Source organism: Sorex araneus, chromosome 3, assembly GCF_027595985.1.
Source record: "Sorex araneus isolate mSorAra2 chromosome 3, mSorAra2.pri, whole genome shotgun sequence".
Classification (NCBI taxonomy): Eukaryota; Metazoa; Chordata; class Mammalia; order Eulipotyphla; family Soricidae; genus Sorex; species Sorex araneus.
In genome coordinates this window covers 120,275,930-120,336,877 of record NC_073304.1, presented here as the reverse complement: position 1 = coordinate 120,336,877, position 60,948 = coordinate 120,275,930, and the positions used below count along the sequence as shown (strand labels likewise).

General features: G+C 52.2%; 2 protein-coding genes across 2 annotated transcripts; one reads left to right on the top strand and one right to left on the bottom strand.

The window, feature by feature from the left end:
• The first annotated feature begins 10,903 nt into the window (after window positions 1-10,903).
• EIF4EBP2 (eukaryotic translation initiation factor 4E binding protein 2) lies at window positions 10,904-32,382 on the top strand. The gene is made up of 3 exons (XM_004615488.2): window positions 10,904-11,288; window positions 25,172-25,357; window positions 27,099-32,382. The coding sequence occupies exons 1-3, from the start codon at window positions 11,144-11,146 to the stop codon at window positions 27,128-27,130; spliced, it is 363 nt and encodes a 120-aa protein (XP_004615545.1). The 5' UTR covers window positions 10,904-11,143; the 3' UTR covers window positions 27,131-32,382.
• Window positions 32,383-38,303: 5,921 nt separating this feature from the next.
• NODAL (nodal growth differentiation factor) lies at window positions 38,304-45,966 on the bottom strand. Its single transcript, XM_004615487.1, has 3 exons — window positions 45,774-45,966; window positions 39,548-40,260; window positions 38,304-38,456 (listed from the first exon to the last, which is right to left on the bottom strand). Exons 1-3 carry the CDS (start codon window positions 45,964-45,966, stop codon window positions 38,304-38,306), a joined length of 1,059 nt encoding a protein of 352 aa, XP_004615544.1.
• Between the last annotated feature and the right edge of the window lie 14,982 nt (window positions 45,967-60,948).

Below are 60,948 nucleotides of genomic sequence, written 5' to 3'. Positions count from 1 at the left end.
CTGAACCACTTTCAACATGGGCAGCTACTTGCAGAATGTCTCCAGCCTGAGAACTAAGCCGAGACCCCATGCCCGCCCAGGAGGGGAAAGGTATTTCTCTCTCTCGCCTGTCCCTTCCCGGGGATGAAGGGCGTGGGGACCGCCATATTATGACAACCACAGATGGGGTTTACAAGCTTGCAATGATTCAATATCCGGAAGAAATCTCCCAGGACTTAGTTGTTAAAGTACAGAAATACAAAACCGCGCGGCTGCAGTAGCGGCTGCGAGACCTCATTTCTCTTCACAACAGGTCTGACTCTAGTGGGGTGCTCCTAACAATAATGGTGAGGTTTGTGTTGAAATATTGAATGTAACCAAAGTAAATAGAAAGTAAAGTGAAATTTATCAGTTACAAGGCAGGGTGGGGGGGTCGGGGGTGGGTGGGATGGGAGGTGTACTGTGGTTTTTTTTTCGGTGGTGGGATAAGGGCAGTGGTGAAGGAATGGTTGTTTCAGCATTGTATGACTAAGACTTAAGCCTGAAAGCATTGTAATTTTCCACATGGTGATTCAATAAAATAAAATTCTTATTAAAAAAAAAAAGAAAGAAACACCTCTCCTAGCTCCTTCCCGCCACTGATCCTTTGTTAATTTTGTTTGGGGGACACACCTGGTGGTGCTCCGGGTTTACTCCTGCTCTGCACTCAGGAATCACTCCTGGTGGACCATCTGTGATGCCACAGATTGAACCCAGGTCAGCTGCGTGTAAGGCAAGTGCCCTCCCTGCTGTACTATCGCTCTAGCCCCACTGGTGCTTTTTGTTTTTATGATCATACTCAGCAGTGCTCAGGGCTTACTCCTGACTCTGTGCTCAGGGGTCACTCCTGGCGGTGTTTGGGGAACCGTATGTAGTGCCAGGGTTTGACCACGCTGAAGTCAGCCGTGTGTCAAGCCTTATTCCCCTATATAATCTCACTAGCACTCTCTTGGTCTGCTGGGTGCCTAGGCTTCATCCCCACCAGTCAGTCTCTGCCGGGGCTGCCATTTCCTCCAGAGCAGAGCCTACAGTCCTCAGTAAATCTCTTCTTCACCTATGGGAGCAGGTTCAGCGCTCACGCACGGGCACATGGGTAGCAGCGGGGAGAGCCGGCCTTTCAAGGGAGGCATGCCCATGCACAGCGACTGTTCTCAACCACCATGGGAGGCTACAGAAATTTCTAGAACTGCGACAGGTGACCTTAGGCATGCATGCTAACTTTTCTGAGGCTGCTTCCTCACCTGTGAAGCCTCCTAATGATAGCCCCCTTACCCAGCAGGGTTGGAGATAAGATCTCCAAGAGGCCTAGGATAGCCTGACTCAGCCTGGATACCTGGAGAAGTGATCTTTGATGGTTATCAGCTTCCAAACACTCTCTGTCTTTTAGGTTTCTGGAGCTCCGGAAATGGATGCAGCTCATGCCCCTGGCAGATGTAAAGGTAAGGAGGGGCGCGCCCCAGGTCACCCTGTAGGAGCATGCTCCAAGCCTGAGCATTGATCCGGGCTCCCCAGGACCATGTGACCTTGTAGAAGTCACCTCCCCTGGGAGTCTCTGTTTTCCTTATCTGGGAAATTAGAATAATAATTCTAATTATTACTGCCCATCACAGGACTCTGGTGGGGCAAAAGTGATAAGGGCCAGAAAGTGCTTGGCAAAGTGGAACAGGATTCTCCAAAGGAAGGGGCGGGTCTCCATAAGATGATACGGATCTAGGTGGGTGGCTTCATTACACAGGGTGGCACCAGCATCCCCTCTCCCCCTGCCCCTGGGAAAGACAAAACCTGAGGGAATAGGGGCATCCGATCAGCGCAGCAAGGTCAAAGGCATGCACCTGGAGCCTGGGCGCCAACACTGAAACAGGAGACCCCATCTGCCCCAGTCCTTGCTACTGCTTAAAACTTCAGTTATAATAATAAACATTGAAAATGTCAAGAAGGGGTTGTCCAGGCAGGTAGAGAGATAGTCCAGGGCTGAAAGAACTTGCTATGGATGAGGTTGAGCCCGGTTCAATCCCCAGCACCATATATGATCACCCCCTGGGCACTGCCAGGAGTGAGCACAGAACCAGGAATAAGTCCTGGACATCTCAAGGCATGATTCAAACTCTGCTTCCCCCCAACACCCTCCCCACACATACATACACACATGCACACACAAAGGAGTAGTTGTTCAGATATAATGTATTTTGCCAACCCTGGAAACACATACACAGGCTCACTCAGTTTTCCTAGAGTTGCCCAGTCTATGCCATTGAGGCCACTCTGGACACTGCAAGTCCCCCTGGTAGACCACATAGGAAGGGTATCACTTGCCTTTAAACACTTCTCTGAGTATGATCATTCATATATAGAATGCGAGTCAGTCAGCAGAATGAACGCACTGCGGATACAAGTGGACCCTTAGGCCGTGTAAAGGAGCAGGAGTATAAGAGTACACCCCATATGATTGCACTTGGGTAAGGTTTTAGAGCTGACCAGACCCATCTGTAAGGACTGGAGACAGATCAGTGATGGCTGGGAATCAGGGCAGGAAATAGTGCCTGAAAAGTGGCACAAGGGAAGTTTTGGGTGTGACGAGAAGTGATCTTGATTGTGGTGGTGTTTTCAAGGATGTGAGCATTTGTCAAGGCTCACACACTCTGGCACACTTAAAAGAGATAAACTGATAAATGTTCTTTGAATTTTGTAGTATTCACACTCCGCAATGCTCAGGGATCACTCCTAGTGGGACTCAAGGGACCATATGGGGTGCCAGAGATTGAACCCAGGTTGGCTTTTACAAGACCAGCTCCTTACCTGCTATATTATCTTTCTAGCTCCCCCCGTGTTTTCTATTTTTTTCTCTTTTTTTGGGGGGGGGTCACACCTAGCAATGCACAGGGGTTACTCCTGGCTCTGCACTCAGGAATCACCCCTGGCAGTGCTTAGGGGACCATATGAGATGCTGGGAATCAAACCCGGGTCGGCCGCGTGCAAGGCAAACGCCCTATCCGCTGTGCTATTGCTCTAGCCCCCTGTGTTTTCTCTTGAATAGAAGGCCTAAAAGGTTTCTGGCCACCCCAGACCTGTCTCTCCTCCATGGTGTCTGTTATGTGTGTTTTAGCCACTACAAAGTGGTGAGTCAGTTCCTCACGCAGGACTGCTGGCTGGTTCAGCTCCAGACTCCAGGAAGGTAAGAGGCAAGGGAAGAAGGCCCGCCCTGCACAGAAGACAAGTCAAAGAATCACCCATGTCCTGGGGACCCGGGAGCACAAGGAGGCCAGGCAGTGTAGGAAGGAAAGACATCAGCACACACAGAGCTGTGAACTCCCAGGAAGGGAACCAACTGAGCAAAAGAAAGCCAGAGGTCCACCTGAGCAGATTCCGAAATAGGAAGGAACATGGGTGTTAGACACAAAGTTGAGGAATGCCTTGGGCAGAATGCGTGCTCCAGGCAGTCCTGTTCATGGCTGTGAGCGCTCCATACCCTGGCAACACAGTCAGTGCTCATTAAATGCTGGGTTTTTGCTCGGTTTTGGTTTTGTGGTGACACACAGCAGTGCTCAGGGCTTACTCCTGGCTTCGTGCTCAGGGATCACTTCTGGCGGAGCTCTTAGTACCATATTTGGTGCCAGGATCACACACGTCAAAGGCAAATACCTTAACCCAGTACTATCTCTTTAGCCCCAAAGTGCTTGTTAAGCTCACACATAGACAGTATGACAAGGGCTGGGGGCCTGCAAGTCAGAGGCCAGACCCGGCCGGCAGTTCTTTAAAAGCATCCATATGTTGCTTGTCACTTGGTCAGTGATGGAATGTGCAATGAGTGTCCCCAGGTGTGTCACAGGCTGGGTCATGCTGCACTCCCTGATGTTTGCACAACGAAGGATCCTTGAAGCTTGTGCTCCGCAGAACAATCCCTGTCCTTAGGGATGTTGGCTCAAGTCTTAGTGGGTCCATCATTGTTTACAGGTTCACAGCTGCTTTCTTACACACACAAGGTTGAAAGTCATAATAGAGACTGTTGCAATGGCAAAGGTGAGATCGTGGAACTGCTCTGGCCTCTTATAAGGTTTGCCGAGCAAAGCCAAAGTGTCTGTGGGCCAGACTGATACAGCAGGTAGGGCACTTGCTTTGCATAAGGCTGGCCTGCGTTCAATCTTTGGTATCCCCTGCGGTAGCAGCCACCAGGAGTGATTCCTGAGTACAGAGTCAGGAGTAAACCCTAAATTTCTCTGGGTGTGGCCCTGCCACAAAACAAAACAAAAAGAAAGAAGGGGGTGGGGAAGGAAAAGTATCTACTCCTAAAAATTTGGAGGAAGGAAAAGAGATAAGGAGGGAATTGGGGCCAGGAATGTGGGTGAATGCAGGGCTCAAGGGTTTGAGGCTTTGGTTTGATTCCCAGAACCCTGAAGAAGAGAGACAGAAACAGAGAGATGGGGACGGTGGGAAGTTGAGGAAGAAGGAGAGGAAAAGGAGGGGAAAGAAAAGAAAAGGAAGGACAGTAGGAATGAATTCTTACTATATTGCGATGAACGGCACACATTTTGTGGTGGGTTCATGATAACCAGTCCCAGTGTGCATTTTGTACTGCAGAGGGAGGAAAACTGAAAAACAGCATCTTCGACAGTCCCTGGGAGCAAGACTTGTGATTTGGATTACACCAGCCAGACGCCAAAGACCTGCATGTGAACTGAGCAAAGTACGGGAGAGGCAGCATTCTCCACGTGGCCCTTTTGCTGAGATGGCTCTCGCAGGCTCTGTTCAATCTGAAGCTGATGGTCTGGCAGTAACTCCTCGCTCTGCACCATGGCCAAGGTGGAGCCAGAGCTGGGACGAGCTAGTTATTTCTTCTTCTTTTAAACTTTATTTAAACACCATGGTTTACAAATTTGTTCATACTACAATTGTTTCCAATATTCAATGACCCAACACCAACCCTACCACCCGGGTGACCATCCCTCCACCATTGTCCCCAGTTTCCCATCCATCCTTCAAGCCTGATCCTTTAGCTGGCACAAAAGTAGTTTATATTACTTGTTACAAATAAATGGTAAGTGTAAGAAAACAGCAACCCGGAGATTCTTCTGGCAGCGATTTATTCAGAGACCTTCTCATGCAAAACAGGAAAGAAGAGGAACGAGGGACGAACGAGAAGAAACCCCATACCTAGCTAGGCAGCTTCCCTCCTTATATACCCCTCGCTGCTTGCTTACGCCCAAGTGTCTGCAGCTGATAGACTAGTTACAGCTCGTGGTGTGACAAGACATCCTGATTCCTTATCAGGTGTTATCTACAAAGCACGGTGTAATTAACAAGAAACAGGTGTCCACAAAACACGGTCCCGTGGCGGCTCTCCACAGGTAAGAATTATAAAAAAAAAAAATAGTTTAGTAAAAGAAAGTTTGTAAAAATTGTTGTATCACACAATGATGTTATTAAAGTCACTGTCTGAGGATTTACTGAGCTGTCAGTTCGTCTCTAGTTGAGCTTTCTGTGTTATTGTTTTTGTTCATTGAGCTTAGTGGGATTCCATGCTATTTTCCCATCTAGTTTGCCGTGTTTCTACTGAGCTGTCAGTATTGTGGAATTTGTAGGTGTTGTGTGACTTCATATGTGTCCGTGCAACTTCAGGAGTTGCAAAATCTGTGTTCCTGGGAGTTTTGTCAGCTCGGTGTCTCCTCAGAGATTGGCTGTAAAACTGTGAAGCTGGGCCATTTATATGGCAGCAAATGTGGGGTGTGGGTGTCATGCCAGGACTCAATCTACCCTCCTCCCGAGGGCACCCCAGATTTTTTCAGCTGGAAGTCCAGTGTACCCGTGAGTTCCATCAGTTTGGTTTGCATCTTTTCCGAGAGGAGTGGTGAAGATGGACCATTTACATGTGGCGACTGTGCGATCAAAAACTTTCTCAATTCCTCCACTCTGGTCCAGAAGCTCTCTCCTGGGCGTTATTTTCATAGTCCTCTGAGGGCCATTTGGAGCTTTTTACCTGGAACCCATTCCTCATGTAGATCCAGATGTGGGGTTTCTAGTCATCTTTTTTGTGTGTTTGTTTATTTATGGGCTGGAGCGATAGCACAGCAGTAGGGCGTTTACCTTGCATGCGGCCAACCTGGGTTCAATTCCTCCACCCCTCTCGGAGAGCCCAGCAAGCTACTGAGAGTATCCTGCCCACAAGGCAAAGCCTGGCAAGCTACCTGTGTCATATACGATATGCCAAAACAGTAACAACAAATCTCAAAATGGAGACGTTACTGGTGCCCACTCGAACAAATTGATGAGCAATGGAATGACAGCGATACCGTGACAGTTTATTTATGAGGGTGGGAGTGCACACACACAGCAGTGGTGGGTGCTACTCCTACCTCAGGAACAGGAGATTCCTTGCTCAGTCTCCAACATGCAAACCATGTACTCTAGCCCTTGATGGTCTCTCTAGTCTCTGGCCAACATTGTTTTAACCACATACTTCTCTGAATAAGCCTGTTCTGGTATTGCAAAGGATTCCAGACTGATATATTAAGTAAGAACATATTGTGTACTATATGATATATTAAGTAAGAACATATTGTGTACTATAAGTGAAATAAAATAGTTATATGGAGCTGGACTGATCATACAGTGGGTAGTGCAGTCAATCAGGATTTAATCCTTGGCATCCCAGATGGTCCCCCAAGCACTGTCAGGAGTGAGCCCTGAGTGCAGTGCCAGGAATAAGCTCTGTGCAGTTGGGTATGACCTCAAAATAAAATAAACCAACAAAAAAAATAGGATAGTTACATCTTGTGTTTTTTTCCTTTTTTTCTTTATAATTTTATTTTCATAAAATCGTGCACAATAATTGATTACATTCAATATTTCAACACCAATCCCACCGCCATTACACCTTCCCACCACCATTATTTTGTACATCTTGTGTTTGACTGTTTTTCCCCATGAGACCACTCTCCTCCGGCAACATGAAGTGAGAGCTAAGGAGTGTTTTTAAAAGCTGAGAGCTGTAAGGATCAGAAAATCAGGAAGGGATAGGGCTGGGGACTGGTGAGGGCAAAACCACCTTGGAAGCTGGAAAGCAAAGAGATGAGTGAGTATGCTGTAGCAGAGTGGGGAAATGGAGGCAGAGGAGCTAAAGAGCAGAGAGTTCAGAACACAGCCCTCCCGGAAGGATATGGAAACTTCTGTAGTCAGGTGTGCAGGGCGGGGCTGAAAAGAGAGAGACTGATTTAAAATCTTCAAAAGGCTGGGGCAGGGATTGGAAAGATAGTACAGCAGGTAGGGCATATGCTTGCACACAACTAGCCCAACCTGAGCTCACTATATGGTCCCCCAACCTCACCAGGAGTGAGCCCTGAGCACCAACGGATATGGTCCTTCCAAAAAACAACAACAACAAAAGTCAAAAAACAAAAGAAGGTTGGGACTGGGGAGATTGTACAGGGGTTCAAGTGCTTGTCTCGCATGCAAGACCGACAAAGGTTCAATTTCTGGTATAACACGTCCATCGTGCTCCTGAGCACAGAACTGTGAGTAGCCCTTGAGCATGACTGGGTATAGCCCCAGAACCCCAAAGGTAATAATACATTAAAATCTTCAAAAGTTCAGCTGGCCGGGCTGGAGAGAGAGCTCAAAGAGCCGAGCACATGATAGTGTGGTAGGAGGCTCCGGTTCCATCCCCAAACATCACTGGGCATAACCCCAAGTATAGAACCAGGGGTGTCCAGAGCACCACTGGGTGTGGCCCCCGAATCAAGATACCTAAGTAAATAAATAAAAGCAGAGCTGGAATGCCTCCATCCCCTTCACCATTCCTTCCCCACATGTGCAGATGAGATGGGAAGTTTTCCTGCAGATAGGGCTCCTCTCAGAGACACCTGTGCCTTCGGAGGCACACCCAGGTGTGGCCTGGGAAGGTGTTGTACTCAGAACACAGGAGTCCATGATACCTTGTGCTCTGTTTGGGGCTTTGGGTTTTGGCAGCAGAGTTGGAATGCAGGGGTTCACCCGGCACCCACCTGTGCAAGGCATGTGCTCTAGTACCCAACTCTGTCTCAGGCCCAGCATCTGTTTTCAAAGTTCTGTCTCAGGGGCCAGAGAGATAGTACAGTGGGTAGGGCATGTACCTTTCACACCACCTGGCTTAATCCCTGGCATCCTGTATGGTCCCCTGAGCACCGCCAGGAGTAATGCCTGAGTGCAGAGCCAGGAGTAACCCCTGAGCATTGCCAAGTGTGGCTTTATTTTTTTTCTTTTTTCTTTTTGGGTCATACCCGGAGATGCACAGGGGGTTACTCCTGGCTCTGCACTCAGGAATCTCTCCTGGCGGTGCTCAGGGGACAATATGGGAAGCTGGGAATCGAACCCAGGTTGACCACGTGCAAGGCAAACGCCCTACCCACAGTGCTATCACTTCAGCCCCACCAGGTATGGCTTTAAAACAAAACAAAAATCCATAAATCAAAAACCTAAGTCTTGCCTCAAGGCCCAAGATGTACAGCAGGTAGGACACTTGTCTTGCACAATATCCCTACAGGTTTGAGCCCCGGAATCCCATATGGTCTCCTGAACCCTGTCAGGAATGATCCTTGAGCAAAATACCAGGAATCAGCCCTGAGCAGCATTGGTGGGTCCCCACCCCCAACAGCAAACAAACAAAACCCCCAGTGTTTTGCTTCACTGCCCAGCCGTAGCCTGTGGCTCAGAACTCAAAAACTAGAGCATTCTTCTTGGGGAACATTAACCAGCAAAAGATAAAGCCTCTATAGATAACTGACATTTGGGGTTTCCCAAATGACTGGCTTGAATCTGATGACCCCCAGAAGAAGCCCATACTAAGACAATCCCTACTAGCCCTCGCTCCCACTCAGAACTTCCTTTAAGTATTTCACTGATGTATATTGTTGCCCCTTCCCTCCACGCACTGGGGCCATGCTGAGGGTATGTGGTCCGATGCTGGGATTGAACTCTTGGCTTTATATTTGCAAGTAAGCGTTTTGCCACCAAACTACCTCCTGGTCCAGGCCCTTAGAATATTTATCCATAAATGGATAGAGAAATATCAAGCATGTGAGGAAAGTGTCTTACCTAAAAACAAACAAAAAACAGGCATAAATACAGGTAGGAAAAAAAAAAGCCATAAACTTATAGGAAAGAGAAGCAACAGAAGTTGCAAAAAACAGTTTCAAAAATAACCAGAATTTCAGGGAGATCAAAGTTCACTGCACGTTGGAAGACTATAGTATCAGTGGTTCTCAATGAGTAGTGACTCCTGGCTTACAGACCCTCGCCGCCTCCCACATTGATCTGGGACATGCTCATGCGACTTGTACTGACCCAAGTGACACAAACAAGTGTGGTACAAGCAGGAACTTCTCATACTTGCATAGTGGGCTTCTCCTGTTAAATGCTTTCGGTGTTCCTGACCTGTAATAACATGTGGTTTTATTTATTTACTTTACTTTTCAGAGGGGCCACACTAGTAGTGCTCAGGTGCTATTCCTGACTCTGTGCTCAGTGATCACTCCTGGCAGTGCCTGGGGGACCATATGCGGGGCCAGAGATCAAACTGGGGTAGGTAGTTTTGGACTATGTTCACAAATTCTCTGTGAAGCCTTCCTTTCAAAGGAGGAACCTAAACTGCCTTCCCATGGAATGTCAGTAGTACTCAATGACTTGGTTTCAGTAAATAGAATGTGGTATGGAACTTACCAGGCTAGGTCCAGAGTCTTATAGTTTATTATTCTTCCTTTTTTAACTTTCGTGCCCAAGCAGTGCTCACAAGAAAGAGGACAATTCCGAGCAATGCTCACCCTGTCCTGGTTGGATAGTTCTACGCTTGAGCCTGGCAATAAGGCGCTTGAGTCCAGCAATGCAGAGGGTCACCTGGGACACCCAAGAAATACCTAGAAGGGATATGCAGTTCCTGCATTGAGTTCTGTGCCCCAATCCTTTGAGTTAGGTGCCCAACCGCAGTATCTTGATCCTTTGTTCCTGCTCTTAGTTCAATCATTCTAAAAGGAGGAGCCCGCTGCCATGTGACACTGGAAGACACTCAAATAATAACATGGAGAAGTCTCCGACATAGAGAGTGACCGAGCCTGCGTGAGAAATACAAGCACACGTGTAGCCAGTCAGGCTTTCAGATGACTGCGAGCCTGGCATGCCTTGAGGGAGCAGCATTCACACTTCTAACCTCTGGAAATGGGAGAAATAGTTTTATACTTCTTTAACCTTTTCAGGGAGAATCTGTGACATAATTCATATAGTAAGTTACTCAGTTTCTCTGATGCCCACTTCCCTACTTAGTAAAAATAAAATAGGCGGCGGAATAGAATGGGTGTTACTGCACAGGACTTTTGTAAGATCTCTTTACCTTTTCCATGTTCCTTGGTTTATCTCTGAAATACTATTCATCCTTGTTGTTAGGGAATAACATGGATCCCTTTCTTCTTGCATTCCTATGTTGTTTTTATGTGTGTGTATAAGCACAATCTCTGGAAGGAGGCACTATAAACTGTAGTGTGATTTCCTCTGGAAGGGGAAACTGGGTGAGACAAACTTCCTATTTAAAAAAAATACACAGAGCATACATTGCCTATATTTAATACCAAGAAATTAAACCTAAGAATCACACTTTTGCTTAGGGTAGGAAACAGAAATCGGCTCACGCTTAACAACGCAGACTAACAAGGAACCATCAAAACAAAACCCGAAAACCCCAGCTTTCCTCCACCCGTCTTTGGCCAGACTGGCTGACACGTGGCTGCCGGGTCCCCACCCCTCGGCTCCCCGCCCCGGGCAGTCAGCCCCGCCCCCTCCCGCAGACCCCGCCCCTCCCCGCCGGCACCGCCCCTATACGTCACTTCCGGGACGGCCCACTCCCCCGACCTCCCAGTGGCTCCCGCCTTCGGCCGCTTCCGGTCGTCGTCGTCGCCGCTGCCGCTGCTGCTGCTGCTGCTGCTGCTGCTCGTGCTGCTGGCGCTGCGGGAGGCCGGAGGATCGGCGGCGGCGGCGGCGGCGGCGGGAGCGGAGCGGGGCCGGCGAGCGAGAGCCAGCGAGCGAGGAGCGAGCGCAGCACGCCCGGGCCCGCCGCCGCCGCCCGCGTCCCCGCGCGCCGGACAAAGCCCCGCAGCCCGCGCCCGGAGCCATGTCCTCGTCGGCCGGCAGCGGCCACCAGCCCAGCCAGAGCCGCGCCATCCCCACGCGCACCGTGGCCATCAGCGACGCCGCGCAGCTACCTCATGACTATTGCACCACGCCCGGGGGGACGCTTTTCTCCACCACGCCGGGGGGTGAGTCCCGCTGCCTCCCGGCCCTTTTCATTCAAAAAAAAAAAAAGTATTATTGTTCGAAAGGAAGTTGGGGGGGCGGGAGGATGACGCGCCCCTCGGCCGGGACTTGTTTGGCTGCGTTTGGAGCGCGACGGGGAGGCCGGAATGCGGAGTTGGAGAGCCGCGCCCCGCGCGCCGGGCCTGCCCTGACGGGGCCCGGGGCCTGCGGGCCTGGAGCAGGGACCCCACTCCCGGGGAGGGACCTGGCCGGTGCTTGTCCACGTCGACGCGCCGCTGGGAACTGTTTACGAGGAGCCAGACTGGGCTAGAGGTGAAGCGTGTTGTGCAGGGGAAAGGGAGCTCAAAGGTTGTTCCCCGGCCGGCGGGCGCCTCTCCAGAGGGAGGAGACCCGGGCAGTCGTGAGGGAGCGCACAAGGACGCGGCCGCCTGGCCTGCAACTTCCCCGTTTTGCCTTCTTTGGGTGCTCGGGGTTGCCCGGGCCGCCTTAGTTCCTGTGCTCCAGCCAGCTGGGTCCAAGTTGGCCCCGGGTGATCCTTTGAACCAGTTGCACAATTGATAGCAAGGCCCCAGCCCACGGAGGCCTCCTTTCCAACAGACAAGGCGCAGGCATCTAGGAGAGGTTCTGCAGAAATCTAGAGCGTTCTCACATCTAGGAGAGAGGACTTTGGAAGTGACGCAGGCAAGAGTGGTATCTCCCGTTGTGTGCATTGGAAATGGGGGGAGTTTGAACCCCACGCAGCAGCCACTCCTGGGTACCTCCACGACCCCTCGGGTTTTGTTATTGGCATGAGTTGTGGCACACCAGAACCTTGAGCTGGTGGCATTTTAGACATGACGATGGTTAAGGCAGAAGTCCCTTTCCAACAGGACAGAAAGGGATTTGTGACTTCCTGGGCTTCCAGCGTCCAGAGCATAACGGCTCAGTAGCAGCTGCACTCTGCTCCTTACCTGAGGCAGGGCACTCCGTGTCCTTTTACCTGCCTCTGTAGTGACCAGGTTGCCCCTGGTAGGAAGGGTCCCCTGTGGGCCATATTTCAAACAGCCGAGCTACCCTGCTTTTAAAGTCAGGGCAGTCTCCGCGCATTGCTGCTTTAAAGATAGAAGTCTGGGGGCCGGAGCGATAGCACAGCGGGTAGGGCGTTTGCCTGCACGCGGCCGACCCGGGTTCGATCCCCGGCATCCCATATGGTCCCCCAAGCACTGCCAGGAGTAATTCCTGAGTGCAAAGCCAGGAGTAACCCCTGAGCATTGCTGGGTGTGACCCAAAAAGCAAAAAAAAAAAAAAATAGAAGTCTGTCTCGTAGTCTGCACCAGTTCCTAAAATGCTTGGAAAGCTTCTGCCAGAAATAACAATTCATTTGCACTCCTCCCCACATACCCAGTCACCTCTGCTTTCTCAAATATCACTTAACCTGTCTCAGTTTCTACACACGCCGTTTTGTTTCAGACTTGAATATTTGTCATCTTAGCACACCTGTTCTGTGGGGCCAATTGGACGAGCACTTTGTAATCTTGGGTTTTTAAACACTGAGTCTTGCATAATATGTTTATAGGAGACAGCACAGCTGTTGGATTTAATCACTATTTTCATTGATGTTCAATTCCTGTTGGTTTCCCCACGGTGGGAATTTTCCATCCTCTTATGGTTTGTTGCATTCTCTGCTCTCACCATCCAATATCATTTCTCAAACAGAGGTACTGTTGTCTGCTCTCCTCCGGGCACCAGAATGAATGCCATCAGACATTGTAAGGTTTGTGGGTCTGACACAGGTCTTTGCTGAAAAGGTAACCACAGACCAGAGTAGGAAACTCGCTCCTCTGAAAGGTCTTATAAACCATGGGGGGGGGGGCTCTAGGTGGAGAAACTTTTTAGTTCTGGGAACAGAAAGCTGTGGACTCAGGTGCTGGTACATTTCAAACATGGAAATGTTGAAAAAAAAGATTGAAGGCTTTTATGGGAAATCTGTTTACTGGGAAGGAAGGGGAGTCGCTTTTCCTGCCTGAGGCTTCTGGAAACCTTCTGGAGTGTCATACACATGTCAGCCTTCCAGGATCACAGTTGACTGCTGAGTGCCCTAAGTGGGCCTACCAGGCCAGGAAAGTCACACAGCATTGCCAGTTCAGGACTTCTCCACCTCCCCCACTGTTTTTCTTTGGTCTTTTTGAGTCACATCCTGCAATACTCAGGGGTTACTCCTGACTCTGCACTCAGGGTAATTCCTGGTGCTGCTCCGGTGACCATATGGATGCTGGTGATCAAACCCAGGCCAGCTCCGCACAAGGCAAATGCCCTACTTGGTATACTATCGCTCCACCCCGCTACCTTTTTTTGTTTGTTTTGTTTTGGGGCCACACCTGGTGATGTTCAGGGCTTATTCCTGGCCCTGCACTCAGGAATTGCTCCTGTGCTGGGGACCCATATGGGATGCTGGAATGAACCAGGATCAGCTTCCTGCAAGGCAAGTGCCCTCCCTGCTGTGCTATGGCTCCAGCCCCGGATTTAACCTCGAGAGGCCTACTTGGAATCAGATCCAGCTCACCCTTGAAGAGGGTTCTCAAATTTGGCTTCCTCCAGTTTGGGAAGAAGAGAACTTGGAAAGAAAATTGCTGTAATGTCTTAGATGTCTTAGATTTCTTTTTGGGGGTCACACCTGGCGATGCCCAGGGCTTACTCCTGATTCTGCACTCAGAAATTATATTTTTCCTTTGGTGCTTGGGGGACCATATGGAAAGCTGGGATCGAACCCTGGTCAGCTGAGTGCAAGCCAAATGCCCTACCTGCTGTGCAATGGATCCGCCCCGTGCCTTAGATTTCTTGTATTGCTGTGTTTGTAAAGGAGGGAAATCATTGTTGATGTTAATTCAAGGCCCAAATCAAAATCCCCTTATATTTTGTTTTGTTTGCTTTGCCTATGGCGGAGTTGAGATAGTTGGTTTGTCCTTTAAGAAACTTTTTTTTTTTTTTTTTTGCTTTTTGGGTCACACCCAGCGATGCTCAGGGGTTACTCCTGGCTTTGCACTCAGGAATTACTCCTGGCAGTGCTTGGGGGACCATATGGGATGCCGGGGATCGAACCCGGGTTGGCCGCGTGCAAGGCAAACGCCCTACCCGCTGTGCTATCACTCCGGCCCCCTTTAAGAAACTTTCTACCCTCCTTGAAGGGAAAGTTACTATAGGTGCCATCACTTTCATTGACACACTGTGTGTGACTGGCCCAGATCTAATGCTTTCACTTTATAAATGAGAAAAGCTGAGAATTTAAAATTAATTTGTTAATATCCTCCCTTTAGTTAATATCATGAGTAATCTCAAATTTAGCTTCCTGATCCTTGTGCGGTTTTTGCCTCCATTTACTCTTTCCTTTTGTCTTTCCTCTGTTCTGTCCTTTTTTTTTATTTTTGGGTCACACTGTGTGGTGCTCAGAGGTTCCTCCTGGCTCTGCTTGGCAGTGTGTTGTGCTGGGGGTCAGACTGGGCCTCTGCAGCGCATGCTCTCGGCCCCTGAGCTAGCTCTGCAGCCTCTCTTTCTCTTCAAGGAAGCAGTTGTTGGAGAACAGGGATTTGAGTGTCAGGGTCCACAGCTTCAGATCATCCGGTTGGGGAGTAGGGAGGTTTTTCTCTCCAGGATCTTAATCAGAGCCCCCCAAAAGAGAGGCTTAATTTACTAAGAAAGGAGTGTGCAGACATTTGAAGAAATGTTTTTCAAATGTCAGAACATCCCTATCTCTGGAATGCTAGCTTGCTGTGATTCTAGTACCTTAGTTCTGAGTTCTGAGCTGTCTTCCTTCAGGGAGAGTGGTTTTCTGGGGAATGGCCGAAGCATCGAGACCTCTTTCAGCCTCTTCCCTGCATCACATTCCCGTCGGCTGTGTCAAGTATGCTGTTGCCATAACAGGAGCCCCGGAGGGGAGTGGCCGATGGTCTGAAGCCTTGCTCGGCCTGGCTGCCCTTGGTCAGCGGGAGAGTTGCTCTCATGGCTCACTTGGGCAGTTCTTTCAGGCCTTGGCAGAGTCTGGAGAAACGGGAGAGAAAGCAGAAAGAAGGGAAGTAATCTGCTTTGAGCGAGCAGTAGTAAAATAAATGTCTTAGGGAGTCCTGAGTTTTCATCTGGATTCATTTGGGGGGAAATAAATAGGTGATATGGGGGCTGGAGCGATAGCACAGCGGGTAGGGCGTTTGCCTTGCACGCGGCTGACTCGGTTCTAATCCCAGCATCCCATACAGTCCCGTAAGCACCACCAGGGGTAATTCCTGAGTGCAGAGCCAGGAGTAACCCCTGTGCATCGCCAGGTGTGACCCAAAAACAAACAAACAACAACAAAAAAATAGGTGATATGGGGAAAGACAGTTTCTGCCTGTAGAATTTCTAGGTCAGTGACTTTGGATGAATTTTATTCCAGGCTACACTGAGCCAACAAGTGGAGTCATTTGATTCTTAGCTACAGTTTTTAACCAGGGAACTTTATTGTATGTGAGAAGCATATGAAAAGCATAAAGGTGTTCACTTGCTTTGCATGTTATTTTCTTATCTCAGATTAATAGGAGTAAACGTAAGTGTTGTCATTCCTTGAGAGATTCAGCTTTAAGTCTGTCAGCTGCCAGTGTGTGTGTGTGTGTGTGTGTGTGTGTGTGTGTGTGTTAAGGCAGAAACTTTGGGGGGTGGTGAGGGGAAGTCCACACCCAGTGGTGCTCAGGGATCACCCTTGGCAGGGTTTGGGAGATCATATGAAGTGCTGGGGATTGAATCTTGGGTGGGCCGCCTGCAAGACAAGCACCCTACCTGATGTATTACCAATCCAGTTCATAGAACTTTTTCTTGGCGCTTAGGTCTTCAGATTAAAGTGTTGGGTTGGGGGGGTTCTTTAATATTGAAGTTCATGTTGGGAGAGTGGTGAAGAGACCGGACAGGGCTGTAGGCACATCGCCTCACATGTGATGGCTCCAGTTCCGTCCTGGCACCACCTACCTATCTCCCCCAGCGCACATCAGGAGTGATCCCTGCGCATAGCTGTCTGTGGCCTCCAAACCAAAACAAATATTTGAGGAAGCTGAAGAGATCGCACAAGGGTTAAGGCAGGCGCCTAGCATACACTCCCCTGTGCAGCCCTGGGGCCCCTGGACCACAGTGCCTGAGCAGCTCGTCCTGAGTCTCACCTCTCGTTTTGGTTATTGAGCCTCACCTACTGGTGCATGGGGGTGTTCCTGGGGCAGTGCTCAGGGATTGCTCCCAGTAGTGCCTGCGATCAGGCCAAGGTCTCCAGCATGCAAAACATGCAGCCCTGTTTTTTTGAGCTATACCCCAGTGAAAGCCTCATAAAGGCTCTCTGCTCCTGAGTGTACACCCAGCAGCTGACAATCTGGCATGTGGCTAGATTTGAAAGCCCTCCTTCATCTGCTTCACAACCACACTTTGGACCAAAAGCTCCAAAGTCTTAGACATCTAAAATAATAATTGTTTAGTTGGTATATTTAGAACAAAAGTCCTGACAGGGGCCGGAGCGATAGCACAGCGGGTAGGGCGTTTGCCTTGCACGCGACCGACCCGGGTTCGATCCCCGGCATCCCATATGGTCCCCCAAGCACTGCCAGGAGTAATTCCTGAGTGCAAAACCAGGAGTAACCCCTGAGCATCGCTGGGTGTGACCCAAAAAGCAAAAAAAAAGAAAGACCTTGTAACAAGGAAGGGAGGGTAAGTAGGGTAAATTAACTGGCAAGTACACAGATATAATTAATTTTTTACAGAGCCCTTGAGTTTACAGACTTGTCATCTGTGGATTGAGATGGCTTTGGATCTTTCCTAGCAATGTGGGCCCATGCTATTTCTTCTCCTTTCTCCATTGCCCTGGCTGGAACTTTCCTTGTTGCACAGAATGACAAGATAGTGACTTTCTTGGCTTGTTCTCAGCATCAGGATGAAAAAAATATCCATTCTTAGGCCATAGCGGAGATGTTGGTTGCTTTTCATAGATGCCCTTTATCCGTTTGGAAAGGTTCCCTTTTGTACTGGGAGTGGCCCCTGGCTGCCCCTTGGTGTGCTCTGCCCACCCCACTTGGGCAGGGGAGGTGGCCCAAGGGCTGGACCAGGTGCCTAGTATACAGAGGCCCTGGGTTGAGAACTGCCGTGCCCAAAGCAGTACCTGCCAGGTATTGCCAGGGACATCCCTCATCCAGTGGTTTTGTTGTTTCAGTTAAAAAGAGATAATGAAGATTATCCTTAATGGTATGGGCCTTAGGGAAAAGAGCATCTCATCACCCTAAATTATGTTGGTGTTGGAAGTTCTTAAAATTATTCGAGTAGGGGGGCCGGAGCGTTAGCACAGCGGGTAGGGCGTTTGCCTTGCACGCGGCCGACCCAGGTTAGATCTCCGGCATCCCATACGGTCCCCCGAGCACCGCCAGGAGTAATTCCTGAGTGCAGAGCCAGGAGTAACCCCTGAGCATCGCTGGGTGTGACCCAAAAAGCAAAAAAAAAAAAAAAATTCGAGTAGGGAGCCAGGGAGCGCCAGTAGGTTGAGTGAGCACCTGCTCTGCGTGCAGGAGGCCTGGGCTTAATCCCCAGCGCCACGTAGTCCCCAAGCACTTCAGGGATTGAGCGTTGGCACTGGGAGTAGCACCATCCGGCATGGCACAAAACCAAGAAACCAAGCAAATGAACATGAAGGGGCCAGGGCACGAGTACAGCCGGTAGGGTGCTTGCCTTGTGCACGCCCAGCCGAGATTTCGTTCCCTGGCCTCCCATACAGTCCCCTGAGCACCGCCAGGACTGATTCCTGAGTGCAGAGCCAGGAGTAAGCCCTGATGTCCTCTGGCTGTAACCCCGACACATAGCTTCTCTCCCCCTTCCCCCCCAATGAGGGCAGGATGAGTGAGTCTGGGGAGAAAGCAGGTGTTGTGCGTGAACTGGAGCCTCCAACTTGCATTTCCTTGGAATGAGAGCCCGGGATTGCTTGGGAAGGAAATGTATTTCACGGTGAGGGTTTAATTAAGCCCAGACAAAAATGAACCTATTTGATGTACTTTTTTTCAGATCCAGATTTTCTGGTGGCGAAGGTCACATAAATGTAAAATCAGAAGACATGTTTTGCACCCTATTTTGGTCCTAGTCAGGGTTGTCTGTTTACAAGCATGTTGTGTCTGTTTAAACTTTGGAGCTGACACACAAGAACCAGACTTGCTTTAAGTGCCTAGCTTGTTTGTGTTGGTCTCTAATTGTATGGCTTTTCACTGGCACTGTCCTTCCAGCTTCTTTCTTTCTTTGTAAAATGACGGGCTTCTGCCTGGTGCTTCCTATGGTCTGTCTTAATACTGGCTCTTCTGAAGAGGCCATGGTCATTTTCAATTTCTCTTTCAGCCAGCGTGCGTGTGTATATATTTTGGCAATCTCTCTTTCTTTCTTTCTCTTTCTTTCTTTCCTTCTTTCTTTCTTTCTTTCTTTCTTTCTTTCTTTCTTTCTTTCTTTCTTTCTTTCTTTCTTTCTTTCTTTCTTTCTTTCTTTCGTTCTTTTTCTTTCTTTCATTTTCTTTTCTTCTCTCTTCTCTTCCCTTCCCTTCCCTTTCTCTTTCCCTTTCCCTTCCCTTTCTTTTTTTTTTTTTTTTTTTTTTTTTGCTTTTTGGGTCACACCTGGCGATGCACAGGGGTTACTCCTGGCTCTGCACTCAGGAATTTCCCCTGGCCATGCTCAGGGGACCATATGGGATGCTGGGATTTGAACCCGGGTCGGCCGCGTGCAAGGCAAATGCCCTACCCGCTGTGCTATCGCTCCAGCCCCTCCCTTCCCTTTCTTTCGTCACACCAGGCAATGTTCAGGGGTTACTTTACCCCTGGCTCTGCACTCAGGAATTACTCCCAGCGGTGCTCAGTGGGACCATACGGGGTGCTAGGGATCGAATCTGGGTTGGCCATGTGTAAGGCAAACGCCCTCCCCCCTGTGCTATTGCTCCGGCCCCCGCTTTATGGCAGTAGTCTTAAGACTTGGCCAGGAGGTGTCCTTTGCCTTAGATCTTTGCTCCCAGTTAATGAGACTTGGAGTTCATAGAGGACCGTCGGACTGGTTCGCGAGTCCTGGGTACTTCCCATTTATCGTAATAATTTTTTTTTTTTTTTTTTTGCTTTTTGGATCACACCCGGCGATGCACAGGGGTTACTCCTGGCTCTGCACTCAGGAATTACCCCTGGTGGTGCTCAGGGGACCATATGGGATGCTGGGATTTGAACCCGGGTCGGCCGCGTGCAAGGCAAACGCCCTACCCGCTGTGCTATCGCTCCAGCCCCTATCATAATAATTTTATTACACTATGTTACAAGATCCTAGGGCTCCGGTTGTGCCTTTTTGTTGATGTATAAGTTATTCTGCTCTGGGCTTTATTAGCCTTTCAGGATTTGATGGCTGTTGGCTGTACTTCACCGGATTTGTGAGTCGGCCACATCCTCCTCCCCAGAGGAGATAGGGCTCAGAAGGCTTTTGGTTTCCTCTGTGTAGTGTGACGTTGAACTTCAAGGAGTCTGCCTGTTTGGCCACAGCCTCCATAAAGAGTGAGCAGATGGATTTCAAAGTGAAGTACAGGGCCAGAGAGATGGCAGCCTAACGGACCAAGCATGCTTTATATGTGGGAGTTCCACGTTTGATCACTGCACCCCAGAATAGCCCCAGAAACTGCAAGTGTGACCCCAAATCAAACAAAAATGGAATAAAAGTGGAGCTTATTCAGGAATTTTCTTTAATCCATTCTTACAGACCTTGTTATCCCCTTCTCAGGTTGAAGTTTAAAAAAACAAAAACCACTCTTCAGTTCTTTCTATAATTTTCTCATTCTTACTTTTGAGGGGGATGGAAGAGGGGGCAGGGGCAGACTTGCTTTCTAAGCAGATGAGACCAGAAATGGCCAAATTTATTTGGTCTTCTGTCCCTTTGTCTAGGGGGAAAAACTCAGCACTCCCCCTAAGACACCCCCCCAAATCTACCTTCTTCAAGCAGACATGCAGAAAGTGCTGTCTTGTTGCACCCTGCATGGTCCCTGCAGTGTCCCCGGCTTTGGGACATGCTGTCTGAGTCTGTTTATCTGTTGTGTGTCTGACCTGCGGGAGGGCCGGTGCCTGAGGCACAGAGGGAGAGCTGTCAGAGTCCTGATGAATCACAAAGGGTAAACACACACTTTCTCCACTTTGGGGGTGGTACTCAGGGCTTACTTGTGACTCTCTGCACAGGGATCACCCCTGGCAGTGCTTTGGGGCTCCATGGGCCGTATGGGAAGTCAGGGTTAGTCAGGGTTAGTCAGCTGTGTGCAAGGTCGAGCTCTCCGGCCCTGATGTTTTTCCACTATTTAATTCAGTTTCTACAGTTAAAAATTCCTTTCTTCTTTCCTGTCATTTGAAACATACCTAGTATTTGGACAAAAGTTACCAGCTCCCCCTCGCCCCACCATTCCCCATCAGGTGAACTCTCATACTCCAGTTTTTCTAGTCATTAATACCAGCATGTAGAAAATGGCTGGGTCAAGGTAACAGATCAGTCCCACTGTCTGATCACTAAGGGAGGGAAAGGTTTATAAATAACCCAATATTAACCTCAATCTAAAGGTTTCAATTTCAAAACAAAACAGAAAGAGTACAGAATTATAAAATGCTAAGAAAAAGTTAGTTGTGTTTTCTGTATATAAGGTGGGTGGGGTTTTGTTTTTTTACTTTTTGTTCACACTATTGCTGTAAATATATGTGTGTGTGTCATAATTTCTTGATTTCTTTTTACTTTTGAATTACACCAGACAGTGCTCAGGCCTTACTCCTGGCTCTGCTGTCGCGGATCAGCAGTGTGTAAAGCAAGTGGCCTGCCCATTGTGCTACTGCTCCCGCCCTCTTGGTTTCTTACATTAATATTGTTGACTTCCTGCTGTGAAAGATGAGGAATGTAGGACAGTTTACTTTCCCTCTGGCTTCTCTTCATTTACCAGTCCTCTGTGTATTGTGTTACCTTATTTGGTTCTTCTGGCAGTTAACTCAAACAATATAATTCAGCATTTGAGCACATACTTTGCATACTGCAGGCCTGGGTTCAATCCCCAGAACTCCGTGTCCCTTAAACACCACCAAAAGCAACTCCCAAGCACAGAGTACCCCCGAACATCCCAAAAATGGGGCCCCCAAAACAATGAGTTAATTGGACCAGAGTACAAAGGTCAAGGCACTTGCCTTGCTCACAGCCAACTTGAGTTTTATCCTTCCTCAGCACCACCAGGCCCGACTCCCAGTACAAAACCAGAAATAAGCCCTGAGCACTGCTGGGTGTGGCACAAAACCAAAAACATAAAGGAAAAAGTATGGTCTACCTGTGGACTCTACTTCATTAATTTTGTAATATCAGGCTTTGTAATTATACAAGTTCTTGACAGTGATTCTTTGTTTTGGGATTTTTGGGGAGATGGGGGGTGGGTGCGGTGCTGAGGGCGTCTCAACCACAGAGGTGCTTGGGAATGATCCTTGGGTGTGCTCAGGGAACCCTCTGGTGTTGGGGGGTAGAACCAGTGTCAGCCACATGCAAGGCAGGTGCCTCAGCTCCCTACTGTCTTGCTTTGGTTTGGTTGTATTTTGATTGTAAACATTGAGAACTATATGATATTCTGACCTTTATAGCATTCTGTTGTAAAGACAAGGGTTATTTCTTCTGTCTATATTTATTTCTGTTTTTGCACTTGGGGATGGAACCTATAGATGGCCACGGGCAAGGCACAGCAAAACACCTTGCCCACTCTGACTCCCAGTGTTCTCAGAGTGAAGGAAGTAGACTCACCGGAAGGAAGGAAAGTGTTTCCATGTGAATGTCAGATGGATTTTTCTGTTTTGGAGCCACTTCCTATGGGGCCAAGTGGGGACTCGGCTCCTGGCTCTGCCGCGGGGTTGCTTCTGCTGGTGCCGGGATCTGGAGGGATCTGGGTACGCTGCCGTAAGCTGCGCTCGAGGCAAGCACCTTAACCCCCGTCCATCTCTCTGGCCCTCCTTTTGTATTTCATGGAACCTTGTTGTTAGGCCTGATAGGTCAGTCTCCAGAATCCTCTTCCCTTCCCCAGGTCAGGAGTTGGGGTACAAGGGCCTGAAGTCCACTCCCGTCACGTGGTTGGTTCTCCAAGCAGCCAGCCCCCTTTCTCTGGTGCTTCCGAAAGTCATCACATCACAGAAGGCAGCTTTTTTGTTTTTTTATTTGAATCCCCCGCCCTTCCCTCTTGGTGCTGTTGTGTGTGTGGTGACTGTGGCTTACATCACAGGCCTGGCTATATTGTAGCCAGAAATCACTTTGGTGCAGGGAATTCGCAGAGCCGAGCTTGGGGGTTCTGAACCCGTGACCATAAGTCACAGTGTCATGCTGTATGTGACGGTCTATAGCAGGGCCAAACAGCTCATCACTCTTCTAGGATTTTGGTGAAAGGAGATGTTGGGTTCTTTCATGAGCAAAACCGTGACCGGGGAGCTTTTTAAAAATACATTGCTGGGGCTGGAGCGATAGCACAGCGGGTAGGGCGTTTGTTTGCCTTGCACGAGGCCCACCCGGGTTTGAATCCCGGCATCCCATATGGTCCCCTGAGCACTGCCAGGAGTAATTCCTGAGTGCATGAGCCAGGAGTAACCCCTGTACGTCGCCGGGTGTGACCCCAAAAAAACAAAACCAAAAAAATGCATTTTCAGGTTCTTGCTTGTCCTTCAGGTTCTGTTTGTTAGAATATTTCTAAACAACTATCTTTGGTGATTCTGACAAAGATATCCACAACTTTCCAAAAAAGATGTTTTGGGCCCAGAGAGGTAGTAGAGCAGGTACGGCACATAATTGCCTTGCGCATGGGCGATTCAGCTTCCATCCCTGGAGCTCACCAGGTTGGGCCCAAAACAAAAAAGATACCGAAGGGGGGTTTTTTGGGTGGACGTCACATCCTACAATGCTCAGGGGCTGGTCCTGGCTCTGTGCTCAGGAGTGACCCCTGGGGAGTCTGGGAGATTCTGTGTTGTGCTGAGGGTCAAACCAGGGTAGGTCACCTGCACCTTATTAACCCCCTGTACTATTTCTTCAGCCCCTGAAGAACAAAATAGAAGTGGGTTCCAAGGGTGGCACAGTTTCCTGGCAGTCAGAGTTTCCTGCTCTGAGCATTGGAGAGGCAGATACTTTGTTTCCCTTTCTCAAACTAAATGTGCTCCCATCTGTAGTCTCCTGTCCACAGAAAGAAAGAATGTAAAACAAAAACTTGCTATCTTTCAGAGTTGACTTGAAAGCCTTAAAGGGTTTGCTTGGAGCGCTTTTGTATGCTAATAGATGCCTGTGAGGGTTCTTCCGGTCTGAGACATCAACAGGTAACAGTCACCTCCGAATTAAATGAATTAAATGAATTAAATCGAAAGAAAACCATATGTAGTTCATTTCCCAGTGATTTAACTTAGAGTAGGTATTATTCACTTATATTATCTTTTTGTCCTCGTTGTCCCCCACCCCTTTTTGGAACACTCAAGCCTGCACCTTTCAGAGTAGTGCTTTTGTTTTGACCCGCAGTGCCGGGACCCCTGGCATGCATGGCCTCTGGCGGCCGCTGAGCGGCTCCAGCCCCTGCAGTGAACCCTTCTGTGCCAGTAGCCTCTCACGTGGCAAATTATCAGTGCAGTCTCTGGGAATTAGCCAGCATACTTTATTTGAGGAAATCTGCCTGACCCTCTACTTTCCTGCTTCCTTTTGTGACAAAGTTGGGGGGCGCTGCCACTCCCTCTCCCCCAGTTCTGCAGAATGTCTGAGTGCCTGGAAGCTGCAGCGCACCGGTGTCCGCTGCTTGAAGGCAGCCTCAGGCGTCACCACTACTGCCGAGTGTGTGTGGGGGGGGGGGCACGCCATGAGTGCTCAGGGATCACTCCTGGTAGGAGAGCTGGGGTAGAACCTGCGTCGGCCACGCGTAGGGCAAGCGCCCTGCCCACTATTACTGTATCTTTGACCCCTTTTACTGAGGTTTAAGTTGTTGTCTTGGTTTTTTTTTTTTTAATAGCCATTTGGAAAGATAACTGAAGGACTATCAGCCGGCTTCTCTCGACTGTTCCTGGGGTGGATTCTTTTTGGTTTGCTTTCGAACCATGACAGTGCTGGAGAGTGAGCCTGGGCCTCCTGCATGCAGAGCCACCTATGCTCCGTCTGCCCATCTGTCAGCCGTTCATGAAGGATCTGGGTGGTGTTAGGTAGGACCTAGACCAGGGTGGGGGCAGGGCCACAGTCCTGGCTTAAACTCAGTCTGGGGCTGCAGAGGTAGGACAGGGATTGAGGTCTGTCTGCATGCAGCTGACCCCTGTTCAGAGCCTGCAAGTCTGCCTGAGCACCACTGAGAATGACACGAAAACCCAAAAAAGAAGATAAACTCGATCTCTAGGGAGAAACATACAGACAGTGGAGCCCTGTAATTTTGAGTCAAGTGAAGAGGGATGGTAGAAAGGTTTGTGGGTTTTTTTTTTTTTTTTTTGGTAGTGTGGGGGGAGCCTGAGGTTCTTTTTGTTTGTTTGTTTGTTTTTTGAGTATGGTTTAAGGGAAAGTGGTGTTGTAACTGAAACTTAATGCATGAACAAGTTTGGCCAGTAGAAGAGGAAGAGGTGTTTCAGGTGCCCGAGACACCCAACCCCAGCAGGGAAGTTGGAGCGTCAGTGTTTTCATTGCACTGTAATTCATCGTGGCTTAGGAACAAATGTCACTGGTTGATTTGTGTTGCCTTCTGTGGTGGAAGTGTTGAGCCCAGGGCCTCACACATACAAGACATCAGCTCTGCCTCTGAGCCACATCTCTGGCCCTCAGATGGGACTCAGTGAAATCATGGGTAGGACTGGCTGTGGAAAGCTCCTTAAATTGTTTCAAACATTTTTCCTACTTTCTCTTCCAGGCACACGGATCATTTATGATCGAAAGTTTCTTTTGGATCGTCGCAATTCTCCGATGGCTCAGACTCCGCCCTGCCACCTGCCCAATATCCCGGGAGTCACTAGCCCTGGCACCTTAATCGAGGACTCCAAAGTAGAAGTAAACAATTTGAACAACTTGAACAATCATGACAGGAAGCACGCAGTTGGTAAGAGAGTGTTGGTGTTGGTCATCAGGAGGTGGGGGTTAAGAGGGAATTTAAAAAGTTAGTAGAGGGGCTGGAGCAATAGCATAGCGGGTAGGGCGTTTGCCTTGCACTCGGCCAACCCAGGTTCGAATCCCAGCATCCCATATGGTCCCCTGAGCACCGCCAGGAGTAATTCCTGAGTGCAAAGCCAGGAGTAACCCCTGTGCATCGCCAGGTGTGATCCAAAAAAAGCAAAAATAAATAAATAAATAAATAAATAAATAAATAAAAATAAAAGGTTAGTTGAGGGGCTGGAGCTATAGCACAGAGGGTAGGGTGTTTGCCTTGCACGCGGCCGACCCGGGTTCGATTCCCAGCATCCCATATGGTCTCCTGAGCACCGCCAGGAGTGATTCCTGAGTGCAGAGCCAGGAGTAACCCCTGTGCATCGCCAGGTGTGACCCAAAAAGGAAAAAAAAAAGTAGATTGTGGGTTGAAAACGCTGATATTTCTGTTATAAGTGGTGTTTCAGTGCTTGTAGGCTTCCCTCCCTCCACAACTCCTTCACTAAGGTGTACTGGAATGTTCTAGAAACACCTGAGGTCTAGATCGTAAACAAATCTAGTAGATGTGGGGGAAAATACAGAATCAGGGAATGGGGGCTGGAACAACAGTACAGCAGATAGGGCGCTTGCCTTGCACACGGCTAACCCAAGTTTAGTCACTGCATCCCATGTGGTCTCTGGATCCGTGCCAGAAGTGATCCCTGAGCCTAGAGCCAGGAATAAGCTGTGAGCACTGCTGGGTGTGGCCCTCCCCAAAAAAGAAGAAGAATGTCATTTTTATGGGTTTTCTCCTTGTTTTCTGGTATGGCCTACAATTGTTCACTGAGCACTGCCCTGTACACACACACTTTTCATGAAGAGTCCTCCGTCTCAGAAGCAGACGGGGAGATGGAAGTGGCCTGGCTCTGTGCTTGGCTCTGCGCTCTGCCCTTGCCCAGGTACAAAGCAAGCGCCTTATCTTTTCTACTATCTCCTGCCCCTCCAAGGGAGTTTTCACTTTATTTATTTGTTTGTTTATTTATGGTCACAATCTGTGATGCTCAGGGGTTACTCCAGGCTCATGCACTCAGGAATTATTCCTGGCAGTGCCTGGGGACCACATGGGATGCTGGGATTAGAACCCAGGTTGGCCTGGTGCAAGGCAAACACCCTAACTGATGTGCTATCCCTCCAGTCCCACACTTATTTATATTTTGGGTATTCTCAGGACTTATTTGTGGCTCTGCATTCAGACCTAACTCCTGGCAGGGCTCCAAGGGCCACCTGGGATGCTGGGGATTGCACCCGGGCAGGCACCCTCCCCGCTGTCGGGACGCTCTGGCCTAGGGGTTTCTAATGGACAGCATGTCGGTCAGAGCCAGGCCTGAGCCCAGCGTCTCCAGGGTGTGCTGACCTGACGGGCAGCAGGCGAGCTTGTCACTAGGGAAGCAGGGACACTGGGGAGGCTGCCACGGTCTCCGTTTCCCCAAATGCTCTTGCCATGGCAACTTGACTGCTGTGCCCACCTGGGCAATTAAGACCAGCTTAATGAAAGGTCTAGAACGTACGTAATAAAAAGACCTTCATGATAAAGAGGACTGCTCACGCAGAGCAGAAAGCAGCAGTTGGCGTTCTCTTTTGATGCTCTGCCTGCAGAGGCGGTTAGAGCTGTTGGGGCTTGAGCCTCTACGCTGACCCTCTCCGTTGCTTCACTCTAGGGGATGACGCTCAGTTCGAGATGGACATCTGACTGGCCTGCTCGTCTCGGCGGGAGAGCAGCAGCAGCACCTGTGTGAGCCTGCCCTGGCCTCCAGCTCGCGGGGAGAGCAGTGCCAGCCGTCCTCCCCGCGGCCGCCCCCTCCTCCTCCAGTGCCAAACCATGCGAGGATGAGCTTCAGCCGACCCTTCCCGCCCCTCGCCCCTGCTTCCCTTCCCAGTCAGCGCGGGTGGAAGGCCCTCAGCTCCGTAGAGCCGAGCAGCCCGCAGTGGGAGACAGTTCAGTTCTGCCCATTCCTTTCCGAGAAGTATGATGTTTCTCCTTGTTCTTTGATGAGAAGCATTGTATCATGACAAGCCAATTTTTCTTTTCTTTTCTTTTCTTTTTTTTTTAATCCCAAATGAATTCAGACGCACACCGCCTGCTGCCTGGACCACCTGGAGGGGCAGGACAGAGGTCTGGTGGGCTTGGTGTTTGTGTTCTTTCCTCACTGTCCTCTGCCTCCCAGCCGCCTCTGGGTTTGCACGAGTCTCCGGGTACACCAGAGGTGCTGGAGACAGGAAGAGAAATGCTTTCCCCCCGGAGACAGAGCACGGCCCGGGCTCCCTGTGACAGTCCTGAGGTGGACTTGGGACCAGTGTCTTTGCCTTTGGCTCTTGGGCTCATCTTCCCGGTCCTTAGTGAGCACATCGGTACCAGAGCCCACTCGGTACCCGGCAGAGCGCCGGCCTCTGCCCCGTTCCCAGCTGCTTTCAGCCCTCGGCTGCCCGGGCGGGCTCACCTCTGCCCAGAGCCTGCTCATTCCCGGCGTGGAAGGGCCTTGGGAGGAGGCCTGACCCTACAGGATCCCATCAGAGTTTGCCTGAGGGGAACCTTGGGGGGAGCTGTGAGCTGCCGGCATGCCCGGTCTCCGAGGTCATTTTTCTGTCCAGTGAGCGCTGGATGTTGGTTATCCAGATTGCCGTCTGTATGAATTTAAAGCTGACTTTAAGAATTTTTAGAACTGAACTTTTTTTTTTTCTTGTTTTTTTCCCCCCTGTGTGGACTTGCTTTGTTTGGCTGCTGAGTTGGAGAAGCACGGGCTTTTAAAAAAAAAAGAGCAAAGTTCTCCCATTTTTCCTGCCTTTTCTGTCCTCTGTCCTCCCTGCCCTCCCTGCTCTCCCTGCCCTCCCTCCCCTCCCTCCCTTCCCTCCCTTCCCTCCCTCCCCCTCCTGGCCTTCCTTGTTTTCTGCCAGGCCATTTTTCATATATACATCGAAGATACCTCAGGTGTGGTATCTGATAATATCTGCCACTCCTCCAAGCTGAGGAACGGCCTTTTATTTTTAAGATGACTACAGACCTATTTTTCGATATGCTTTCCGCACAACTTTGAGCGGCAACTTTTTACTCCCACGTCTTCCTGTGTCAGGGAGGCAGGCCACGTCCGCAGGCGAGTCTGCTGTTCTGTGTCCCCCCCGTGTGCCCCCAGCCCCTCACGAGCACTGTCTCCCTCCTGGTCTCGGGTGTGTGCATGTTTGGACTTTGTCCTGGGTGGTTTATAAAACTGGACCATTCTGCCTTGCTGTGGGTCATTGATGAAAGCCTCGTTCTTTCCCCACCCCGCCCCCTGCCCCTCCTGTGACGGTTGGCTGTCGCTCGACCCCCTCACAGACTTAAAGAGGAGAAGCTGCCACCCCCCACCCCAAGGATGGCGGGATGCTGCTGGCTAGATTCGGTGCCCTAGCCCCTTCTGGGAGATCAGATTTCTCGGGTGAAAGTGACAGCCAGTTGGCCCAGTAGAAAGCGTTTGGTGTTATCTTTGGAACTAGGAGAAGATCCTCTTTGTGGCTACATTTTAGACCAAGGATATCCAAGGAACGTCGTCCTGTTTCCTGCTACAGAATGTGAATGGTTGGGAGCGAGAGACCTTCCGTGGTGTCCCAGGAATGCACTGGGTCACCAGTGGTGGTGGGAAACCTTCCGTCTCAAGAGTTGATGATCAGAAAGTATTTTTGTTCAGTTGCTTCAGCATATCCCTGTTCTGGTTTTCGTGAAACTCCACATTCTGCTTTCCAGGCCCTTGTGCTGTACCTCGCATCAGAACCTTGCTCGGGACATTTGTGTCAGGGCGCACGAGTCTTTGGGGCTGAAGCTTGTGTTTCCTCCTTTATATCCCGTCCTTGATCCCCTGTGCCCCTGACCCCCGCCCTGACAGCACACTACCCCAGACCCTCTTGGTCTCTGTCACCAAACGGGAGAATTGGGATGGCCCCACCAGACGCCAGGGAAGGGGCTGGGAACATGCTGTCTGAGATAGGAGCACAGCGAGGTTGTCCTTTTTGGAGTCCATCTGGGGGTTCCCTCAAGTCAGGTCATATTTCTTGTTTTTCCTGGGCCACGTCGACTGTCATGCAGCGTTACCCACCCTCTCCCCTCACTGTAAGGCTGGCGCAGTTCTGCAGAGGATGGCACAGGTGGATCGTTTTCAGGGCAGGTCAGAGTTCGCCGAATGCCTTCTGGTTGTTTGAGAGAAAACCTCCAGATAAAACCGAAGTGCATGGATGAGCCATCTTGGCTGTCTCTTGGGCGGGGAACAACTTTACCATTCCATTGTAGAATGAGCCCATTCTTGGACTTTCTTGCGTTCATCTGTGCTTTCCTTGCAGTGAGGAGATGATGTTTCTATTCCTCGGGCACAGTTCAGCTTCACGAGGGTCCCTTCTCCCTGCAGAGCCCAGTGGTCCCAGCAGGGACGCGCTGGCCATGGACCTGCCTTCTCTGCTCACTACTTCCTCAAGGTCAGTTTCAGTCACATCTCTGCAGGAGCACAGGGTTAAAAAGGCAACTTCTAGTCCTGGGCTTCCATGCTGAGGGTTTGTCCTACCTGTAGCCGTGAGGCTGATGGCTCTCGAGCTCCCACAGACGCCAGTGTTGCCTGTCGGCTCCTGCCGAGTGCCACTTGGAACCAGCTCGGCTCTGTGGGGCGAGACCCTCCTGAGGCAGGGGGTCTGCTGTAGTGGGGGCTGGAGAATCCACTTCTAAGCTCTACATGGCTCTTGCTAAGAAGCCTCAGTTTCTCCCCGTGTGGGTTTCTCTCTGGGGCTGGTTGTCACCTTGGCAACTGGCCTCCTCCTGCAGGAGAGACGGAGTGATGAGACGATGAGGAGGGCACTTTGGCTCTGCCCAGGCCAGCGTGCCCCGCTGGCACCCAGCCCTTGGAGCAGCATTAGAACTGGGGGCGCTGACCTAAGCCTTCCTGCCCTAGCAGGGGAGGGCCCCGCGCTGCGAGGGGCTGGTTTGAAGGAGAGGATACCGTGCAGAGAACACTTGTGTCACTACTGAGAATAATCCAGAGACCTCGCCAGATTGGGGGGAGCACACGGACACCGTCTCCTCCTGAAGCTGCTCATGTGTTTTGGTGTTGCTGGATGGCAACTTCCAGAAATATCTCTGTCCTCCTGATTGCCCGTAGCTCAGGGATGTGTCTCACTGTCTCATTAACCTGCTGCCAGCTCAGCCCTCAATTAGTAAAGGGAACTGGAGCTTGGATCCCAGAAGCTGAGCTCCAAAAGCTCCCCTAGTTGGAGTCAGGGTTGTCCAGCAAGGGGAGTGAAGGTGACTTAGACATGTGGTTCCTGAACTGTGACCGAGTAACCATTCAGGGGTGGAGCCACGCACCTGTCCCTCCTACTCAAACTTGGGTCAGGCCATCACTTAAGCCACTTTGTAGTAAAGTACCAAATGTCCATGGATTAGGAATAATGTTTTGGGGGAGGGGCGGAGAGTGCAGTGGGGAAGCCTTTGCCTCTAGTGTAGCCGGCCCGGCACATGCAGTCCCCTGCACCCCCCAGGAGTGGCTGCCCCTGAGCAGAGCCAAGAAGAGAGATGGAAGGAGGCAGCAGGGATCGCCTGAGGGCACCGGCAGATGAAGCAGAAGCGAGGGACTCGCTTCCAGCGCCCTCAGGGTTACTCCTGTTTGCCTTCAGCTCTTGAGAGGACAGTGGTGCGTGGGCATTAGCCTGCTGCCCTTTGGGTTGCGAGCCCTGGGGGATTCTCACTTATCTCCCCTTGTTGAGCAATCTCCACCTTGGATGCAGCTCCCTGGAGACGTGGGTTTCACCCCTCTGAGCTCACAGGTTGGTAAGTGTGTAGCGAGTGTCTGCTTGGAACCAAGGCCACTAGTGGAAGAAGCTGGTGTTGGCAGCAGTGCCGCCATGGAGAGGGGGCTCCCCAGCTTCCCTTCAGCTGGCCCAGCCTCTCTGAGGGGTCTAGGTGATGTTTAACCTGCCGTTTAACCTGCAGGACCCAGTCTGACTCCTGCCATCTACCAAGTGGGGAGGTAGTGCTGGTTTTAGAGAAACATTGTTTCTGGAGCAGAGAAAGGGCTTCAGGGCTGAGCCATGCTTTGTATTCAGGTGCCCACTGGGGCCAGGTGTGGCCCCCAAATCAAAAATAAGAGCCATCTTTGGAAGGATAGTGTTCTTTCCAAAGGAGACGGCCCCACCTCACGCTGCTTTGCATCTCCTGGGAGCCGGGCTGGGACCTCCAGCTCTTAGTACTTATTCCAGAGGGGCCTTACCTATTCCACGGTTTTTCAGTTCCATCCCTGACGCGCCTCGATGCAGACTGAGGCTGGGTGGTGCTGGGCCATGCTCACCCTCGGGCGCCCGCCCTCTGGAGGGAGTCGGCATCTTTCTCTGGGCAGGCCCTGGTTGTTGGTTTAGGATAAGTCTGATGGGGACTCTGGGTGTCAGTGTGCACTGTGCCTGCAGTCCTGGCTGACGATCGTGGGTGCCTCTGGGAAATGCCCCCAGCTGAAGCCCCATTCCCAGTGCGGAGATGCCACGATGCTTGATAATCATTTGGCCACATGGACCTTTTCCAGGGAGCTCTTGCCAGTGCTTGAAACCAAAATCCCCCGAAACCTCAAACATGGAGGAGCCCATGAATCTAGCTCAGAGTACTCGTACTTGCCCCAGTGTCTGCCCTCTTCCTCTCCATGTCCGTCTGTTTTAGAAATAGTGAAAAAGGAAAAAACAGCCCTGATCAAGGGTGATTTTTACTTGAAGCCCAGTGGGGTAGGGCAGGGGATGGACACCAGAGAGAGGGCGAGTGTGTGCCGCTGGGCAGAGCTGGTGTCTATCCACATCGCTGGGTAGCCGTAGCCCGTGCCTTCCCTCCGTCTGACGGCGGAGCCCACTGCTGCCCCCGGCAGACCGGAAACAAGTGTCTTGGACAACGCCGAGGACACCCTCCATGTCCATCTTAAGCATCTTTCAAATAAATATTTTGTGTATTTCAAATTGCCCTTCCTTTGTCTTAATGCTACCCGCTGCCAGTTCCACTTGTCCAGATGGGAAAGTGGGACTCCAAGACTCTCCCTGGGCCTCCCCTTGCGCTCCCCTGATGGGGGCTGGCCCCCTGGCCCGGTGGAGAGCAGGGACCAGGCATCCTGAGGCAGTCCCCTGTATTCCTTGATGTGTGTTTCCGCCGAGTGGTGTTTTGTAACTGTCCTCACAGACCAGCAAGTGTTTTTTTGCATATTAGGAAAAAGAACGACAAATCTCACCAATGGTTGCTGTTAACAGTAAATAACTCAATAAAGACCGTGAGTTATAAAACTGGATGTCTGAGTTTCTGGGAGAGGTTCAGGTGGAATCCCGTCGGAAAACACTCCCAATTTGGGATCTTGTGGGGCAGTGAGCAGACACCATTGGCCTCTTCATCTGGGTTCTCAGTCCTTGGCGGAGCGCAGGCTGGGTGCAGCCGCGTGCACGGGGAGAGGGGGTGGCTTGCTGGGCCCAGGCGTGCTCAGGGGAGCACACGAGGCTCAGGGCTGGGAAGACCATAGGGCACCTGACTCCCTCCGCCCCTCCACAACCCCAACGAGCAAGTCAGGTCTTAAGCCTTCAGTTAGCCTCCTGGTAGCATGCATGCCTCTGGGAGGCCCTGGGTTTGCTCCCCACCCTTGTATGACGCTGGGTTCCCCACTGTCACTGTCATCCTGTTGCTCATCGATTTGCTCGAGTGGGCACCAGTGACGTCTACATTGTGAGACAGGTTACTGTTTGTGTCATATCAAATATGCTACGGGTAGCTTGCCAGGCTCAGCCGTGCGGGTGAGGTACTCTCAGCTTGCCCGGCTCTCCGAGAGGGATGGAGGAATTGAACCCGGGTTTTCCGAGTATAAGGCAAAGGTTCTACCTTATGCTATCGCATAAACCTATATGTGCCTATATACACATGTATGTAATCCTCTGAAAAATCTTTCATTCTTGTCAAACATGAATGACAAAAAAGGACGTATGGTCATAGGAGGTTTCAGGGACTCATGCCTCTGGTGCCTGAGTTTATTACAACACCTGTTACAGTGTATTCCTATACTTATTTTTGAAAAAAAGAATAAGAAAGAAGCAAAAGGGGAGTACAGGGGCTGGAGCTATATAACACAGCGGGTAGGGCGTTTGCCTTGCACGAGACTGACATGGGTTCGATTCCCAGCATCCCATATGGTCCCCTGAACACTGCCAGGGGTGATTCCTGAGTGCAGAGCCAGGAGTAACCCCTGTGCATTGCCAGGTGTGACCCAAAAAACAAAAAAAAAAAAGGGGGGGCGGGGGGAGTACAAAGAGAAGCACAAGACAATAAAATCACACAAGGCTTAATTTACTTATTTAGAAAGTACTCAAGGATTATCAAATGTCAATGGGACATCTTTATGACAATTGATATTCATTACATTGATAAATACAAAAGCAGAAATCACTCAAATTTTCAGCAGATAGGGGCTGGAGCAATAGTACAGCAGGTAGGGCGTTTGCCTTGCACTCAGCCGACCTGGGTTCGATTCCCAGCATCCCATATGGTCCCCCAAGCACTGCCAGGAGTGATTCCTGAGTGCACAATCCAGGTGTGACCTCTGTGCATGGCCAGGTGTGACCCAACCCCACCCCCAACAAAAAAAAAAACAATTTTTCAGCAGATAGAATGAGAAGTGTCATGCATATACTAGTTTCTAAAATTACAGTCCTTAGATGTCTGTCTTAATAAATCAAAATTTAATTTTATTGTCTATTTACTGATAGGACCCTGGAAAAGTCAATAGGATATTAGATTATTTCCAAATTTGTGACATTCCTCCCGTTACTCATCAAATGCACAATCAGTCAGAAAACAATCTTACTTGGAAAAGGCATCTTCTCTCTGGAGTAAAATACACAATTTCAAACCCACCCTCCACCTCTCTCTTAGTTTTCAGTGATTGAAACAAACATTCTCTCCTGTAGTGATCAGACCTTCAGCATATAGCTTGTGGTCAAACATTCACATTAACAAGTTGAGAAAGCCATTTTACAAGAATGAGAGGACTGGGACATTTTTACAAGAGCAGGATGGTTAGCCAATAGGAACAGATAGATCAGCCTTCTGGATATCTACTGTTAACTCCCCTAGTTGCCCCTGGTGCCATTAGTTACTCTTTGTTTTACCTTAAGGCCGTGATGCAAGTAGATTGAAACCTAAGCATACATAAGCGCTGTGGAGTTACAATAAAGTAGCTTTTGCTCACCTCTGTGTGTTTGTGTGTCTGTCTGTCTGTCTCCCCTCTCCCTATCACTCGCACCCTCTCCTCGTGAACCCCGTTATCCGGTTCCGCGGGACGGGACATGCATTTCAGAAATGCAATCACCATCTTTTGAAAGCGAAGTTTGACTATGTCACTGGTGTTGTTTTCTAAAATGCATCACAGAGAGATGGTCCAGCTGGCCGAGGTCAGAGTCCTATGGACCTCTCCAGACCCACACGCTGAGCTCCAGGACCGCACATGGGAACATCTCAACACCCAGCACCCTGGACTGCTGACAGCCAACCTCCCTGTGGCTCTAGTATCCCCCCAAATCTTTCCCAGCCAGCGCCCTATGAGGCTTTGCTCTGTGTCTGCTTCCTACCGTGTTCAGAGCTGCGAGTCCTTGGTATTTTGGGTCTTCAGTAGAGGCCTTCAGTAGAGTTGGAGGGTTTGTCGTCAGCTCAGCGTCAAGTCTAGGGGAGCATTACTCTTTTGAGTTTGGGGGCCACACCCAGCAGCACTCAGGGCTGACTTCTCCTGGGCCCTGGGGACTCTACAGGGTGCTGAGGATCAAACCCTGGTTGGTCATGTGGGGGCCAAGCACCCTGCCCAGCTGTACTATGGCTCTGGCCCCAGAGGGCAGCATTTAACCATCGGACCATAAAGCCACAGGCCACTGCTGACCATGGGTTTGGTAAGGTTGGAACCACCGGTCTGCCGCCTTAGTTACACAGGACAGTGACACAGGGTCGGTGTGAGGCCATAGGTTTTAGGGGAAGCTTGCCCAAGGGACCTGGAGGACTCTGTTGTAGGGCACCTGCCTTGTTGGCATGAAGACCCCAGAGCAGTGCTGTGTGGTCCCCTGCACCATGCAATCTTTTGTATTCAGCACGTCAGAATGTAGGCACTGACCCTAGCATGAGGTTTGGGTAAGTGCTACCGCTGACATGTGACCCTGGGCATACACAGTAGAGGGGACTGGGGTGGGGGTGAGGTTGGAGGTGGTGCTGTAAGGCCCTGGGCTGGAATTTTAAACTCAGTTTGGTAGTGGGATGAGAATTCCAAGATCTGCTTCCAAAACCCTGGTTTCGGAGCTCTGTGGACGAGCCCCTGCAGATGCTGTTTAAACGGTGCTGCCGTAGGGAGGACACGCCCTTGCCAGAGCCCAGCTTGTAGCATACGTGTTCCCTAGTTCTGCAGCTGCACGCAGGGCCAGAGCAGCACGCGACATTAGGCCCCATGCTGCAAGACTGAGTATTCCAGGAGGGGCCTCCAGACCCCCGAGGCACACTGGGGAGGCCTCACTAGCAAAACCACAGTGCTCCTGGGGCCCCCAGGCCACAGCCCAGCTCTCGGCCTTGCCCCTCCTCACTGGGATCTCCCTTAGGAGAAGCAGGACCAAAGCCTCTGGCAGTGCGGTCAGATGCAGGATTTGCTGTGGCTCTGAGGTGTGGTTGGGAGAGGAAGTTGCCTCTCGCAAAATGAGAACTGAATACACTTTGGGTATTATTTCCTGGGTCATACCCAGTGGTGCTCAGAGCACTTCCCTGTGTGCCGGGGAGCGGACTTGGGGTCCCCACATGCAAGGTACAAACTCCAGCCCTTGAACCATCCCCTGCCCCTTGGTCAGCATTGCTGCCAAGTCAGGCCACTGTTCTCTTGTTTGTTTGTTTTTTTTTTTTGCTTTTTTGGGTCATACCCGGCGATGCACTGGGTTACTCCTGGCTTTGCACTCAGGAATCACCCCTGGCGTTGCTCAGGGGACCATATGGGACGCTGGGAATCGAACCCGGGTCGACCAAGTGCAAGGCAAATGCCCTACCCACTGTGCTATCACTCCAGCCCCCAAGCCACTGGGTTTTTACAAGCCCGCCTAGCCAACCCCTGTCCCAGCCAGCAGCACCCCGCCCGCCCCCTTGACTCAACCGAGATTGAGTTGAGTCGCATCTAATCCTGCAGAGCTTCCTCCAGATTGGAATCTCGTCCCCAACAGCTAGGACACCCACTGGTGGGGTTCTTGGGAGTGCAGGAAAGGGGATACTAGTAGGGCAGGCCCCTTGCCCTGCCAAATCCCTGCTACTGCAATGTTCCACAGGGTCAGCTGCTAAGCAGACGATGGCTTATGCTGAGGTATTTTGGGTGGGAGTTTCCGGAAATCGGGGAGACGGTATATGAGACACAAAATGCAACCAAACTCAGGGCCCTTTAATAAAGTTGATGCTTTTCAGCTGCCCATCACAGGCGTGAGGAGGTTGAAATCCAGCAGTACTGAGGGTGAAGCACGCATCAGCTGCGGTAACGATTTGAATGCCAGCACTGCATACATCGGGGCCCTGAGGGACTGACAGGTGTGCCCTGAGCACTGCCGGGTGTGCCCCCCCACCCACAAACAAAACCAAACCTCTGGCAGAGCTTAGTCAAGTGGATGGTGCCAGTCCTCTGGTGTGCAGAGGTTGGAAGCCTCTGTGGGCAAGGAAGAGGCAGAGAAGGCTCAGCTTTATGGGACAGCTGGATGCACTAAGCTCTGTCTGCAGGTGGTCTCTGTTCAATCCTGACACCGACTGGTACCCCCAAGCACTCCAGGAGTGACTCCCAAGCACAGAGCTGGGAGAAACCCCCAAATCAAAATCATGTTAATAAAGATCTGGCAAGCTTGGGGTTGGAAGGCTTTACAAGGTTTAGAGGAAGACGGGGATAAGGCCTAGCAGACTGGACTGTCCATGGCTGAAAACTCCGAACCCTTCCAGGCCAGCAGGCAGCAGGAAGGCACAGGATCCAGGCTGGCATGTCCCAGGAGGCTGCACGCTGCATTACGGCGTCTGGGTGGCTGAGCTGTCACCCAAACGCAAGCCTCCACCCAGAGCAGGGCCTTGACCCTGCTGGTAAGGACCCTTGGGAGCTCATCACACAGCATGACTGTGACGGACACGAACTGTCACAACTTTAATAGACGCAGGTGGCGTCTGCCAAGCACAGTGAACACACAAGGGCTCAGCTCCCTTGGGCTAACGTGGCCACCCTCGGCGCGTTCCTGCCTCTCCCTTCAAGGGCACCAGCAGGGCAAGACGGAGGCACAGGGAAGGTATTGTTCGTACCACACGCAGGCAGAGGCCCACAGGACGAGAAACAATCGTTGCTCGCCAGCCAAAAAGATGTGGGGGTGCCAATCACCCAGCCTGAGGCCATAGGACCCTCAGTCTGACGAAATCTACACAGTGCTACTGGATGTGGGAGGCAATGACCAAAGACCGCCCTGGCCTTCAGTGCTGGGGTAGCTGGGGACCTATAAGGTCTGCAGTCTCTTCTCGCCTCAAAAGAGCACAGATCCCCGACTTCTGCATGCAGCTTCCCCCGGCGTCCCAGCAAAACCAGCCATGAGGGGAAAGAGCGTTTGTGCCCGATCGTCACCTACATGGTGAGTTCAGGAGGGTGGCACCCCCAGGGCCCCCTCCCAGGCCCCATGTGCCCACGCCTGACAGCGGCCCGTGTCCAGCCAGACTCCGCATGCCGGCCATTGCGGGGTGCAGCCCTTTACAGGCCTCAGGACAGAGCAGCCTCCCGCTCCTTGTTTCTCTCCCTTGGGTTAGATGGTTCTTGTGTCTTCCGAGGGCTTCCCGCCCCATCCAGAGCTCAGGCCAATCCAGTCCCTCCGGGAGCCCCTCAGAGACACCCACATTCTTCCACGATCATGTCCTTGTGGTGGTCGAGGAGGACTCGGCCGTTGTCCACATAGAGCATGCTCAGGGGCTTTGTCTTCACCGGCGCGCAGCACGTGGACGGGACTCGGTGTGGCTGGTACCGTTTCAGTAGACTCTGCAAGGGAGAGGAGAGCTCAGTGGTCAGGGCGGGCAGGGTAGCATCATTTTAGGAGAAGTGGGGGGTAGTTGCCAAGAGTTAAAACCAGTTTCTGGGGACAAAGATAAAAGGAAATTATTTCCACAAAGGAAACAGCATGCCAATATTCAACTTGAATATCTAATACTTTTTTTTTTTTTAAGTTTTGTATATGTTTGGTTGGGTGTTAGGCCTCTCCCAGTGCTCAGGGAACATACAGTGTCAGAAATCAAGCTTCCTGGGGGCTGGAACACAGCAGGTAGGGTGTTTGCCTTGCACGCTGCCAACCCGGGTTCGATTCCCAGCATCCCATATGGTCCCCTGAGCACCGCCTTGGGTAATTCCTGAGTGCAAAGCCAGGAGTAACCCCTGTGCATTGCCAGGTGTGACCCAAAAAGGAAAAACAAACAAAAAAAGAAATCAAGCTTCCTTCATGCAAATAATCTGTAGACGGAAGATTTTAATCTGGTTTGGTTTTGTTTGGGGAGAGGCAGGGGGCTTACTCCAGCTCTTTGCTGAGCGTTCACTCCAGGACTGCTCTGGGGTACGCCATACCAGGGACGGAGCCCCGGTCACCACATGAAAGACAAGCGCCTTGCCTGCTGTTCTCTCTCCCACCCTTAAAGTCAGGGCTGGGCAGTGGAAACCTTTCTAGTCACTCCTAACTGGATAAAAGACAAGGAAAGGGGCAGGTGGGCAGCTCAGCAGGACAGATTATGCTGTAATGTTGGAGGCCCTGGTGCCAGATGGTCCTCCCAGCACCCAGCCGGGTATAGCCCTTAACTTTTGGAGAGCCACTATTTGTGGTCCAAATCTCTCCCCCAAAGTAATATTAATTTAAAAACAAAGGGGCCAGAGCGATAGGACAGCAGTTAGGGTGCTTGCCTTGCACACGTCCTACCCAGGTTTGATCCGCAGCATCCCATGAGCACGGCCAGGAATGATTCCTGAGTGCAGAGCCAGGAGTGACCCCTGAACAGCACTGGGTGTGGCCCCCAAACCAAATAAATAAATAAATAAATGGATAAGTAGAATGGCCAGGAGGAAGTGCCCATTCCCCAGGGACCCACCTGGATGTAGGCGTGGTTGGTGGGATGGAACTCCTCCCCCACGGGGTTCGGGCACACACCCTCGCAGCGGTAGGCGTTGTACTGCTTGGGGTAGATGATCCAGGACCCCCATCCGATCAGGTTGAAGTCCACCTGGAACTTGACCTTGCGACACAGCTGGCTCCTGTCAGGCAGGTGATAGCGCCGCTGCCTCCGGCCCCTCTCCCGAGACAGCTGTCCCTCCTGGACCCGCCAGGAGCTCTCGGCTTCCCCGAGCAGGGTGGAGCTGCCCAGCCGCTTCTGCTCTGGGGACAGGTTGGAGTAGAGCAAGAGGAACACGTCACTGGCGGTGTTGTTGGGGCCCGTAGGCGAGGGAGGCTGTGGCCGACACTCTCCAGCCAGGCTGGACACCTGCTCCTCCAGCTCCCTTGGGCGCTTCAGCCACTTGGAGAGCGGCCTGGTCACCTCCAGGACCACGCTGTTGGAGACGAAGGTCACCTGGGACAGGGGGACAGTGAACAGGTCCATGTGGTGGCGCTGCGGGCAGCCGGCGTGGGCCTGGCCCTCGGCTGGCTTGGGCTGGTGGAAGAGCTCGATGGAGAGCGGGCCGTGGGCGGGGAGTGGGATGGGGGGCTCCAGCCGCAGCCGGAGCTCGGCCCACTCCAGCTCCTCCTCTTGGTTCAGGAAGGAGAAGTCGAAAGCGAAGGCCCAGCGTGGCCCGTCCACCTGCACATCTGCGTCGGGAGAAACAGGAAGGAGGTAGGTAAGTGCAGCCCCGCAGCCTCCGCTAGCGGGACAGGCACCACCATTGCTCACCGAGAGCCCCTCCCCTGACACTCGGTCCTCGCACCCCGACCCTAAGCGCCGGATGGCTAGTGGAGTCTGTTTCGCTTGTGGAGTCTGTTTCGACTTTGTCTGTTGTGGTGGTTTGGGGCCACCCCCAGCGGTGCTCAGGGCTTACTCCTGGCTCTGCATTCAGGGATCACTCCTGGGGGCTCAGGGGATCAGGTGGGATGCCGAGATGGGTTGAACCCGAGTTGGCCACGTGCAAGGCAAGCGCCCTACCCCACTGCACTACAGCTCTAGCCCGAGTCCGCGTTTCAGAGTGGAGGAGAATGCGAGCGCGGGGAGCGGCAAGAACCCACCCAAGGTGTGATTCTGAGGTCGGAGCTGAAGGTGCACCTCGACTGCCTTCAAAGCCCAGCTCCAGTCCTCTGCTCAGCTAGCTCCCGCTGCAAACGGTCAGTCAGTGAAACTGTGCAGAACATTCAGGAAAGGCTGGGGAAACTCATCTCCCCTCGCGCAGCTCAGGCCAAACCTTGGGCTTTCATTTTTGTTTTGTTTTGGGGACCACAACCAGCCAGTGCTCATGAGTTACTCGCGACTGCACTCAGGAATCCTGGTGGTGCTCAGGGGACTGTATGGGATACTGGGGATTGAACTTCTGAGTTAACCACTGTCACTGTTATCCTGTTGCTCAACGATTTGCTTGAGCTGGCACCAACAATAACATCTCCATTGTGAGATTTGTTGTTACTGTTTTTGGCATATCGAATACGCCACGGGTAGCTTGCCAGGCTCTGCCGTGTGGGCGGGATACTCTCAGTAGCTTGCCGGGCTCTCCAAGAGGGGCAGAGGAATAAAACCTGGGTCGGCCACATGCAAGGCAAATGCCCTACCCACTGTGCTGTCTCTCCAGCTCCCAAAATCTGGGGCTTTCTGCCCTAAGTCCTGGGCTTCTGCTCCCCCGTGAGCCTGCAGTCAGCCTCTGCCAGCCCCTCCTCACTGAGAAGCACATCCTGGCCCAGACCCAGGGAGATGGAGTCATCTGCCAGGAGAGGCCCCGAGAGCTCAGGGCTTCCAGGTCACAGAAGCCAGACTGGCTGACCATGTCCTAGCCGTGTCCTGGGCTACCTACGTACAGAGACGCATGGCAGTACAGGCTTTGAACATTGCTATACAGGCCCTGTCCTGAGAGATGCTCACCCTACCATCCTGGCTAGTCCACATACCTGGGCACACAGCACCATGCCTGCCACACACACACACACACACACACACACACACACACACACACACACATACACAAACTCTCCCACATACCACACACACATACACTCTCGGGCTTTTTCTCACACATGCACACACACAAACTCCCCCTCTCACACACCACACTCACCACTCTCTCTCTCTCTCTCTCTCTCTCTCTCTCTCTCACACACACACACACACACACACACACACACCCCAACCCTTCTCTCCCACCTAGACCACAAAGTCCAGACAAGGGAGGGAAGGGGGTGGACGGATGCTTTGTTTCACTGCCGGATGAAGTGGCGTGAGATTTGGGAATAGCACACAGGATGGACGGAAAAGTGATCTTCAGGGTCAGGCTCAAGCAGGAGGGCCTCGGGTTGGATCCAGAGCACTGCCTAGCCCACAGCCACTGCAGGGTGAGGGCCCAACAACAGGGAAACAGAGACACAAATGAGTGGCCCTTAGGGGCCGAGAGAGCCACAACCAACTGCATCGATTCCCCACACGCCAACAGAGGCAAAGACAGGAGAGAAGTCCTCTGGAGCTTCTCTCTCCCCTCTACAATGGAAGTAGTAATGCAGTGACAAGAGGAACTGGGGAATACGAAGGTCTGAAGGGGGTCCGAGTGCACAGTGAGTAGGGCATGTGCCTTGCATGCAGCCAACTGGGTTCTCACCCATTGAGCACAGAGCCAGGAGCAAGTCACAAGCACTGTGGTGTGAGGTCCCTGACACAACTAAACAAACAAAAAATAAAACGAGCTGTGCCTGGCTTGCAGAGGAAGGCAACCTTGTGGCTCTGGGGATGGATGACTGCTGCAGGCTATCCAACGTGCGGGTTCCTTTCCTTCTTTGGACCTCAGTTTCCCCTCATTGTAAAAGAAAGAACGGGGTGGGGGGGGCTGCAGTTTCCTGAGATACGGGTGTAAAAGAGTTTGACTCTCTCAGCCATGCCACGACAGTATCTTTCACCACTGCTGCCAAATTCTGATTCCTGATGCAGCCAGGTCCTTGGGCAGGAGTGGGTGAAGCACCTGGACAGGGGAAGGAAGTGGCGAGTTCCATGGGGGGGAGGGGGACACTGCAGGGATGAAATGGGTCCGGTCACCACACACACCTTGGGACTCCCTAAGTCTGACTCATCATGCCATTGGGGGGGCCCAATCTTTTGGAAGGTCACTGAAGACTAATAGGCTTTGGGGCTGGAGCGATAGCACAGTGGGTAGGGCGTTTGTCTTGCATGCGGCTGACCCGGGTTCGATTCCCAGCATCCCATATGGTCCTCTGAGCACCGCCAGAAGTAATTCCTGAGTGCAGAGCCAGGAGGAACCCCTGTGCATCGCCAGGTGTGACCCAAAAAGAAAAAAATAAAGACTAACAGGCTTTAAGAATGCTCACCCTCGATCACCCTTGACCCGAGAGCTGAGGGAGCAGAAGGCAGAAGGAAAGAAATTGAGGGAGGAAGAAAGAAGATGAGAGGGGCTGGAGCGATAGCACAGTGGGTAGGGCGTTTGCCTTGCACGCGGCCGACCCGGGTTCGAATCCCAGCAACCCATATGGTCCCCTGAGCACCGCCAGGGGTGATTCCTGAGTGAAGAGCCAGGAGTGACCCCTGTGCATCCCTGGGTGTGACCCAAAAACAAAAAAAAAAAAAGAAAGAAGATGAAAAAGGAAAGTAAGGGGTGAGCAGGGCCGGGGCTTCAGGCATGCCGGTGAGATGAGAGAGTGGTACAGACCAACAACACTGGAGGCATGTTTGTAAACACTTGGTAATGTGTCTGGCAAGGTGGTGGGTGGGGGTGGTGGAGTGGTTGGAGGTGAGGCATGTGAACACGGTGGGGGGGAGTTAACACTGGTGGTAGGGTTGGTGTTTAAATACTATTGTTGAGCCTAAAACTCAACAATCAATAACTTTGTGAATCATGGTGGGGTTTTTTGATTTTTTTTTTTGCTTTTTGGGTCAGAGGAGTTGTCATCTGACAGGATGGTGAGGTGAGGGACTGAAGTGATAGCACAGCGGGTAGGGCGTTTGCCTTGCACTCGGCTGACTCGGGTTCGAGTCCTCCACCCCTCTCGGAGAGCCCTGGCAAGCTACCCGTAATGATATGCGAAAAACAGTAACAAGAAATCTCACAATGGAGACGTTACTGGTGCCCGCTAGAGCAAATCAATGAACAACGGGGTGACAGTGCTACAGTGCTTTCTGGGTCACACCCGGTGATGCACAGGGGTTACTCCTGGCTCTGCACTCAGGAATTACTCCTGGCGGTGCTCCGGGGACCATATGGGATGCTAGGAATCAACCCAGGTTGGCCACGTGCAAGGCAAACGCCCTACCCACTGTGCTATCGCTCCAGCTCCAATTGTGGTTCTTTCAATTAAAAAAAAAAAATTATAAAAAGTGAGGGCTGGAGAGATAGCAGGTAGAGTGCTTGCTCTGTCTCTCCAGACACCACGAGCTACCAGGAGTGATTCCTGAAATGAAGAGCCCAGAGTATCCCCTGAGTACCACTGGGTGTGGCCCCCAAAGGAACAGAAAGAATGCTCTCCCTGGTAGTGGGAGGAAGCCAAATCAGCATCTTCCAGGCAGGCCACAAATGTGACCCTCCATGCCCTGAATGCAGACTGCCACACAGACCTGGTGTCATCCAGACACCGCCCCCCACCTCGCACACCCTCCTCCCCAATTCAGCACATGGGGTGCTAGGCTAGACAGGGGGTGGCGGGGAGGGGTCAGGGTGATGTAAACCCTAAGGACAGTCACTCCAAGCCAGTGCTGAGGGTCCGACCAGCACTCCTGGAACCCTGGCTCCCACCCCTGAGACTGTGTGAGGAAATGAATGAAAGGTTCGAGTATGGGGGCTCAATGGGGGCAGAAGCAAACCTCGGGTCAGGCGGCTCACAACAGAACTAGGAGCTGAGCATAGCAGAGGGGTGCTGGCACCAGGTAGCCACAGGACAAAAAGAACTCTCTTCGGGCGCATTACCCAGGACAATGGCGTGACGGCAAATATTGTTATGGATATTTCTTCCCCGCCCCAGTCCTTCCACAGGAGAAATTTAAGAAATCGACAGATCAGCTCAGACACACCCCAGAGAAAACTAAGCATGGAGTCAGGGACCAGAGCCCCACTTTCCAAACTGCCTTATGACCAGTCGGCCCCACACACCTGTCAGGATTTTCTGGGAAGAGAGAGTGACCTGGTAAAGCACTGAGCACAACCCCAACCTTCCACCCCAGCCCTCCAGCCTGGCGCTCTCTGGAACTCAGTAATTTAAATGGCTCCCCCATTACCCTTCCTCTAGTCTGGCTGGTCCCCTGATGACCCTCCCGGAGAAGGTCACCAATGGTTTGACCCCAGACAGGACAGACCAAAAGCTGGGAGCTGCTGTCGGGCGCCCCCTGCATCCCCCTCCCAGATCACAGGGGGCCAGCGGGTGGCCACTGAGGTCAGACTGCTGATGTGGATTGCGCGCTGGGTGAGGGAGGGCTGTCTGGCCCCCGCAGACAAGGGCAGGCAGTGGTGACCGGCATCTGCTCCCCAACTCAGGATTCCGGATGTGCTTGCGTGGGGGAGGGGGGAAGGGACCCCGTGCAACACCTACCTGCTGGCCTCACCCACTGCCCAGATGCCAATCCTCAAGGGAAATACTCTCCTGGCACCCCCACTTCCTCCGCAGCCCCCAAACCTAGGCGACCTGGCCTGGCCTGGGGTCTGCCTTCCTGCCCCATTTCTGGGCACCTCAGGTCTAATTCCAGATCTCTGAATCCTGAATTCCAGTGCTACATGCTTGGTACCCGTTCTAAGTTGGTGACCAGTCGGAAACATTTGCAGCATCGCACCCAGGGACCACCCGCTCTGCTCCCAAAGAAAAGATTGCACAAAATGTGCTGGCAACAGTAACTGTCTTGATTGTGACTGAGCGAGTGTTGGACTGAGTTTTACTTTATGTGCCTGTTACCTAAGTCTCGCCACACATTATATAGAACAGTGACACACACACAACCTCCACACACACCCCTGCACAGCCGTGCCAACTTTGGCGCCGAGAGGTGGCTCCCCGAGGTCCCCCGGATAAGCGTTGCCATCAGACTCAGACCTCCCGTGCCGCGTCCTGCCCACCCAGACGCAGACCCCGGCCACCAAGGCGCCCCTTCGGGTGTGGGTCGTCCCGAGGGGCGTGCAGTGCGCGGGGTGGGGGGCGCCTACCTTGAGCTTGCAGGCTGCGGATAATGTCGGCCCGAGGCAGCGGGGCACGGTACAGGCTCAGCATATAGGCCAGCGGGTTCGGCGACGGCTGTCCCTGTGTCTCGAGGGACCCCGAGACCAGCGTGGCGGTGCCGGCGTGGACCAGCGCGCAGCAGGCGTGCAGGAGGAGGCCGGGAAGGCGATGGGCGTGCATGGTGGGCTGGCCGGGCCGGGCGCCGCACCTCCGCCCGTTTTATCCCCGACCTGCGCCCCGCCCCGCCCCTGCCCGGCTCCCTGGGGAGATGCTGGAAACTCTTATGATCCCCCCAGGGGGTGGCCTCCCGGAGACCCCCCCCAACAGTGGGCAGGCGGGAGCTGAGTCTGTCCAGGAGCCCCGCCAGCTGGGGAATCGTTAGGGCCCCTCTGCTTGGCCTGACCTGGGCGCCCGGGCATACTCTCTGCCCGTTTCTGAGACCCCCCGACTCCCACCTCAGAATCAAGGCTTCCAGACGCTGCCTCTCCTGGGGTCCCCCTCACTGCCTCCACTCCAGGCTCCAAAGGGCTTTCTGGAGCAACAGGGAGTGTCGATGCTTAGAAGGGGCACAGCCGCCCACTGGCCCTGGGTACTGCAGCTCAGCCTGGTCTCGACACTGTCCCGGCAGCTTCTGGGCACTGCCTAGGGTCCGGAGTGCCAGTCTGGACAGCTACCTCTAGATACTGACCAGGGGTCGCCCCAACAAAGAAGAGGGATGGCAGGTACAGTTCCCCAGGGCTTGCCTCAGTGGTGGGTGTTCCCCTGGGTGGTGCGCAGGAAGGGCCAGGGCGGCTTGCTCGGTCAGACAGGTGAGGGGGGTTCAGCAGGAACAGGATCCCCGCGCTCAGCTGACCAGTGACCCCAGCCACCCGCTTCCTGCACCAGCCGAGAGAGTTCAGGAACATGGCTTGGCCCAAGTTGCCCACATTCCCCACTCTCTCCAGCCTGCGTCAGCTTCGCACTTCCCACTCGCCGCTCCCTGGGCCCCGCCGTCCTCATCTGCACAAGACTGAACCCGGCCAGGCCTCCCGTTCAGGTGCAAAGTCTGGTCCGTGCTGGAATCACCTTTAAAGAAATGTAAATCCCAGCCCCCACTGTTTTCCTCCCCACCGGAGGAGACACTTTCCGCCCACCCCCACCCCAGACTCACTCTCAGCCCCCAGCTCCTTCCCGCCTGCCGAGCACTTAAGCAGCTGGCTTGCAAATACTGAAAGGCCTAAGGGTCCGACCCCCTGGGCTTCTCTCTCAGGATCCCCTCCCCACTTCTTAGGAAAGGAGGAAAGCCCAGCCCCAAAGCAGTCCCAAGGTGGCCCTTCCGGCCAGAAGGAACTTCACTCAGGACAGAGAGGCTGCAGAACACCCTCCACCAAGGGACGCTGGTGGTCCACGCCTGCGAGCAAGCTGGGGCTTCTGACACATCAGGCAGTGGCCACTGGGACCCAAAGCTAAGGAAGTCAATGGTGACATATCTCCGGCTGGAGATAAATATCACCGTCTTTCTTTCCCCCCTTTTCTTGGCAGTGTCTTGGTAGAACCCAGGGCCAGACAAATTCAAGTCCAGTGCCGTGCCCCTGGGTGGGAGAGACGGGACAGCCGAGAGAGCCCTGTCAGGCTTGCATACAGCCATTCAGATTCAGTCCCAGGCACCCCTTATGGTTCCCCAAGCACTGCCCGGAGTGATCCCTGAGTGCAGGGCCAGAACTAAGCCCCAGCGCGGCAGGGTGTGGCCCTCACAGCGAACACCCCTCCCCCCATTGAAAAAGAAACCCACTGCCACAGAGCCACTTCCCGGTTTAAAGGATTGAGCTCCCAGTTCTAATCCAGAACTTCAGAATTCAGGTTTGCTAAGAGGCCTTGACCACCTCGAGAGCCGGCAGGCACCTTAGTGCAGTGATTCTTATCCAATGGCTCGAAGCTGTAGTTGCAGTTGGGAACTTACTTCCAGGCTTCAGTTTTCTGTCACACTTAAAAGCCAGAGACAGTCCTTTCTATTCGGCATAAATGATACAAATGCAAAAATGCTTTCTGTTCTCTCTAGGGGCTTGGGGGGGTGGGGGGTGTAAAGCTTTGTGCAGATGAATAGAAGTGCTCCAGGGAATATTTGTAAGACCTCCTGCTTGTGTCTGTAAGTGCTCTGTACTTGTCACCTAACTTCTACAGTTTGGGCCCTGCTAGCTCCAAAGAGTTGGCAAGAGTTAGCCTCACCTCTCCGCATCAGAAGCCTTGCCCCCCACCCCCACCCCCTGCAGAAAGCACCCACATCCAGGTTATGAATGCCTAATCAAAAACAACCATAGAGAGGCTGGAGCAATAGCACAGTGGGGAGGACGTTTGCCTTGCACGTGGCAGACCCCTGGTTCGATTCCCAGCATCCCATATGGTCCCCTGAGCACCAGGAGTGATTCCTGAGTGCAGAGCCAGGAGTAACCTCTGTGCATCGCCAGGTGTGACCCAGAAAAAAAAAAAAGCAACCATAGAGGGGCCAGAGTGATAGTACAGCAGGTAGGGTGTTTGCCTTGCACGCAGCCAACCTGGGTTCAACCCCCAGCTTCATGTATGGTCCCCCAAGCACCACCAGGAGTAATTCCTGAGTGCAGAGCCAGGAGTAACCCCTGAGCATTGCTGGTGTAACCCAAAAAGAACAAAAAAAAAACATAGAGGGCTGAGGGATAATACAGTGGGGAAGGGGCTTACTTTGCACAAGGTAGACCCAAGTTCAATCCCCGGCACCTGATGTGGTCTTCCAAATCTGCTAGGAGTGAGTCCTGAGTGCAGAGCCAGGAGCAACCCTGAGCACCTTTGGGTGTGGCCCCCCAAACAAAAAGAAAACCAACAGCAATGAATGTGGGTGATGCCTGGGAACCCAAAAAAGGAGCACAAGAGAGACAGGTATGAAGGTATGAAGACCCAAAGCTATGGAGAACACAATCCACACAAGTCCTAGAATCCATGTGGGGCCTCTATTTTGGTCACACCCGACAATGCTCAGGGGCTACTCCTGGCTCTGCACTCCAGAATTACTCTTAACAGGGTTCAGGGAACCATATGGGATGCCGGGGATCGAACCCAGGTTGGCCATGTGCAAGGCAAATGCCCTCCCTGCCCTGTGTGTCCCCCTTTAAATCAGGATATTGGGACCCATCAGTCTTATCCTCAAGATGTTGGGTGAAGGGACCAGGAAAAGGCTTAGTCATTAGGAGCATTAACTTTTGTTTGTTTGTGTGCCACATCCAGAGATACTCAGGGTTGACTCCTGGCTCTGTGCTCAGGAATCACTACTGGTGGTGCTGCTTATTGACCAACTGGGATGTGGGGAATCGGACCGGGGCTGGCTTTGTGCAAGTCAAGCACTCTCCCCACTGTGCTATTGCTCCAGCCCCTGGACCACGTGTTTTATGCTATTGCTCCTGCACCTGACCCAGTTGTTTTTTTTTCTTTTTGGGTCACACACGGTGATGCTCAGGGCTCATTCCTGGCTCATGCACTCAGAAATTACTCCTGGTGGTGCTTGGGGGACCATACAAGATGCTGGGATTTGAACCCGGGTCGGCCGCGTGCAAGGCAAATGCCCTACCTGCTGTGCTATCACTCCAGCCCCTTGACCCAGTTTTGATTCCCAGTCCCATATGGTTTTCCAGCACTGGAGCCCTGGAGCACTGCCTGAGTGGCCCTGCCGGGTCCAGCAGCGGAAGATCTGGGCAACACCACATCCCTAGGCCCTCGCATCGAACTGCCAGCCAGGTTAGCTAGCTGAGGACTAGCAGGAGTGGCCCTTGGTCTGAGTCCCCCTCTATAAAATGGCGGTGGGAATAAAATAAGATGCTACCATCTCCTTTCATCTTAGCCCAGCTGCTTGCCATTGCGGATGGTTTTGCAGCCAGAGAAACAGGACAGTGGGGAAGGTGCTCATCTGGTATGTGACCAAGCCTATCTCAGTCCCCAGAACTCCATATGGTCCTCAAGCACTGCCAGAAATGATCTCTGAGCACAGAGACTGAGCACCTCTGGGTGTAGCCCCAAAGCCCTGTTACCCCATTACAAGGATAGCTGTACTCATCCTATGAGGGAAGAAACTAGTGGGTGTTCCGTGCATTTAAGGAGCGCCACACAGTGACCAGTAGAAACAGCAGGTCCACTTGTCACCCACTTGTCCACTCCTGTCCCAGTGGCTGCCACAGCCACCAGAGGGTGCCAGACTGTGTGCCTGAACTCTGACCTTTGAAAACCCACGATGAGGGGCTGGAGTGATAGCACAGCAGGTAGGGCGTTTGCCTTGCACGGGGCCGGCCCGGGTTCAAATCCCAGCATCCCATATGGTCTCCTGAGCACCGCCAGGGGTGATTCCTGAGTGCATGAGCCAGGAGTGACCTCTGTGCATTACCGGGTGTGACCCAAAAAGAAAAAAAAATGAAAACCCATGATGACTGGAGCAATAGCACAGCGGATAGGGCATTTGCCTTGCACACGGCCGAGCCGGATTCGATTCCCAGCATCCCATATGGTCACCTGAGCACTGCCAGGAGTAATTCCTGAGTGCAGAGCCAGGAGTAACCCCTGAGCATCACCGGGTGTGACCCAAGAAGCAATAATTAATTAATTAATTAAAACCCACCACCGACCAGAATGAGGGTACGGTGGGGAGGGTGCTTGCATTGCATGTGACTGACTCAGGTTTGATCTTTGGCATCCCATATGGTCCAGATTTTGGCATCCCAAGTCTGCCAGGAGTAATTTCTTAGCACAAAGCCCAGAGTAAGCACTGAGCACTGCTGGTGTGGCCCCCAAACAAAAACAAACGAAAATAGACAAACAAAAACTCGCCAAGTCCAGCTTTCTTGGGAGCTGCAGACAGAGCCGGTTTCTGACATGAACTGGCCCAGAATTTCAGGAATTGATCTGGAACTGCTCTCACAGCTGCAACACATCTGTCACTAAGCTTTCTCAGGGGCTGCTGCCCTAGAAGGGAAGAACCCTTGTGTCTGCCATCTCCTGGGGACCACGGCAAACAGCCCCTCTGTCCTTTCTGCAGACACTCATTAGTCCAGCCTGTTTTGACATGAAGGACTGGCAGTGCTCTGGCCCCTTTCTCCCCCTGTGTCCCAGACAGACTGACCTGCAGGTTACCTGACCTCAGAGATAACCTTTGAGGGCCCTACCAGCTGGTGGCGGGAGAGGATGAGCAAAGTCCCTCACCGCCCCCGCCCTCCACTCCAGCTGGCTTTTCTGCACCCCCTTTGCCCTGAGCAGTGGCAGGCAGCTTTTTTGGGTGCTGAACTCTGAGGTTAGGCTGCCGGCAAACAGAATCTGGACTCTCCTCTCTCACTCCCTGGAAATCTCGAACCAGTCACACTCTTTTTTCTTTTCTTTTTTTTTTTTTGCTTTTTGGGTCACACCCGGCAATGCACAGGGGTTACTCCTGGCTCTGCACTCAGGAATTACTCCTGGTGGTGCTCAGGGGACCACATGGGATGCTGGGATTTGAACCCGGGTCAGCCACGTGCAAGGCAAACGCCCTACTTGCTGTACTATCACTCCAGCCCCCAGTCACACTCTTGAAGCTGCTGCTCCCTTGCTAAAAAAAATGGGGCAGAAGAGATGATACAAGGCTAATGGCACTTGCCTGCACGCAGCCAACCCTGGTTTCTTCCCTGGAACTGCTGACAGTCCCATGTCCCATGCCAGGAGTGAGAGGAGTGAGCCTGAGCATATAGCCGGGATTGAGCCCTCTGAGTACAGAGCCGGGAGTCAGACCAGAGCACAGAGCTGGGAGTGAGCCCTGAGCAAAGCCAGAATAAGCCCTGAGCACAGAGCAGGGACTAAGCCCTGAGTACCTCCAGGTGTAACTCAGTGCCCCCACCCATCCCCCAAAAAACAATATCTGCTAGATAGTAAGTGATGAATGAGTGCAAAGAGCACTGTGCAGGAGACTGTGGTCTTTCGTTTACTCATTCATTTAACAAGCCTGCCTGGCTACTGAGTTTCTGGCAGGTTGACCCCAAGGACACTCCCCTCTGTCTGCATCTAGTGTGCCAGCCTGGTGCCAGCTGCCCCTGTGCATGCCTGGGGCACCTTGCACATTCCTCGCCTCACTGAAGCACTGGGAAGTGTGTAAGTCATTTGGGCGGGGAGGGGGGGCTGAGGTCCAGAGGAATAAGTGTCTCAGTGTGGGCTGAGGGGCCTGCTCGCGCTCCCGTCTCCCACCAGGCCAGCGCAGCTCGGGACACACAGGACCCTGGGATCTGCGCAGTGATGAAGGAGCTTCCCCACTCCACAGAAGTCCCAGCTCAGCTCTGCGCCTTCTGCTTCTGCCTTCTCCCGTTTCCTTTTTGGTTTTGTTTTGGTTTAGAGGACACACCCCACAGGGCCAACCTGGGTTTGGTCTCTGGCATCCCATGTGGTTCCTTGAGCACCACCAGAAGTAATTCCTGAATGCAGAGCCAGGAGTAACTCCTGAGAATCACTGGGTATGACCCCCCCCCAAAAAAAAAACAACCAACTCAGAAAACCAAAAATGCTCGGGGCTAGCAGTGGTCAGGGATTACTTCTGGTGGGCCTCAGAGGAACCACATGGGGTGCCGGGGATGGAGCCTGGTTGGCCATGTACAAGGCAAGCACCCTGCCTGCTGTGCTATCTCTCTAGCCCCGACTCCTGGCAAACTACTGTTCGCTTATCTAAACATAGCTAAAGGGGCTGGAGAGATAGCACAGTGGGTAAGGCCTTTGCCTTGCATGCAGCTGACCCAGCTCAAGCCCTGGCACCACATAAGCATCCTCATACTACTCCAGGAGCAACTTCTGAGCAGGTTGGAGCTAGCCCCTGATGACTGGTGGGTGTGGCCCCAATTTACCCCAGCTCCCAAAGACACTATTAAAAAGTCTCTTCTGGGGGCTAGAGTGATAGCACAGCAGGTAGGGTGTTTGTCTTGCACGCAGCCGACCTGGGTTCAAATCCCAGCATCCCATATGGTCCCCTGAGCACCGTCAGGGGTGATTCCTGAGTGCATGAGCCAGAAGTGACCCCTGTGCATTGCTGGGTATGACCCAAAAAGCAAAAAAAAAAAAGTCTCTTCCTCGGTGATGTTATATAGCCAGTAGGGTACTTGTCTCGACCCCTGTTTAATTTCAGGCATCTCATAAATTCCCCTGAGCACCAGCAGGAGGAATCCTTGAGCACAGAGCTGGAGTAAGTATGGAGCACCAGCCAGTTTGACCAAAAACAAAAACAAAAAGTAATGGGCCAGAGCAATAATGCAGTGGATAGGGTGTCTTGCAAACAGCCAACCTGGGTTTGGTCCCTGGCATCCCATATGGTCCCTTGAGCACCACCAGGAGTAATTCCTGAATGCAGAGCCAGGAATAACTCCTGAGCACCACTGGGTATGACCCCCCAAAAAAAAACCCTCAAAACCCCAAAAATCTCAGGTCCCTTTGTCACTTTGTCACCCTTTCTTCCACAGCACTCCCATGCTTAGAAAGTAGCATGTTTTATTTGGTGTTGTTTGGTTTTTGCCCATTTCTCTCCCCCAGCACGGGCTCAAAGCCAGATTCCTTGTTGTTCTGCCCCTCTCAGCTCACCCGTCCTGTACTTAGAACAACCTTCCAGGGCCCGGAGGGATGGGGCAGCAGAGAGAGCGCTTGCCTTGCATGTGGTCGACATGGATTCGATCCCCAGCATCCCATATGGTTCCCCAAGCACCGCCAAGAGTAATTCCTGAGTGCAGAGCCAGGAGTAAGCTCTGAGCATCCCCGGGTGTGACCCCCCCAAAAAACAAAACAAAACAAAAGAATAGCTTTCCACAAGAACAAGTACTCAGTACCTCTTTGTTGAGTGAATATGTTTGTTTAAACCAGTGTCTCCTGGGCTGGGGTACACAGAGGCAAGGAGACAAGGGTGGGAGAGGCTTCTTGACCCAGGACCCCCCGGTCATCGGCTCCTCACTCTCCTGAGCAGAGGGAAGGGCGCATGGCAGGTGCCCGGTGAGTGCACGTCCAGGCAGGCCCGCACACACCTGGCTTCTCTCAAACACAGCTCAGGTGTTGCCCTCTGTGCGCTCTGCTTCTTCCTCCTGATCTGAGCAGGAGCTGCGAGGCCTGCCCAGGGCAACTGGCCCAAGAGAGAACCAGGCCAGAACTAGGCCTGTCCACTCTGAATGCCCCCCACCCTCCATCTGCCGTGACCAGCTCCCTTCCCAGCCCGCCCAGGGGGAGCTCAGGCCCGATTCCCACAGGGTCAGGAGGTGAGGGCTCAGCCCGCCCTGGGAAACAAACAGAGACCACCAGGAGGGCGTCCGCAGAAGCTTCTGAGCCATTCCCACAGCCCATCTCCCCATTTCCCTCGTGAACCTCTGGGGTTGAAATTGAGCTGGACTTGATGATACGACAGAGGTGGTCCAGCGCCTGAGAGAGAGAGAGAGAGAGAGAGAGAGAGAGAGAGAGAGAGAGAGAGAACTGTCTATGTGAACCTGTGAGGGTATGCGCGTATGTGCCAGTGAATATGTGTGTCTGTGAGTGTGTGTGTGTAGGTGCATGGTGAGTGTATGTTCATAAGTCTAAGTGTACATCTAGGGAGGAGGAGGAGAAGCAGCTAAAGGAAGCTGATACTGTGTGAATCACCCATCCATTATTTCCTATGTATCAGCAACAGGCTACAATACAATGTGCAGTGAATAGTACATTGGATACAATGTACATTTCAAAGATACATGTACAATGTACAGTGCCCCCCTCACCCCCATTTCTGGGCTTGGAGCTGCACCTGTTGAGTTGCTCCCAGCCCCAAGCGTTGCTATCATGAATGGGAGCTTATTTGGTCCATCATCCACCAAACCACAAGATGTAGGTGTACTACTAGCCCAGTGTCACCCCAAATTGTTAACCACTATAACCCCCTGGGGTACCAATGAAAGACAAAGGGAAAGGTTGGAGATATACAGGGGTACAGGGGCTAAGGCACTTGCTTTGTCTGTGGTTGACGCCAGTTCAATCTCCGGCACCACATATGATCCCCTTAAGCAATACCAGGACTGGCCACTGAGCACAGAGCCAGGAGTCGGCTCTGAACACTGTCAGCTGTGGCCCAACACTGCCCCCACCCCCAGCACACACACAAAAAAGGGAATAGAGGAAGGGGCAGGGACTGAAATGAGTAGTTACAAATTAAAAAAAAAACTTGATGGCATCTATATCTGGAGGTGCTCAGATACTATCATGGCTGTACTCAGGGCACTGGGTACCAAACCAGAGCCTCCTACATGAAGAACATGCTCTCAAGCCCATTGAACTTTCTTTCCAGCCCCTACATAATTTTTTTAGAGCTAGAGAGATAGCATAGGGGCTACAGAGCCTGCCTTGTGCAAAGCTGACCACAGTTCAATCCCCCGCATGACATGTGGGCCCCTGAACACCACCAGGAGCGACCTCGGAGCCAGGAGTAGGCCCTGAGCTTACTCCTGAGGTGTGACCCCCCCAAAATATGTTCAAATTAAATTAGGGGCAAAAAAGGAAATTTCTAAAAGTTGCAAAGTACTTTATTGTTCTATTAAGCTTTAATAATTTCAAAAGTATAAAGATAGAACCATAAGGAAAACATTATTTGGTACTTTGTTTAAATTCCTTTTATAGTAATTTAGTTTTGTGAACTTTGAATGATCTGTTTCATAAACTTTTTTTTGTTTTAGTTCAACATTTACTATTTTAAAAATATGAAAAATTTAAAAAATTCTTTTTCAGGGCTGGTAAAAAGCTCAAAGGGCAAAGGGTGTGCTTTATATGCAGGGGACCCTGGCTTGCTCCTCTGCATCACAGGGCTTGTTCCTCTGCATCACAGGGCTTGTTCCTCTGCATCACAGGGGTCCTACAACTACCAGGAGCTATCCCCAAGAACTGCACCCCAATCATAGCTAGGTGTGGCTCCCAAACCAACAAGTGAAAATTGGTATTCAGCATTCAAAGCAATCCAAATACCCATCAGCAGTGATTGGATAAATTGTGGTATATTCATGACCTGAAATGCTACTTGACAATACAAAAGGGTCAACTATTGGTTTATGCAACACTGCGTTTCAAATTTATGGAGCTGGAGCTGAAGACCTAGCACAGGTAGGGCACTTCCTTGCATGCGACCTACTCCGGTTCAGTCCCTGCCAGGAGTGATTCCTGAAGGCAGAGCCTGGAGTTACCTCTGAAGATCCTCCAGGTGTGGCCCCCAAACGAACAAAAATAAAACATAGATGAGACTCCGATCATTAAACTTTCATGTACTTTGTAACTCTACAACTTTCATACTTCTGGATTCATTCAACAGAATAGGCTCTGGTAAAAGTTCAAAACTGAGCTTGAGATAATGCAGTGGTTTGGGAACTGTCCTTCCAAGCTGCTGATCCTGGTTCAGTCTCTGGCAAGGCCTGTGGTTCCCCCCAACATCACCAGGGGTCACTCCTGAGTACAGAGCCAGGAAGAGCCCCACTGGTGCAGATGAAAAACCCAGAAATGAATGAAGAAAGAGGGACCTGAGAGGTGGTACAGCAGGCAGGGAGCTTTTACACGTGCCGACCCGGGTTCAAGACCCCTGTGCATGCCAGGAGTGACCCCTGAGGGACTAGAGCAATAGCACAGCAGGTAGGGCATTTGCCTTGCATGTGGCCAACCCGGGTTCGATTCCCAGCATCCCGTATGGTTCCCTGAGCACCGTCAAAAGTAATTCCTGAGTGCAGAGCCAGGAGTAAACCCTGTGCATTGCCGGGTATGACCCAAAAAAGAAAAAAAAAAAGAAAAGAAAAGAAAAGAGTGACCCATGAGTGCAAGGTAAGCACCCTCCCCAATGTACTATCTCTCTGGCCCCTAGACGGCTTATGAGAATCCATGCTGGATGAGTCAAAGGGCTGGAGCACGTGCTTCCTTCCTTGGCACCTCACAGTCACCCAAGCTGCCAGTTGGGTCCCCTCCGCACTCCTCAATTTGCAAAGGAGCTGGGATTTGGGCCCAGGCAATCTGCCCCCGGCCAGCCCTGGAGGAGCTCATGCAAAGCAGTTACTCTCACCATCAGCAGCCTGGGCCCTGGGGGCCACTGAGCACAGGACAGGCAGGATCCAGGGTGCTGCATTCCCCACCCACATCAAAGGGTCCCGACTTCAAAGGCAGCAGGACATACCTGACTGGGGATGCAGGGAAGCCTGGGAGAGCTAATATGATTACCCCCAGGGCCAGTGGGGCAGGAAGTACCTTCAAGGTCCTGAATTTAAGGCCAGCGAATCCATTCTCACCCATCCCCTCCTTCAGAGCCTTTCCTTCAGAGAACTAGCAGAACCTCTTGATTCCAGGGAGCTTGGGGGTGAGGTAGGGACGGGGCAAATATGCGCCATTCCACAGCTGGACAATGTGCTGGAAGCTAGCTGCTTCCAGTTCCACGCCAAGTGGCAGCCTGGGCCTCCCATACCTCCCTAAGGCATCTGTGGACAGTGATGGAGATGCTGTAGGCATCCACCTTCCCATTTTATGGATGAGAATACTGAGTCCTGGATTGCTTAAATATCTGCCCAGGCCAAGTTGGTCTTAAGTGGCTGAGCTGGAACTGAAACAGGACTGTGTTTTGTTTGTTTGTTTTGGGGACCATACCCGGTAATGTTCAGGGGTGACTCCTGTCTCTGCACTCAGGAATTACTCCTGGCATTGCTCAGGATACCATATGGGAATGCTGGGGATCAAACCCGGGTCGACTGTGTGCAAGGCAAATGTCCTACCCGCTGTTCTCTGCCCCCAGGTCTGTACTGGGGGGACAGGGCCACCCTGACAGAGGCTACTCCTTATGCTCCTGATCGTTCCTGGCAGCTCGGGGAACTCTGCAGTGCTGGGGGATCAAACTAGGCTTGGCTGCGTGCGAGGCAGGCATCCCATGTGCCATGCTCTGACTCCAGGCACATTTCTTCTAACTCTATCTCCTTTTCCACTCAGGAGGTCTCCTTTTCCAGTCCGGTCTCACCAGCACTCAGGAGGGACTAAGAGTCCAGATGCCAGAGTCCAGTGTGAGGGTGAAGACACAGGAGGTGAGAACTGCTGGCTTGACCGGCTTCTCAGGAATCCACTTGGGGAATGGAACCACCGGGAAGGTCCAGTGCAAGAGGAGACGCCTGTGGCTGCAAAAGGGACCAATGCAGGAGCCAGCCCGCCCCCGACCTCTGCCCCGCTCCCTCACCCGCCGCCATCTGGCTGCAGACATTCTCCCAACAGCTGCCAGCAGAGTCTGGGTCAGAGCCAGGAGGCAGGGCCACGTTCCCCCAGCTCCCTTCCAGGATCTGAGGTCTAAGATCACAGCTCTAAGATCACAGGCCCCTGCTTCTGCCGGGACCTGCCTTGGGAGCTGCCAGGGCAGGTCGGCAGAAGCAGTTTCAGAGAGTCCTGCCCCCCCCCCCCCCCCCCCCCCGCCCTTCTGCTCAGAGAATTCCCTGGGGGCAGAGGCTGGGAAGAGAGCTTGGATCTCAATGCTCAGGTCTTCCTTGTGGCTTTGCACTTGGGGATTACTCCTGGAGGTGCACTGGAGACTGTTTGGGATGCCGAGGATCAAGCCCAGGGCAGCTTGGGCCAGGCAAGTGCTGTCTCCACGGTGCTATTTCTCTAGGGGTTGGATTTACACTGGAACCCTCAGGGGAGTTGAAATGAGTTCCAGCTGGACTTGCCTTGCCTGGGAGCAGAGACGGGGCCTGGGCTGCTGCCCCTCAGTTCTTAGCTCAGCCCTGACCAGCCCATGAGCTTGGCCAAGACACAAGCCCTCAGGGAGCCTGTCTCCTCATCTGGAAGGACTCAGGTTCTGCCCAGCCCGGGGCCATCTAGGACTGGTCGGTAACTGTTTTCCCCGCATTCAGCTGCTGAACCCACGGGCTTCGCAGCTGCGTTTCTCTTTGAGCAAGATTATTTCCTTTTATTTCTTCTGCATCATGCTTTGCTGAGCACCATTAGCACGCATTTATGAGAGGAAAAAGCTCAGAATCTACGAGGGTACAGAGAGGAAGAGAGCACTCGCTCTAATTCCTCAATTTCTGTGTCACTACGGTAAACACTGGGTCTTGTCCTAGTTCGCTCCTCTCTACCCTGTGCACACATCTACCTTTGACTTAAAGGAATCACTGGGTGTGAATCATTCTGTGAACTCTGGGTTTCACATTATCTAATCATATTTCCTAGGCCATTAGGCATCCTTCTTCACTGCTACCTAAAAGTGAATATAGGATGCCTGCCTTGCCCATGGCTGACCTGGATTCGATCCCTGACATCCCATATGGTCCCCTGAGCACTATTAGGAATGATTCTTGAGTGCAGAGTCAGGAGTTACTCCTGAGCACTGATGGGTGTGGTTCCAAAACAAAAATAAATGTGTTTTTCCAAGCCCCTCTATTCTCTCTCTCTCTCTCTCTCTCTCTCTCTCTCTCTCTCTCTCTCTCTCTCTCCCCCCCCCCCATCACTCCTGTTCTCTTCCTCTCTTCAATAAAAATTATTTTATTTCACTAAAAATAAATAAATACATAAAGCACTGTAGCACTGTCAACCCATTATTCATCGATTTACTCAAGTGGGAACCAGTAACATCTGATGTGCAAAAAAAAGTAACAACATATACATAAATAAAAATAAAAATAAATGCTGTGGCCTCTAAAGATCCTCCTCCACGGGGCTGAGTTATAGTGCAGTGGGAAGGCGTTTGCCTTGCTATGGCCCACCTGGGGTTCAATCCCCAGCACCCCATAGAGTCCCCCAGCCTCACCAGGAATGATCCCTGAGCACAGAACCAAGAGTAAGCCCTGGACACTGCTGGCTGTAGCCCGCCAAAAACCTACACGCACTTCGGAGCCATCTGTGGAGCCCCCTCTTGGTCCAGGCCGGCTCTGCGGTAGGGGCGAGTGGTGGGACGGTCACAAACATTATCACTCGTTTCTGTCCCCCACTGCAGAGAACAGAGGTTCTCCTCACCCCCGCCTGTCAGTCAGACGCCCTAAACACAGTGCCTCCTCCCTCAGTGCTCTCAACTCCCCTGGGCTCCCGAGAGGACAGGCAGCACTAGTCCTTGTTTGTTCTTGGGTCACACCCTCCTGGCTGGGCGCTGTGGGGCTGATGGGTAGCCCACTCTCAAAGCAGGGGAGAGCATGGAAAAGCGTGCGGTGCCGGGAACAGAACCCAGGCGTCCTGCATGCAGAGCTCTCGCCACAGCCAGGAGACAGAGGGGACGTGTTCAGACTCGTCGAAGCTCTGGTTGTGTGTATGAGGGTGTGTGAGTATGTGTGTATGTCCCTTTTGTAGCCCCTAGTCCCTGGACTGAGTGATAATGCAGGAGTCAAGGCACTTGCCTAGCACATAGCTGACCCCAGTTCTGTTCCCGCACCCCACCCGATCTTCTAAGCAGTGCTAGGAGTGATCCCTGAGCACAGAGCCAGAAGCAATCTCTGAGCACCTCTAGGCGTGTACACTCCTCCCAGACCCCCCAAAATTACAAACCCCAAGTCAGGGGACTTGAGATATAGTACAGGGGTTAAGGCACTTGTCTTGTACACAGCAGACCTGAGTTTGGTCCCTGGTACCATATATGGTCCCCTGAGCACCGCCAGAGTGATTCCTGAGTACAGAGCCGGTGAAGAAGCCCTGAGCACCACCAGGTGTGACCCCAAAACCAATAGGCAAAGCCTCTCTCCGTGCAGTGTGTGACTTGGGCCCCATAACAGGTGATGTCTCCTGGTCACCTGGTCTAGCTGCTGATCCTGGTCACCCCACCCAGGGTGGACAGCAGCCTCAGGAGGGACACCATCCAGAGGGGTAGAAGGACAGGGTACTGAAGTGTCCACGACCCCTGAGCTGTGGAAGAAACCACAGAAACCACAGACCCTCCTGGGGCCTCTAGCCCGTCTCTGGGACTCAGTTTCCCTTACTAGAAAAAGGACTGGTCATTGCAGGGGTGACTGCAGAGTGGAAGCCGCCGAGTAGACTCAGGAGAGCAGCTAGACGCCCTATTTCTCTCCCTACTGATCTCCTTCCCGACAGTACCTCCCGCCCACCCCCTACCTGCCCCCCCCCCATTCCCAGCTAGCCTCTGGTGCTCCACCTCAAAGCTGAGCTGTCCAAGGTGCCGCCCCAAGCTCCACCTAGGGGTCACTCCCAACAGCACCTTCTGCTCTGTGCCTC

What these genes read in the sequence shown, in the direction of transcription:
- EIF4EBP2 (XM_004615488.2), top strand. Translation starts at nt 11,144, where the DNA reads ATGTCCTCGTCGGCCGGCAGCGGCCACCAGCCCAGCCAGAGCCGCGCC. An exon ending in TTTCTCCACCACGCCGGGGG is followed by an intron (nt 11,289 to 25,171) that starts GTGAGTCCCGCT and finishes TTTCTCTTCCAG; the next exon opens with GCACACGGATCATTTATGAT. An exon ending in TGACAGGAAGCACGCAGTTG is followed by an intron (nt 25,358 to 27,098) that starts GTAAGAGAGTGT and finishes GCTTCACTCTAG; the next exon opens with GGGATGACGCTCAGTTCGAG.
- NODAL (XM_004615487.1), bottom strand. Translation starts at nt 45,966, where the DNA reads ATGCACGCCCATCGCCTTCCCGGCCTCCTCCTGCACGCCTGCTGCGCG. An exon ending in CCGCAGCCTGCAAGCTCAAG is followed by an intron (nt 40,261 to 45,773) that starts GTAGGCGCCCCC and finishes CTCCCGACGCAG; the next exon opens with ATGTGCAGGTGGACGGGCCA. An exon ending in CCAACCACGCCTACATCCAG is followed by an intron (nt 38,457 to 39,547) that starts GTGGGTCCCTGG and finishes TCTCCCTTGCAG; the next exon opens with AGTCTACTGAAACGGTACCA.